We start from the raw sequence: 72089 nt of genomic DNA, 5'->3' as shown, positions 1-72089 counted from the left end.
GATGGGGAAGGAGCTCCTGTGGCCTATGCTAGCCATGCTTTAACAGAGACTGTGCAACGCTATTCTCAGATTGAGAAGGAGGCCATTGCGGTGCTCTGGGGCTGCAGGCACTTCCACCTTTATCTGTATGGCCAGCCGTTTATAGTACACACTGACCATAAGCCCCTAATACCTTTGTTTAATGGATCCTCTGCCAAACCCCTGCCACAAATAGAAAAGTGGAATCTGCAGTTGCAAGATTATCGTTTTCAAGTGGTATATCGACCTGGCTCTCTGAATCCTGCTGACTGCTTGTCACGGTATGCACAGCCTGCTACTCCTCGAGAGGTCGCGGATGCGAATGAGGTAGAGGAATATGTGAGGTTGATCGTGGAAAGATCTCGACAGTTGCCTATTTCCCTTGATGAAATGGTGATGAATGTCTGCAGCTGGTGATGTCGGCAGTGGCTGCCGGCAAAAGGCACAATGTTCTTCGAAATGGGATCCTCAGGACGGTAGAGGCCAAGATGATGTTATCGTCGTTGCATAAGGTCAGACATGAGTTGGCTGTGTCTCCTAAGAGGCCACAGGTTGGTGATTCCGGTCTCGTTGCAAAATCCGGTAGTAGAGCTGGCACACTCCTCACCCCAAGAAATGGTCAAGACAAAGTCCAGATTGAGGAGTAAGGTGTGGTACCCAGGGCTTGATGACCACGTCGAAAGAATAGTGCGTCAGTGTATGATGTGTCAAGCGGTTGGTCCAGCCGAAAATCCCTCACCGGTTATTACTGAGACTATCCATCCTATCCCGTGGTTTTGAGCCAGTGCCGACTTTGGGAGTCTGCCAGATGGTTGTCACACATTTGTAGTGATAGACAATTTCTCTAAATATCCCAAAATTGAAATTGTGGAGTCCGCCATGGCTTCTCAGATCATTCCTCGTCTCAAGAAGATCATGGCCACCCGTGGGTTATTACAGGAGCTACGCACAGATAATGGACTGATGTTTTCTAGCCAAGAGTTTGCTGAGCACCTACAGACTCAAGGAATTGTTCATAAAAAGATCACTCCTCGTTGGCCTCAGGCTAATGGAAAAGTGGAACGCTTCATGAGAACTCTCAACAAAGTGCTACAAATTGCAGTAGCTGGCGGTCACAATGTGGACTGTGCTGTATATGCCTTCTTGCGGGAGTATCGACTCATTCCTCATGCGTCCACTGGAGAGACGCCCAGTTATTTGTGCATAAATCGAAGGGTACGAGATACCATTCCTCGTGTACAGGAACCCTCTGAACTCCATGACTGTGTAGGGGAGACGCTGTCAAAAAGGAAGAACAGAAATGACAAGATGTCAAGAAAACGGAGAGCAAAGAAGCGAGTTATCCACATAGGGGATCTGGTTCTTGTAAGGAATAGGAGAGGGGGAAGCAAATTTATGCTGCCTTTCGAGAAGGACCTGTGGGTGGTGAGTGACATAAAAGGCGCCATGGTAACTGCCAAAAGGAAACAGGAGACTGTCACGAGAAACATTTCGTTCTTTAAAGTGGTTCGTATGACAGACAGATGTGGTGATGGAAAAGAACATGTCACCAGCCAGTTCAGGTGAGGATGATGATGGAGGAAGGGTGGATCATTGTGACAATGGTTCCATGTCTCAGAGTCAAGGGTTAGCTGCCGATGACCCTATGTCCTTTGGTCTAAGGAGTACAGATGTGCAGAACTCTGAGCGTCCTCAAGCTTCAGAGCCTGAGGTGCCTGAAGTGGTGCCAGTTGGCTCATCAACTTCAAGACAAGGGTTGGTGCATTATAGTCTACGTCCACACCCATCACGTTCAACAAGGTTGCAAGGATTCGTGGTAGACTGACCAGATGTGGCATGTGCTTCATATATCATGTTTTGGATGAGCACTGTTATCACAGTTTTCCTTGAAATGTGTTTTGTGTTTTTGTTTTGGGTAAAGGAGGAATGTTGTGTTTGGTCATGGGCCCGCCCATGACGCTCGCTGTTTGAGGGAGTGTGTGAACACAGTGGTATGGCCGGTGACATGAACCGACATAAAAGGGCTGAGGGAAGTCTCCCTTGAGGCCAGTGATTACGAACGAGTGTCTCAGAGTTGTTATTCGTACAGTTTCTTTAGAAACAAGCTGAGTCGCAAAGCGGCATAACCTAGTGACTCAACAGGTGTCTTTTAGGAATACATGGCATTCATGAGGGCAGAAAAGCCTTAAAGACTTTTCTTGAAAAATATTCATCATGCACCATGGACCAGCAGTGCTAGCAGAATATTTCATGCCTTATGCAGTTGTAAAGAGTACATCGCGAAGGCTTAAGGATAGGTACACCTAAAGGAGGGCGCTTTTCCGGCCTGTATCTGAGCACAGTGTTGTCTTCCCCAGTGGCTTAGCAGGAAAACTCCACACAACCCTTTATCCCCTATTTATCCTACCTCCCATCAGTACCCCCTAAAGATATGCCAACCCCCCACCCACCCAAACACTTTCACCCGATTCTTGAGGCAGCCCCAGCTCTGGTACACTACCTGTTTCACCCTCTGACACCAGTCGGGATCTGATTCCCAATCATCAGGAGAAGGAGGTGTTGCCTTACCCCACATCTGCGCTATGTTTTGTTTCGCCACTCCGGTCGCTAGCGCTAGCCAGATTATTTGTTACCTGGCCCAGGTCTGCTACCCTGTGATGATCAAAAGGAGCCACTTGGAACTTACGGGAAGCTCTAGGGGCAGGACCCAGACATTACTGCTATGACACCTTGAAGGCTTTTCAATCAATAATTCCCCTTTACCATAACTTTTCTATAATAGCACTAAAAACAACAAAAACTTTTTGGTGATCACTGGGCTTAATAAATACCATCAATTTATTGATTTGTACGAATACTTTTTGAATGCACGTTCACATCTAAACAAATGATTTGTCAGATTTTTTTAATTTTATTTAAACTGCCATGTTTAACATTTAGGAAGCAAAAAATATCCTTGAGATAAATTTGCGAAGTACTGGCAAAGCCAAAAGGACTCATCTATGCGAGAACTATTGGCTTTGTCAATGTCTTTTAGCCGGACTGTACAGCAGTGTAGCTGTGGGGCAGTATGGCTGAAAGGTATAACCCCTTCGCAGCCAAGGACGTAACGATTACGTCCTTGGCTGCGGCACTGAGGCGCCAAGGACATAACCGCTACGTCCTTGGACCGGCTAGCACTCCCCCCCCCCCCCCCCCCCCCCCCCCCCATGAGCTTCGCCTCAGCTCCCCCAGGGCGAGGATAGAATGGGAATCGCTTCCCCTTCCACCCCCTCTCCTGTGGCATCTGATGACGTCAGCGCTCGTCAGAGGCTTCCCCTTGAGCTTCCAGCGCGGATTGGAGGATAAATGCAAAAGCATTTCTCTTACGATCCTCCTTGGGCAAGGGCCGCTCCCCAGGGGGGCAAATAATTTTTAGGCCTTTTCTGCGCCCCCTGGGGGCAAAAACTGCTAGACACCAGGGATTTTTTAATTTTTTTATTATTTTTTACATGTGGGGAGCGACCCCTTAGGCAAGGGTCGCTCTTCTGTGGTGGTAGGAGGGAGCAAATTGTTTTTAGGCCATTTCTGGCCTCCATGGGGGTGATTGGCCTATTTTTATCAGGCCAGTCTGCATCCAAGGGGGGGCAGAAACCTCTAAGTACCAGGGTTAAAAAAAAAAAAAAAAAAAAAAAAAAAATTTATGTGGGGAGCGACCCCTTAGGCAAGGGTCGCCCCCCGGGGGGGGGGGAATATTTTTAGGCCATTTCTGCCTCCCTTGGGGTCAGATCGGCCTATTTTTATTAGGCCAATCTGGCCCCAAGGGGGGGCAGGAACCACTAGACTTTAGGGATTTGTATTTTTTGCCTCAATTTCAAGCAAGGGGAGCAACAACATTGTAGTGAATCCTAGTTTGTTTTAATGGGATAACAGAAGTTAGCTTAGCCTTCGGCTTGCAGACTCGTGCCCCCGTCACCTAGTGCCTTTTAACCTACTTAGCTTGCTCTGTCTTAGCCCATTTAATTATTTAATTCATCTAAGATGGCTGCCGTGTTTATAGTTAGGCCACTTGTTATGCTTTGCATTATCAGTGCCACCGCGCTAAGGCGTCAAGATCAAGCGATAAAGACAAACAGTAGGTTTTCACACTTAGGGATTTTCCCTCTCTATACTTTCGAGGGATTGTTTATATTAATTGCCGTCCCAAGCATGCCTGTTATCTATTGTTTGGGAACACACCTACGTCAGGGGTCCTTGTAGATCTGTATAAATACATCACACTTTAGACAGATAATCAGAGGGATTCCGACCAGAGGGCATCGCCCCCCATCGCTGATACCGATGCTGCAGCCGTCTTGACGCTGACCCAGTCTTCGTGTCCCTGCGGAGTCTGAGATAGAGACCTCATTTCAAGGTAACAAGATTTGGGGGCTCCTCTAATGGACACGGCATTGGCAGATTAGGTTTAACAAACCCAGCTCTCCTGTAGGTAGGAGGTTAGGCCTCTCACATTAGGGTATTAGGACATATTACACATCTTATGTCTTTTATATGCTATTGCAAGATGGTGGGGGACTTTGTAATAATGACTCTCTTCTTCCCAATTCTGTTTCTTGCACTATTCATTATCCTACTCATTGCAGCCCATGCAACATATCGCAAATTGCAGTTGTGTTAAATAAAAACTATTTGAAACTTACTGCATCTTTGTCATTGCCTGTATTTGTATGAGACGTGATATATCTGTGAGAAAGGGGTAATCTCCGTTTAACCACGATGCTCCCTGAGATGTCCATGTGTAAAGGCTGCCACAAATCACCTTTTACTATTGTGTTTCTGGTGAGGTGCTGCTAGTGAGCCGGTAAGGTTGGGACAACAGTTGCGACTTGTTGTAGGAAAGGCGTAGTCACCTACAAACAAAAGTACTGTCATCCTTAAACCAGCAGTCTTGCCCAGAGCAAGAGTCCAAACTACGACACCTTAGGCAAGGGTCATTCCCCTGGGGAACAAATTTATTTTAGGCCATTTCTGCCCCCCTTGGGGGCTGATTGGCTTATTTCTATTATGCCGATCTGCCCCCTGGGGGGAAGAAACCACTTAGGCACCAGGGATTGGGGGGGGTGGGGGGGCAGGGTGTTTTTTTTTTTTGGGGGGGCTGCCCCTTGGGCAAGGGTTGCTCCCCAGGGGGGCACATTACTGTTGGCCATATCTGCCCCCCCCCCCTTGGGGGCAGATGAGCCTATTTTTGGAAGGCCCATCTGCTCCCAAGGGGGGGGGGGGGGAGGGCAGAAAGCCCACTAGATACCAGGGAATATTTTTTTTTATTAAAAAAAAAAAAAAAAAAAAAGAGGGTGGGGTTATGGCCATACCCCCACCCCAAATAAAGGGGGCCAAAGTTGTTCTGCCCACCAGTGGTTAGATGGGGCTATTACCCCCGATCCACTCGGGGTGGGGGGGTGGGGGGGTCAGAAAGCCTACTAAATGCCAGGGAATAAAAAAAAAAAAAATATAGAGGGGTGGTGGCTACCAACCTGTATGGGCATGGTTATGCCCCCACCCCAACTGAATGGGATAACAATCTTCCAGCTCTCCCCCGCACACTAAAACATCTTATCCCACGGCAAGCAAGAGGACATTTGATTATTTTGGGGGTTTTAGGGACATGAGAGCTTGTCTATCTATCAAAATCGTCCCACTTGGAGTGGTGAAGGATGCACTTTTTGACTATGAGATACTGCCAAATAGAAAAATCCACAAGACCCAGACACATCTGAAAACTAAAACATCTGGGTGAGTCCAGGGTGGTGTGCTTCACATGCACCCCGCACCATTTTCTTACCCACAAGGCCCTGCAAACCTCCAACTTTGCTTGAAATCACAAATTTTTCCCACATTTTTGTGATGGAACTTTCCGGAGTCCTACCACCCAGCATTGTAGCATCTATACCGATAAAATATCTGCCCCACTTGTCAGCCTAAAAACGTTTTTTTCCCAACTGCCCTTTTGGACCCACTTTGGTTCCCCCCTCATTTTTTACATGTTTTTGGCTCTTCCATGTCACAGGCACCTGGCCCACCTACACACGTGAGGTATCATTTTTACCGGGAGACTGAGAGGAACGTCGGATGGTAGGAAATTTGTGCTGGTGCTGTCATCCCACACAGAAATGTGGGAAAAATTACTTTTAGCTAAATTTGAGGTTTGCTGAGGATTCTGGGTAAGAAACCACTAGGGGATCCACAAAAGTCACACCTTCCTAAATTCCCTTGAGTTTTCAGAAATGTTTGGGTTTGGTAAGTTTCCCTAGATGGCTGCTGAGCCCAGGACCAAAAACGCAGGTGCCCCTGCCCCTAAAACAGGTAGTTTTGTATTTGATAACTTTGATGTGTCCATATAGTGTTTTGGGGGATTTCCTGTTGCAGGCACTAGGCCTACAGAGGTGAGGTACCATTTGGGGGGAACGATGGGTGGAAAGAAATGTGTGGCATCTCTCAGATTCCAGAACTTTCAGGCACCGAAATGAGAGGAAAAAGGTTTTGTTTTTTTTTGCGCCAAATTGTGAGGTTTGCAAAGGATTCTGGGTAACAGAACCTGGTGAGAGACTCACAAGTCACCCAGTCTTGGATTCCCCTAGGTGTCTAGTTTTTAAAAAATGCACAGGTTTGGTAGGTTTCCCTAGGTTGGCGGTTGAGCTAGAGGCCACAATCGACAGCTAGGCACTTAGCAAAAAAAAGTGCTCTGTTTTGTTTTGGAAAATGTGATGTTCCACATTGTGTTTTGGGGCATTTCCTGCCTCGGGTGGCAAGTGAGTTACCATTTTTTAATCAGTAGACTTGGGAGAAGGCTGGGTAGAAGGAAATTTGTGGCTCCTCTCAGATTCCAGAACTTTCTGTCACTGAAATGTGAGGAAAAAGTGATTTTTTTTTTTTGCCAAATTTTGAGGTTTGCACAGGATTTTGGGTAACAGAACCTGGTGATTGCCCTAGGTGTCTAGTTTTCATAAATACACAGGTTTGGTAGGTTTCCCTAGGTGCCGGCTGAGCTAGAGGCCAAAATCCACAGCTAGGAACTTTGCAAAAAACACATCAGTTTTCAATGTAAAAATGTGATGTGTCCATGTTGCGTTTCCTGTCACAGACACTAGGCCTACCCACACAAGTGAGGTACCATTTTTATCGGGAGACTTGGGGGGAAAACAGAATAGAAGAACAAGTGTTATTGCCCCTTGTCTTTCAACTTTTTTGCCTTCCAAATGTAAGACAGTACGTAAAATAGACGTCTATTTGAGAAATGCACTGTAATTTACATGCTAATATGGGGACCCCAGAATTCATAGATGTGCAAATAAACACTGCTTTTTAACACCTTATCTTGTGCCCAATTTCTTGATACCTATTTTTCACTCTTTACATTTCAGCAGGTGACTTGCTGTATACCCAGTATAGAATGAAAACCCATTGCAAGGTGCAGCTCATTTAAAACGTGGAGAATAATGGCTGTTTTTTCAACTCAATTTCAATATTTTTTTTGTTTATTTCAGCTGTTATTTCCTGTAGGAAAACCTTGTAGGATCTACACAAATGACCCTTTGGTAAATTCAGAATGTTGTCTACGTTTGAGAAATGTTTAGCTTTCCGGTATCCAGCATTGGTTTCACACATGTTTCTGTCACTAACTGGAAGGAGGCTGAAAGCAGAAAAAAAATAGTAAAAATGGGTTATGTCCCAGTAAAATGCCAAAATTGTGTTGAAAATGTGGTTTTCTGATTCAAGTCTGCCTGTACCTGAAAGCTGGGAAGATTGTGATTTTAGCACCAGAAAATCACCACAAGTCTTCTTCTGCTGCCCTTTTTCCCCCATTTTTTTTTTAAGAAAAAAAAAATGTTAGCTGTATTTTGGCTTATTTCTTGGTCTCCTTCAGGGGAACCCACAAAATCTGGGTACCACTAGAATCCCTAGGATGTTGGGGGAACAAAAAGGATGCAAATTTGGCTTGGGTAGCTTATGTGGACAAAAAGTTATGAGTCTAAGCGTGTACTGCCCCAAATAGCCCCCCAAAAAACAGGCCTGGCACCTGAGGGGGAAAAGGCCTGGCAGAGAAGGGGAATAAAACAAAACAAAAAACAAACTGAGGCTGGTGCATCATATCACCTTTTGCCCCTAACTTTTAGCCCTGCTGCTCAGCAGCTGCACTGATGTTCAACACATTAAAACATATTGGCAGATCCAATAACTCTTGCATAGGCGAACCTGTTTGCTTTGCCAATGCTCGTCATAAATAAATACACATAAGAAACAGATTTGATATCCATATTTGTGATTAAATATTCATAGCAATTGAAAACTGGTATCTTTAATTATAATAAAGACACTGTCCAAGCACACAATTACAGCAAGCCTGCATATGCACCCTTGCATCAGGTGAAAGCTCACATTTGAACTTCTTTGCAGTCTGAGCTATCACAACCTGTGACACTGCCAAAGAAAGATTCAGGTCATAACAGCCTGCCACAGGTAGGGGATGGGAAGGAAGGACACTGCAGCACCCGGTGCCCAGCAGCAGAAAATCTGCCCTTCCCCATCAATGATAGACACAGTGCTTAAAAAACAACACAACATTCACTTCACATAGCAGGACCACTGGTTTACGTGTAACGCAATACCCGGGGGAGGTGGGGCTCTGACTGGCGTGTGGAAACCTGGAAATTACGTTTGCATGGATATTGTTGGAACTCAGTAACAGTCAACTGTTTCTGTAACTCAGTTTTCCTCTGGAAAAAGGGATCCTTACTCATTTTGCACGTTGCTCCAATGAACTTCATCCTCAAATGTTAGTTGAGTTTATGTGTCTCATGGTTTTAGTGACCAGGGACTGCATTATACAAAGTGGTCAGGGGGTGCAACAGGAGTTTAAGCCCATTTTGCGCACCCCGGGGCACTTTGATATTACAGCTAGGCAGTGCTTAATTTGTGTTTATTGTTTCCGGTGCGGAGCACCAGCACTTATTTTTGAGGGCCGGCACTTGTGTTTTGCTCGCAGTAAATGCTTGAGGCAGAAAAATAACTATGGGAAAGACTAAGGAAGACAACAACGAAAAAGCATCACAAAGGGAGAAAGCTGCAAGATTGAGCTGAAGGGGCAGGGACTGGCTGTAAATGGATTGAAGAAGCCCGATGTGAATAAGCCCTGAAACATCCAAAACTTTATCAGTTTAAGTGCAAAGAGGGCATAATCCTTTCTATTTGTACTAATTGTATATGAACATTCCTCAAACATTTCAGATGTTTTGAGACCAATTCACAAGACGTGGAACAGAAGGTAAAAGTACAACTGGAGTACTACTTAATGCCTTTGTGTACAGCACACTACGTGTCTTATTTAAGGGAATGCATCAGCCCTCAATCTTCCACAGCTGAAAACCAACCAAAAATAGAGCTACCAATTGTAATTATATAGTGCCTACTACCCCTGACAAGGCATCCAAACGTTTTTTTTTTTGCCAGAATCACGCTACGCTGGAACACAAAAGGATTAGTGGTGGATTAGTATAGGCAAATATGAGCTAATCTGAGCAGTGAACATGGGAGTCTGTTCAATTGAATAGAATAATGGAGGGATAGAAGAGGGAAGAATCTAGAAAGTGTTAATTGGGAGATCATGGTAGGGAGATTAAGTTTGGGAGGAGTAAAAGGAGAGATGGAGGCGGGATGAGTCTGTAGAAAGGGATTAGGGAGATCAGATTAGTAAAATGAGGTTTGGGATAAGTCAAAGAAGAGATACACGAGGGAAGAATTTTTGTAGGGCTGTTTGAGAGATCATAGTAGTAAACTGAGATTTGGGAGGAGTCCGAGAGTGGAGATAGAGGTTAGATTGAGAGTGTGATTTTTACTTTTTTTTTTTTTTAATAAAAGAGTCTCCGGTTCGGCACATGGAGTGGGAGGGACTCAGTCTTTCAGTTGGAAAAGAAAATGCAAGATTAAGAAAACTTCAGAGATGCCATAGCAGGAAGAGAAGTTTTAAATGCACTGCAACTTTACAGGGATGCTTTAGAGCTCAGCAGGTCAGATGCCAAAATACTAGGGCAGCATATAAGCACAACCTTCACGAGCCCTTTTTAGCCAGCCTGGCTATAAGGTTACCACATGCATTGCAGGGCTTTTTATGCCTACACCACTTGGGTGAAATTTTTGTTTGCCAAATAAAAGCCTCTTTGGAAAAGAAACCTCATGCCTGTGAGGAAGCAGTCAGGATTATACAGTATTGTGCTGATTAACTGGGGCTACTTTTCACCTCTCTAAGTCCAGGGTGTTTTTAGGTCTGCAGTTGTTGCGTCACTGTGCACTAGAAGACACGCCCCACGCCGTGCTGCACAACTTTACAAGATGTGTTACACTGCCACACCAGGCCTGAAGGCAAGTGATAGCTGTTTGAAAGCAATGTTGTGGTTACTGGAGGCAGTCATCAGTTCACAACAGATGATGCCACCAAATTTTGTCACGTGGCCACACTTCTTCGACTGGCTAACACAACATTTCCCATAAGTGCCGGCCCTTCCCTGTAGCCACACCTGCTGCACTTATTCTACAAAAGATAATCTGAATCAAATATAATCAAGCCCCCAACTGTCATATACATCAATATAAATGTATTGAAAGAGTTAAGTGTTTAGAATATATATAGCAAATTTAAAGAAGTGCCTCATGGTGAATTGCTCTTGTGCTTCAAGTTCAGATGTGTATAACTCCAACAGATCCAACACAAGAACCAAATGTTGTACAGTACTTCACTTTAGAATCCATGCATGGGTCATGATCTGAACTATTTTTGATTGGGAGGGGCAACATCCTGTCCCAATTGCACCATTTGGTAGGGGAGTATTGCAATCAATGATGGTTACTCTTGGAATATAAGAAGTAGGCTCAGTTGTAGGTTACAGGTAAGGCCTCACCAGGAGCTCAGCCCTTCTCACTCCAACTGTCCACTCATCCAAGCACAAACACTGTCAACATTCAACCATACAATGACCTCACTCGCTGGCTGAGCAGCAGGGAGCATTAAGGTAGTGGGAGAATGCATAAGATAGCAAGAGGCCACAACAGGGACACTCCCACTCCATGTAAACTGTATTGTGAGCAGTGCGAGGGGTTGGCGGTAGGTTAGTTGGTGCGGGGTGGTGGTTGTAGGTTGGGAAGCAGGGATCCTCCAGTACAATAGCTTAAAGACATGAGAGCAACCACAAAGGCAACCTTCCAAGACAATAACTGCAGAGGGAAGGGGTTTAAAAGGAGGGCCCACGAGTCGAGTAAGTACTATGAGGTTCCAGACAGGGGCCAGAGCTACTGCGGGGGGTATAACCCATTTGAGCCCTTCCATACAGCATCCATATTAGGACATCCTCATTCCTCACTCCTCATCCCTACATCTCAGCCCTGCTTCTCATCCATCATCCCTGCTTCTCACCCATCATACATTATCCCTACTTCTCATCCATCATCCCTCAGTCATATCCACACAGTTTCAGTTTTGTGAAACACATCTTCACACACATTGGCTATTCCCAACCAGAGTTACGAGAGGCCCGAATTCTATTTCACTGACAAGCAGCCTTCTCATTGCATGTGCTGGCTGAAGAGGGAGGAGAGGAAATGCAACTGTGTGTTTGTTTCCAGTGAACTCAAGGCTGTACAACATTTCTTTTTATTTAACTAAGTGCTTTTCTGTTTACACGGGCCTCTGCAGAAAGCTCTGCTGGTTTGGGAAATACAAGGAGCCCACAGCTTGGGCCACAAATCAGCTCTTGAGGAAAGGGTTATAGAGCTCATCTACAGTTCAACCAAAAACCTTTCTGAGAGCTGGCATTTGGCTAGCTGTGTGAGAGTAGTGACTTGCTGCTGGTCACTACACACATTGCTAGCCAAACGCAAGTCCACACACATGGTCAGCCACCTAAAGGTGTGATTGCGGTGTCAGTCATGTGGGCATATAAAAGTGATGGGCCCTTGAATGACGCTGTCTGTTGATGCAAATGGGGGGGGGCGGGAGAGGGGTGAGTGAGAGAGAGAGAGAGACACATATAGATTATATATAAATAAATAAAAGGTTTGTGCCTTGCCACGGCTTTACAGCTCATGAGCCGAGTAATTGCTTTTTTTTTTTACCGTTCAATTATTAACAGTCCATTTCATTGTTGTGAAATCTTTTGTTATAAAGTTTTGTTTTGAGCCTTCACTCACTCTCATGCCAAATCCAGCGCGCATGTGTGTGTGTCTTACCCACAATGCCATGTGAACCTCAAAATGAGACTAAAATCACATTTTCCTTGCATTTCTGTGCCATATTCTTCCCAAATCAGAAGGAATCCACAAACTTTCTACCACCTGGCATTACGCCACTTGTCCCAATAAAAAAGCTCCCCCGCTTCTGTGCCTGGATCTAGTGTGTGTGACAGGAACTGATCAAACTAACATCCAAGAGAGTCCTCGCAAAGGGACCTTAATTGACCTTGGTTTGATGTGTTCTGGTGCAGGCACTAGACCCAGCCACACAAGTGAGGTACCATTTTTATCCAAACACTTGGGGAAATGCTGGGCGGAAGGAGGTTTGTGGCTCCCCACTGATTCTAGAACTTCTCATCACAGAAATGTGGGGAAAATGTGTTTTTGCTGGTCTAAGTGTGAGGTTTGCAAGAGATTCTGGGTAACAAACGTGGTGAAAGCCACACAAGTCAGCCCATCCTGGATACCTCTAGGTGTCTAGTCTTCAAAAATTTACAGGTTGGCTAGGTCACCCTAGATGCCAGCTGAGCTAGGGTCCAAACACTAGAGCTACCCACATTGGAAAAAGATGGTCAGTTTGGGTTGAAAAATGTGCTTGGTCTATGTTGCGTTTTGGGTGGTTTCTGTTGTGGGCACATTTTTATTGGTAGACTTATGGGAGCATATAATAATAGAATATTTTTTATTACCAATTGGGTTTCGCTGCGTTTGTGCCTTTCACATATAAGCCAGAGTAAAAGAAGGGGACATTTTGGAAAATACCCTCCAAATCATACGCTGGTACAGGTACTAAAAAACAAATCTGAAATTTACAAATAAATCACTGCTCCTAAACTCTATATTCTGTGCCCATTTCTGAAATACATAAGTTTTCTTGATACCCATTTTACCCTCTACCTATTTTGCTGTAAGAATTGGCCTACACTCTGTGCTCAATGAAAACCCATTGTACAGTGCAGCTCAGTTGTTTGCTCTGGGTACCTTGGGTTCTTGGAGAACCTACAAACCCTATACATCCCTGCAAACCGAGGGATCTAGCAAACATAATAGTATATTGCTTTTGTCAATCTGCCAGCATCACAAAAAGTTGCAGGTGAAAATGTCACAAATGCCCGTTTTTATCTACTAATTTTCATTATTTCAACAGTTACTTTCCTTAGGAAAACCTTGGGAGATCTACACATATGACCCCTAGCTGATTTTGAAATGTTGTCTAGTTTTCAGAAATGTATAGCTTTTCTGAAGCACACGTTTCACACTGGTTTCTACCACAAACTGGAAGTAGGTTAAGAGCACAAATAGTAGAGAAAATGCCAGAACTGTACAAAATTATCATTTTTAATTCAGCTCTGCATGTTCCTGAAAGCTGGGAAGATGGTGACTGTAGTACAGTGGATGCCATTTCTAGGGAAAAAACACTTATCTGAAGCACTTTATTCCTATTTTTTTTTATTTATTTTTTTTTACTCAAAAATGTGCTACATTTTGCCTATTTATTCAAACCCCTTCATGGGAATCCACAAACCCTCAGTACCTTTGTAATCTGAGGATGTTTGGAAAATAGAACGCCCATTTGACATGGATACCTTATCTAGAAAAAAAAGATACAGAGCCTTAAGTGCAAACTACCGCAAATAGCCAAAAAGAGCACAGCACTGGGTTGGGAGTTGGGGGGGTGGATTGGCCTAGCATTGGAGGGATCAAGAATAGACATACATTCAGCAGGCACATTAAGGTAACCAAGTTCTAGGGCCTAAGGGGCCAGATTACAAGATTGAGCTGCCATGGATTCAGATTCCCGATGATGCCTTGGTTCTGCGTGAGAAGGCCTGGCCAGTTGGGCAGTTTCTCATGGGGAACCACTGACCAGTATAAAAGAGTCATGAACCAGGGTTGTCTGGGCCAATATGGGAGCCACCAGAAGGGTGAGGGACATTTGTCAAGCTTCTGAACCACATACAGAAGTAGTGGGAGAAGTGGAAAAGTGTAGGCAAATATCCCGACCAGTTTATCCATCGTGCATTGCCACTGAACTGTGGGTGTTGAAAACCTGGAGGTGAAGCTTTGGCATTTTGTGTTCTGGGTGGTTGCAAAGAGATCTAAATCAGGAAATCCCCAACAACAGAAGTACAGGAGTAGGACTTGAGAGTGGAGTTCCCACTCATGGACTTGTGGCTGCATCCTGCTTAGAAGGTCTACAAAGTTGTTGTCCACTTGCGGTTGGTACTCCACTAGATCTATCTGGTGGTAAAGTACCAAATGAGCCAGTGTTGACAGCTGTGGGGAGTGTGCACCTGCCCATTTCTGAAGGTAATACATGGTTGTCCGTCCTTTTAAAGACCACTGTGTGGTGGATTTGATGGAAGAAGGCCTCGAGCTGAAGCTGGATGGCCCACAGGTCCAAATAATTGATATGTTGGTGTTCACATACCCAGGATGTTCATATGTTACAGATGCACACTCCCACACCCCGTAAGGGAAGCATTCATAGTGATATTACCTGAAGAACTGGGTCTGGAAAGGGCCGGCCCTGCAATAGGCGGTTGCTGTTCCACCACTCCAGAGTGATGGGCACTTACTCAAATCAACTCTAGATCTTCCCCATTGACTCTCCGCCTGGGACCATTGTGCTGCCAACTACTCTTGTAGGGAAAGCACGTGTAATCTTGCTCAGGGGACTATGGCAATACAAAAGGCCATCATGCAGAAAGGCGCAGTATTGTTCTGGCCGGTAAGTTGCGATCTAGCTGACAAAGAGGCTGTAACAGTTGGAAAGCTTGGACACATGCTTGGCCGGGGTAAGCTTTCCTGGCGACTGTGGTGAGAAGTGTGCCCATGAAAGACTGGATCTGGAGGGGTTGATGGCGAATCTTGACTGTACTGATAGTGAAGCCTTGGTTGTATAGAGGGTCCGAGTGTGGGAAAGAATGTTGCATGTTTGCACTCTTGATCAGTTAGTCATGCAAGTAAACAAACACATGGATGTTGCTCCTTCTGAATTGTGCGGCTAACGCAGCAACACACTTTGCAAATACCCTGGGGTCATAGTGACCCCTAAAGGCAGCACCTTGAACTGATAATGCTGAGCACTTGCCATGGATCACAGTTCGTGGCCGTGAGCAGGGTGGGTGGTTGTGTGGAAGTACGTGTCCTTCAGATCAACCACGGGGACAGAGTTTTCTTATTGCAGCAGAGGGATAACATCTTGTATAGTGACCATATGAAAGTATTCTGACAGGATGTACTTGTTGAGCAGCCTGAGGTCACGTACAGTCTTTAGGGTTTGCTCTTTTCTGGGTGTGAGGAGGTAGAGTACACTCCCTTGCTGTGCTGGTGAAGTGGTCCAGTTTCTATTGCTCCTTTAAGAATGCGCACCTGTATCTCTTCTTGTAGGAGAAGCGCATGTTCTGTGGAGAGGGTGTGTCCCGCAGGATAGGATGTTTGGTAGGAATGTGCTCTAGACAATAACCCTGCCCTATGATGAGGAGGACCTACTGTTCCGGAGGTGATCGATTCCCACTGTAGGAGAAACCCCTGTAATCCTCCCCCACGTGTAGTGTGATTGTTCAGAAAAAGACTCACTGCTTTGTGAGGGTGGACCATTTGGCCACACCTCCTTTGCCCCTGGTGTAGTTACCCCTGTAATCCCTCCTAGAGTACCCCCACGTTGACTGCTGCTGGTAACTGGTGGGTGGGTCCCTGGATGTGGTTTTAGTGCAGCAACCTCCAACCTCTCCCCCATACTGGGGTGTGCAAAAAGAGCAATGAGGAGAGGGTGTCCAGAGAGCACCTATTGCCTTGGCTGCGTCAGTATCTTTTTTTTTTTAACCTTTTCCAACATCCGAGCCACCTGCGGCCTGATGAGATGTTCACCACAGATGCTGTTGAACTTCTGGCTTAAAGCAAGAGACATGAAGCCAAGCTTGTTGCTTAACGAGGAAGCACAGGTTGATTCCCCCTGGTCACAGCGGATGGAGGTGTTTGATATAATCTTCCTCTCTGTGACCAGCTTGTGGCCACATGGTCTGTTTTGGTCTGGGTGGTGCTGGAGATGTTCCTCCACTTTGACCCAGTAGATTTGGGCGTAACGAGATAGCAAGCCAAATAAATGTACAGTTCTCCAACGAGTGGCTGATTGTGCAGCTATCCTCTTGCCTGCTGTGTCAATCTTCTTGCTCTCTTTATCAGGGAGGGAGGGGGGTTATCCCCAGCCTCTTAGGCACTGGACGTTTACGTGTTGTGTAGACTACAAGGGAGCCCCATGGAAGCTGTCCATGAATTGAGTGAGCATCAGTATGGGAGGGTTTAGATATTTTTTTTATCTACCCTTGGGTTGCGACCCTGGCTTTGATGGGCTCCTTAAAAGTGCCTGGTGTGTATTTGAGAATGCCCTTGAGCATGGGCATAAACTACAGGGTGTCCAGTCTGCTGGACAGTGTCTAGATCAGAAGTCTTCTTCCTCAACAACCTTATGGAAGGTGGCAGCCCCAATTGTTTCCTTGTGATATGAGATAGGGTTGTCTGGAGGAGAGGGTTTGGTAGTGTGGTGATCCGGATTCGTGTCCCCGTGAGGATTTACATTATCATCATCCTATGGGTTGTCTCTAGTGTCAAGGACATAGGAGTCATCATAGGGATCTACAGGCTAAGAGGGACTGTCCCCTCCATTAGAGGAATGTGGGGAACTCTAGAGCAGATGGTGGAGCTAGCATATGGGATGGAGGAGGGACAACAAGACTAGCTGGTAGTGGGCTCGTGCACCTGTCCTGATGTTTCTTATGCTTGGGAGGAGGTGTAGCCTCCAAGGCTAGCTTCTGCTTCAAAGCTAGTTTCCTCTTCCTTGAAAGAACATCTTGCGCCTTAGGTGGTAACTGGGTCGATATCTTCCCAATCCGTGGATGGATAAGAGTCTCTTTTGGCATGTATCCAGCTCCTCCTGGAGGTGCTGGAGTGTCGGCTAGTCCACATCTTTGGAACTCTTAGTCGGCACGGGGTCTCGGCGCTGAAGGACTCTTCTGTCATCTCAGCACAAAGCTGGGCTTCAGGACTGATAGACGTTTTGGATTCAATCACTGCTGATTCAGTGCAGGTGACTATGGAGTTGCCAGGGCCGAGGGAGGTCTGCAGGCAATGGTGGACTGGAGACGTGTTGATGGGTCTCTGGACTTGAAGCCCGATCCACTCTGGGGCAGTGCTCAGCCTGTGCAGGGTGACGGTGTGCAACTAGATGGTGTGAGGCTGTCCTCCTGGACAAAGACTTCAAGGCCTGCTGTACCTCAATTCTGCTACTCCTTCATCTCTGATTCACACGGAGAGGTGGCTTCCGGGATGAACTGTAGAATCTGGGCTGCGGATGGTCCAACCTACAATTCCACCTCGACGTCCTGATCGCTGAAGATGTCGGGGATATCTTCTTCTTCCTGACACTGCATTTTTCGGTATGCAAGTCTCAGATTATACCTAGACCTAAACCAAAAATCTTCTTGGAGCGTAAGCCAGGGCACGCTGGACAGGTGGCCTTGTTACTGTGGGGTGAGAGAGGAGGGTTGCAGATTGGGTGGTGGTTAGCCCAAGGATACATGGAGTGACACTAGGGGCTGGATTGAAAGGGCTTCTTTTCCATTACTGTGCGATTGTCCTCGACAAGAAGAGTCGAAGAGAAGGCACTAGGCCCCAGTCATAGGAAGAGGTACTATACCTTGCGACGCAAGAGATTTCTGTGAAGAAACAAGTTGTACACATCCGAGCCCAACACTAGATGGCAGGAGTATGCATGTCTACAGCTAGATATGGCAAAATATATATATATATACATACATACACATATACACACACATATACATACATACACACACACACACACACACACACACACACTCAGTTTCTGAAAAACTCCTGACAGCTTTACACCAAAACACAAAAAGCACGCTTTCTGCAGAAAGATCTAGGTTTCTGCCTAACTTGATGTAATTCAGCTCAGGTGTTTGGCTGTAGCTCTTTTCATAAATCCCTTTTGAAATTGCATTTTGGGAACCACTCCTTTTTCGCAGTCCCCACGTGACAGACCACCCAAAACTTTCCAGGAAGGAACAGAGAAAAAAAAATTGCATTTTTTTTTTAGAAGGTTTTATGAAGATTTGCCAAACAGCGATAACGTTATTAGCAAACCAAAACAGCCATTTCCTATGGAAAGGTAGGCCTAACTATACCTACCCAGACTGCCACGGCGAGAGAGAGGGATGGACAGATGGGGATAGATCACGTCAAGGATAAATAAATTAGGCTCATCTAACCATATATATACCTGTCCAGACACAGACATATATAAAACAAGCGGCGCTCTTTGAAAAGATGCAACATCACAACATAATAAGAAGTTTGATAGAAAATTAGGTTTATAAAATGCAACAGTTTAGAATATAAAAATACGTCTGGAAAAGGAACAATTGATATGATCCTCAGGGCGCCAGCGCTCGTCGGCTCTCCTTTTCAAACGGGACATCTCGTCTCTTAGATGCCCTGATATATGTTCACAACCATAGGAAAGTTTTGGTTAGAGATTGGGTATGCGTTAACATTTCTGGTGTTTTTTTTTTATAACAACAGATATTGTTCATAAACTGTTTGCTAGTGAGGTGCTGTAAAAGCCCCCCCCCCCTTCCCCCCCAAAAAAGGTTAAAAAAAAACAAAACAAAAAAAAACACAATTAACTGTTATTTAAAGTTGGTTTTTTTTTAGGATTAACACAAACAATTAAAGGTGACCGATATTTCAATCTGGTGTTAAAAAAACACACATGCTTGCGCTAGTTAAAAACCTTACTCCACAAGTACAAGCCTGACGCCAAACATACAAGGCTAACATTTGTGAAAGGGTTTGGAAAAACATGAACCAGTTTCAGGTCACTTTAGGAAGGTCATCACAGGTACATACTGTCAAATCGCCGCCCTTTCTTCACAAAAACTGAAAACGGTAATTGAACAGATCTGTTGCAAAAGGCTTCCTGCACAACTAGCTTTCTTTCAAGTGGTCACTTAAAATGATGGCTGCACCCATTGCAGGCAGTCCAATGGAAGCAACAAGACATTTATTTAAAACCTCTCTGTAGGAGCCATATTTACATATAGAGCTAACATGTATCTAAAGGATCCGGAGACCAATTCTTGATCCAAAAAGCGATCCAGTAAAGTTTTCAAAGTCATGGAGCGCCAAATAGCAGCAAGCCGTGATATATACAGATGTGCAAATTCATCGCATGTAGAAAACACTTTGCATGCAACCCTGGCTGGGGACAGCACACAACCTTCACCAAGTATCTGAAAACCTGCCCAACATGGACTTGTCCATCTAGGGATGGCTACGTCTACGGACAACATTCTTCTGTATCATTTTGGTGGTTGCTTTCGGAACCCTAGCCAAACTGTGGGAGTTTGGCCAGCCTGACTCTTTAAAAATGGCACCTAACATATGTGGCTTCATTGGGCAGTCAGGTCCTTGCACGTAGCAGTGATGCACCCTTTACGACAAGCTCCTTTTCACACCATATTGCTGGCCACAAAGGTGATCAAATTGACAGACGCGATCAGATCTGTGCCAATGGGAGCCACTCACCAAGTATGAGCCAAATGATTGGAGACAATTGATCACAATATCTATGCTGCTAGGACAGTTGATCAAAATGGCCGTGGACCTGCAAAATCTGTACCGTTGGGATATGAGGGTAGGCTGAAAAATGGGGGCAAGAGGAGTACGTCTCCTGGATGACTTGTCCAGACATCGAAAACACTCTTGTTGGGTGGTACCGCCTGCAGCATGCTGTCCAAATCCATTGGCGCGGAGGGTCGATGGCTCTGTTGCCCAGCGCTTCGATGTGCTGGCATCACCCCCCAGTACCCGGTTGGCTTGTAGGCATAATGAGGCAAGCCAGGCAGGCTGGAGAACTGAAAGAAAGGGTGAGCACTTGGTGGGGCCACAGCATTGGGTGGCACACACTTGGTGTAGGAAGTTGGCAGCTCCCATGGCATGAGGGGTGCACTTTTAGGAGACTCCGATGGTGCTTGGTCATCAGTGTCCTCGGAGTCGGACCTGGAGCTGCTGCTGACCCCGTTCTCCACTCGAGGGCGCTTTGTGGGCCTCTTGCGAGGCTGCATTTGCTGCCTAATGTTCCTGGACTCCTTCTCATCGTCGGAGACAGAGCTGATGGAGGAAATAGTGGATAGGCTGGAGGAGGACGAGAAAGTCCTGGGGTCCACTGGTGTGCTGTAGGTGTAGCCGAGGCTACAAGATGGCCGCCAAGAAAAAGAGGGGGAGTAAAGGTACTGGGTAGGAAACCAGACATGATCGTTGCTGCTGAAGCCATTTCCGGTGGGCGTATACTGGTGAGACTCCGTTGACTGGGGGCTGCTCTCAGACAAAGGAGATTTACCCGGAATACTCATGCCTTCCAAGCCCTGCAGCAGAGAATCGATCATGAAGGAGTTATTGTTCTTGCCAACAATGACAGGGGGTTGGTCATTTTCAATCGCACAGGGGGGCAGGCCAGGCGGAGCTTCATGTCGTTGCATCGGTCCTTGTAAGTTGTACCTCTCCCCATGGAGGATGTAGGGTGCAAGGTCATCGACTAGGATGGTGCAGCCCTGGCGAGCAATAGCGGTGTTCTGCAGCTTGAGGGCTTCGAGGGGGATACGGGAGACATCCACAGCCCAGAAGTTCCCCTTCAACTGTGGTTTCCCTGGATCTTTCAGCACCTGGAACAGACCAAAGAGAGGGAATTAAAGGGGGAGAAAAAAGTAAACAAAACAGGAATCAGTCCTCCTGTACAATTGGAGGTGTTGCAATCCAACATAGAGACTTGTGTCTCTTAATGGATGTCTGGTCTGCTACAGAGAACATTTCTACAAACAGTAGGACGTTATGTGTGACCATTTAGGTGTAGAGACACCTTCCCTACAGTGTGAATAAGAGATGAATGCAGGAGGTGGAAGGCTTTATACAGTCATGTGAGCTGTAGGACTTTTAAGTTGCTGAGCAGGGCCGGATATAGCGCTGGTAGCTCCTGGTGCGACAATTGTTTTGTGAGCCCCCTTTGGCCTCCTCCTTGGATTCCCTCACTACCACCTAGCAAAAGTGCTGCTCATCTCTCTATTGTCCCTCTCCCAGATACGATTAATTTGTTTTAAAGCGCTGGTGAAGGCGGTCTTTACTATTCCACTCAGCTATCCTCATAAAATAAAGACCTGTTCGTTGCAGCAGGCACATTAATCCTCTGCGCTACTATAGCGAGTCAAAACTGCCACTAGACAAAGCTTCGATCTCCCCACTCTCTAGCGGGAACATTAATCACAAGTTAGCTTCACATTTTTACTGCTGCCTGAAAGCGGGACACACAAGGAACTCTGCAGCAGGTCTTTTAAAACCAAAAAGTTATTTCTCAATATAGCGCCCCCCTCTGAGGTCAGTGCCCAGTGCGGCCGCACCAGACGCACCCCCCTAAAGCCGGCCCTGATGCTAAGCATTATATCTCCCTCTGAAAGGCCCAGCTGACGTCATAGAAGGTCTCATTCTAGAACGCCCATTGGCGATTGTTGCCCGCTCAGGATAAGACGGCTTCTTTGTCTTCTGCCCTGGAGACCGCAGTAAGGGCGGTTCTCAGGGATCGCTGCTCTGCGATTGGTGCGCCTTCCATGAAAAGCACGTGCAAGAGAATGGACTGCTCAGCATCAGGAGAGGACCCGGTCCCAGATGTGTTAGGAGGCGCTTGTAGGCGCTGTCCATGTGCCCGCTGTACAGGGCTCTCCCCGAGCCAGGCCTTGACCCATCACACAACTTACAGGATAGTGACTGTATCTGCATGTACACCCTCCTTAGTATAGGCCTGTTGAATAGTAATCTGTACTCCACACAACTCCACCTTGGCATATGTTGCCCCCTACAATACATTCTTGTTACACCACAAATACCACACACCCGGCACGCGAGATGCCGATTAAAAGCTCACTTACAGCAAACACGCGCCGTCATACCAAGATTCTTACAATGTGCCAGTGAGATAGCACCGTTCGCTGTGTGCCCGCACCGTGGGGGGAAATACCCCCCACGCGAACCACACCTCAAAGTACGCAAAGAAGCAGGTATGCCTGACCCTACACAGGAGGGTTCCCTCATCCTTTACCTCTCCTTCCAGCCATCAATCCTTTCACCCGTCTGTCAATTCATCAATTAATCGGTCAGTCCCTTTCCATTCATCATCCATCCATCCTTTCACTCTTTCAAGCAGTATTTCATTTTTACCCACCTGCCCAATCTTTTATCTGTTCAAGCTTTCACCGCTCAATCCTTTCACTTCTTCATCCATTTGTCCTTCCATTTATCCATCTTTCTCTTTACTCTTTCACTACATGTTTTCCACTCTTCCATCCATTCATACTCTCACTAATCCATCAGACATTTCACCTTTATTTCATTTTACTCCTCTTCTTTTCATCCTTGTTTTTTACTCCTGTTCATTCTTTCCTGTTTCTTCCCATCTGTTGTTTCTCATCCTTCCTCAGTCTCACACTCCCTTGGTTGCAGGCAGTACTCAAGGCACTATGTCCCGGCAGAACCAGCCCACAGCCGGCACCAACTCCAGCTCCACAAATCTCTTATGAATTTAGGAGTTTGACACAACTGGGACTTACTAGGCTCCTTACACACACATTGAGCAGTATGTTCATTTTTACACACACATTGAGCAGTATGCACATGTTACCATCACCAGACTCCTACACACACATTGAGCAGTGTGTACATTTTACCATGACCAGGCTCCTTACACACACATTGAGCAGTGTGTACATTTTTACACACACATTGAGCAGTGTGTACATTTTTACACACACATTGAGCAGTGTGTACATTTTACCATGACCAGGCTCCCTACACACACACCCCTCCCCCGCCAGTCACAGGCCGCAGGTACCGTCCTCACCTCCGTCTCCATACCAGGGCGAGGCGACCGGTCTTACCTTTCGGAAGCAGTCGTTGGAGGACAGGTTGTGCCTGATGGAGTCTTTCCAGCCCTGATAATCCCCTTTAAATAAGGGGAAGATGGTGCTGATCTCTTTCAGGATCTGAAAAACCAAAATATAAAAACACACGTTAGAAGCATGACCGGTCACTACAAATCTAGCACTCAGAGCTGCAGGGGCCGCCAGGCTGGAGGTGATGGTGTTTATGTGTTAGCCTCACAGTCAGACTCAGTTCAGTCCCTCCATCATTCCTCCAGTTATGCGAGGAGGGAGGAAATGACCAGTGGATAGAACACAAGAGGGTTTAGCAGAAACATGGTGGCCATTCTGTAACACCTGCCAGAAGGCGACTGAATACCGAATGAATGGACTGTGCTTCCATTTACTGGCCCAACAGATTCACGGTGTCATTTACAGTTTGGCTAAGTGGAAGACATCCCAAATCCAGCAACGCTTCAGCCCTGCGCACCTCACGGTTCTCCCGCTCTGGTGGGGTCTGTCAAAGCCCAGGGTTTACACCGGTAAAGCCTCTTCTGGCTCCACAGAGCCACCGGGCCATCAGGTCACATAAACCGCCACCACAAAGCCACTGGTACATCAGCTCACAAACGGCCCCCACAAAGCCACCCGGCCATCAGGTCACATATGGCCACAACAATGCCACTGGGCCATCAGGTCACATAAACGGCCACCACAACGCCACTGGGCCATCAGGTCACATAAACGACCACAACGCCATTGGGCCATCAGGTCACATAAACGGCCACCACAGAGCCACTGGGCCATCAGGTCACATAAACGGCCACCACAGAGCCACTGGGCCATCAGGTCACATAAACGGCCACCACAACGCCACTGGGCCATCAGGTCACAAACGGCCACCACAGAGCCACTGGGACATCAGGTCACAAACGGCCACCACAGAGGCACCGGGGTCTCAGGTCACATAAACGGCCACCAAAGAACCACCGGGCAATCAGTATATCGGACACAAATGGTGATGACCCAATGCTGACTAATCTGAAATAGGGTTGAAACGTCGAGACATAACTGTGGACTGGCTTTCAAATTGATGATATATGGATGTGGATGTCTAAAGAATAGATATCCCATGACAACATTATTAATATTCTTTTCAGTCACATGTATATATGTAGATAACACCAGTGCGGTTCGCCACTTCGCACTGCGCCGTCACTATACAGGAGCACTTTATTGTGACTATTTTTTTCTGTCATTAAAAGTTTTTTGACATTGAATAAAATTGTATATTTTCGTAACTTTCCTTCTACACACTATATTATTTAACAAAATAGCAGTGGAAGTCAAGGGCAACACTTTTCCCTTGGGGACCATTTGTGTCCGATATATTGTATACCCGGGGCAATGGGTTATGCGTTATTTAACCAACTTCTAGACACACTGGGCCATCCGGTCACAGATGGCCACCACAGAGCCACCAGGCCCCAAGGTCACAGATGGCCACCATAGCCTCTTAGATTTTAATACCCGGGACTCTCACGTTTTACACGGGAGCCCAAAGTAAAGTCATCCCGAAAAGAACTCATGTAGGGGCATTCTTTTTTTTTATTTTTTTTTTATTTAGTTACAAATTCGCGCTTTGCAAATGTGTTCTTAAAAAGTAAAATATTTTATTGTTTAATAGCGTCATTCAAGGTGAGCCCTCAATAAAGCGTCGGCGCCTTCAGCAGAGGCACCATAGCCGAGGTCCAGGGAGGGGCACAGACCCTGGGATACCTGGCGAGAAGTCTACATCTGGGCAGCCCCATCAGGAAAGGGAAGGCCATTGCCTCCAAGCAAGGTCTAAAGACCCCCACAGTAACTTATGAACAAGGCCAAGATGCTGGTTGTAGAATGGTGAATTAATAAAAAAAAATATACATACATATATATATATACACATACATATACATACATACATACATACATACATATATATATATATATATATATATATATATATATATTAGTAACAGAAATCAAAGCCTGCGGAGTCAATACCGCCTCACAAGTGAAATGAAGACACTAGATATAGGATATGGAACGGACACTGTTAATTGTAATGGGCAGTCTGTGTTACATTGTGGGGGTTTTATTGAAACGGATATTAAAATGGCCTCCTGGCAGAGATACCAGAAGAGGACTCGAGAATTTCAGAGATGAGCGATCATGTTTTCAATGGACTACAATAACCCCACATTAACAGAGGGGTAGTTACAAAATGATGTGTGATAGTTCACTAACACCCTTCCCTCTCCAACCTTGAATCTTTCATAGATTCACATGGTCTCAGACTGGGAATCCTCAGTACTCCGGGGATACGGCAATGCCGCATACAGTCCAGCACTGAAGCAGCCACTGGGTGAGGCCATTCAGAGCTCAAGCACCAGCTCCCCACAGAGGCTGAGCGGAGCAGGTTTCCTCCCTTGCTAAAGCCAACAGGAGGGGGATCCTCAAAGCCCTGCTAGTCTCTTCCTTCCAGCACTTTCCTACATATTTGTTGTCCATTATTGGCCCTTGGGGCCCCTCTCACCACCATCTAGAGAAGGCAACCAGATCCCTAACCTCTTTACATTTTGATGGCCAAGCCCTTGGAACCGCACTCCATCCAAGCTAGAGCCTGATTCGAACCTTGCAAATCATGTGGGGCCGAGAGCATATCCCACGATCGACCTCCTGAAGGCAAGCAGATGCTCGATTTGCCAAAATTTCAGTAACAAGCTCATTAATGTCAGAGAAGCAAGGCCCTTGTGTATCCCGGGTGGGTTGTTGATATGAGTGGATTAATCTAAAAAGATTTTTTTTTCCAAAGCCACAAATTTAAGGCCAGGGCTGGTCTGAGCCTCATCTTTTGACCTCTTCTCTGAAACCATCCATGTCCCTCCCGGTGTAGGTAGATAATCTTCAGAGAAGGTAATAAAAGGAAAGAAAAGTCTAGGACCATAGATACTTCAAAGGCATTTCCTTAGCTTGCAGCTCAGGTGCCATCTAAACCAATGGCGCAATCCTTGCCGAAAACAGCAGGCAAGTCCCCATCCTCCAAGAAGCAGTCGAGTCACTGAGAATCATCAATGCCTACACCGTCTATGCCTGCCACCAAGCATGCCTACACATGACGAGATCACCATGATCGGCGTCAGAGCCAAAAGCTAGAGTGTAGGGAACAGGAACTCATGCTACAACCGCATTGACGAGCACCACGTTGTGGATGGGGACGAGTGCGTCAGCTCGGCCAGTGGCCTCATTGTCGATGACTTTGATGCAGACCTTGCCTTGTATCTCAAAGGAGTCCGTGGCCATCCTGCCGTTCAATTACTGCCCGTCCTTCCGGCCCCAGCAGACTTCCTAGAGTTTTAGAAACATCTTGAACATTGTTGGGACTGTCCACCTGCAGCTGGATACTACGTGCGGCCTGCAGTTCTGCGTCATTTCCTGCCCCGGCCTGTGTGCTTTCATTGGGCAACCAGCCAGACTACTCCCCCTCTGGCACCGTGTTTGACCTGATCACTAGTAAGGGTGCTAAACCCAACCTTCACCCATCTCTCGTTCGACCAATGATACAAAATCAACATAAGAGCTGCTTCACAGGAACAAACTTCAGTGTGGCCGTCTTCCGAGTGTTTAACAAGGACTAGAAACTACATCACAGACCCCTGATGCACAGACTGTGGATGGTTGCTCCCTCTGAGACACCTTGATGCACAGACGGGTAGCGTTCCACAGAGAGACGGGCGCTCCCTCTGAGACACCTTGATGCACAGACGGGTAGCGTTCCACAGAGACGGGTGCTCCCTCTGAGACACCTTGATGCACAGACGGGTAGCGTTCCACAGAGACGGGTGCTCCCTCCGAGACACCCTGACGCACAGACGGGTAGCGTTCCATAGAGACGGGTGCTCCCTCCGAGACACCCTGATGCACAGACGGGTAGCGTTCCAGAGAGAGACGGGTGCTCCCTCTGAGACACCCTGATGTACAGACGGGTAGCGTTCCACAGAGACGGGTGCGTCATCTGAGACATCCCGATGCACAGACAGGTAGCGTTCCACAGAGACGGGTGCTCCCTCCGAGACACCCTGACGCACAGACGGGTAGCGTTCCACAGAGACGGGTGCTCCCTACGAGACACCCTGACGCACAGACGGGTAGCGTTCCACAGAGATGGGTGCTCCCTCCGAGACACCCTGACGTACAGACGGGTAGCGTTCCACAGAGACGGGTAGCGTTCCACAGAGACGGGTGCTCCCTCCGAGACACCCTGACGCACAGACGGGTAGCGTTCCACAGAGACGGGTGCTCCCTCCGAGACACCCTGACGCACAGACGGGTAGCGTTCCACAGAGACGGGTGCTCCCTCCGAGACACCCTGACGTACAGACGGGTAGCGTTCCACAGAAACGGGTGCTCCCTCTGAGACACCCTGACGCACAGACAGGTAGCGTTCCACAGAGACGGGTGCTCCCTCCGAGACACCCCGATGCACAGACGGGTAGCGTTCCAGAGACGGGTGCTCCCTCCGAGACACCCCGATGCACAGACGGGTAGCGTTCCACAGAGACGGGTGCTCCCTCTGAGACACCCTGACGCACAGACAGGTAGCGTTCCACAGAGACGGGTGCTCCCTCCGAGACACCCCGATGCACAGACGGGTAGCGTTCCAGAGACGGGTGCTCCCTCCGAGACACCCCGATGCACAGACGGGTAGTGTTCCACAGAGACGGGTGCTCCCTCCGAGACACCCCGATGCACAGACGGGTAGTGTTCCACAGAGACGGGTGCTCCCTCCGAGACATCCTGATGCACAGACGGGTAGCTTTCCACAGAGACGGGTGCTCCCTCTGAGACACCCTGATGCACAGACGGCTGCTCCTACGAGACACCCCGATGCACAGACGGGTAGCGTTCCACAGCGACGGGAGCTCCCTCCGAGACACCCTGATGCACAGACGGGTAGCGTTCCACAGAGATGGGTGCTCCCTCTGAGACACCCTGATGCACCGACGGGTAGCGTTCCATAGAGAGAGACGGGTGCCACCTCCGAGACACCCTGATGCACAGACGGGTAGTGTTCCACAGAGACGGGTGCTCCCTCCGAGACACCCCGATGCACAGACGGGTAGCGTTCCACAGAGACGGGTGCTCCCTCTGAGACACCCCGATGCACAGACGGGTAACGTTCCACAGAGACGGGTGCTCCCTCCGAGACACCCCGATGCACAGACGGGTAGCGTTCCACAGAGACGGGTGCTCCCTCTGAGACACCCTGATGCACAGACAGGTAGCGTTCCACAGAGACGGGTGCTCCTCAGTGACACCCTGATGCACAGACGGGTAGCGTTCCACAGAGACGGGTGCTCCCTCTTAGACACCCTGATGCACAGACGGGTAGCGTTCCACAGAGACGGGTGCTCCCTCCGAGACACCCCGATGCACAGACGGGTAGCGTTCCACAGAGAGAGACGGGTGCTCCTCCGAGACACCCGGATGCACAGACGGGTAGCGTTCCACAGAGACGGGTGCTCCCTCCGAGACACCCTGATGCACAGACGGGTAGCGTTCCACAGAGAGAGACGGGTGCTCCTCCGAGACACCCCGATGCACAGACGGGTAGCGTTCCACAGAGAGACGGGTGCTCCCTCTGAGACACCCCGATGCACAGACGGGTAGCGTTCCACAGAGACGGGTGCTCCCTCCGAGACACCCCGATGCACAGACGGGTAGCGTTCCACAGAGACGGGTGCTCCCTCCGAGACACCCTGATGCACAGACGGGTAGCCTTCCACAGAGAGAGACGGGTGATCCCTCTGAGACACCCCGATGCACAGATGGGTAGCCTTCCACAGAGAGAGACGGGTGCTCCCTCTGAGACACCCCGATGCACAGACGGGTAGCCTTCCACAGAGAGAGACGGGTGCTCCCTCTGAGACACCCCGATGCACAGACGGGTAGCCTTCCACAGAGAGAGACGGGTGCTCCCTCCGAGACATCCTGATGCACAGACGGGTAGCGTTCCACAGAGACGGGTGCTCCCTCCGAGACATCCTGATGCACAGACGGGTAGCGTTCCACAGAGACGGGTGCTCCCTCCGAGACACCCTGATGCACAGACAGGTAGCGTTCCACAGAGAGAGATGGGTGCTCCCTCTGAGACACCCTGATGCACAGACGGGTAGCGTTCCACAGAGAGACGGGCGCTCCCTCTGAGACACCCTGATGCACAGACGGGTAGCGTTCCACAGAGACGGGTGCTCCTCCGAGACACCCTGATGCACAGACAGGTAGCGTTCCACAGAGACGGGTGCTCCCTCCGAGACATCGCGCTGTACAGATGGTAGCGTTCCACAGAGACGGGTGCTCCCTCCGAGACATCCCGCTGTACAGACGGTAGCGTTCCACAGAGACGGGTGCTCCCTCCGAGACATCCCGCTGTACAGACGGTAGCGTTCCACAGAGACGGGTGCTCAGTCACAGAGAGACAGCACTGTATACAGACCCAGCGAGGGCTTCACAGAGCAGGGACTTCCTTCATCCTAATGAGGTTTCCCCAAAGTTGAGAGTTCTGTACATTGAGACTGTCATGTCTTGGGACTGTGTTCATGAAGGAGCTAAAGCCAGGGGAGTGACGCAGGCCCCTGCAGCCCCTGTGGCTGAGGGGGCCCCCCATCCTCCATAGGGCCTCCAGCCACTGAAGGGCAGGGTGGGTCAGCCCAAGACCAATGAATATCTGTGAGCTATGGGAGGCCCCCCCACCCCCCCTTACATTCTGTGAGGGTAGCAGGCATCATTTCATGTTACGCTACTAGGGCCGGCTTACATGGACCACTGCGGTGGAGTTGAGATGACTTTCAGAGGATGAGACCCTGTGCTGGTGGGGATGGAACAGTGTTCAGAGTGGTGGTGCAGCCATCATTGTTATATCACTGAAGTCACGGGGACTGTGAAAAATCCAAGAATCACAAAGAACTAACAAAGCAAATGAGCCACGCCCACTCAGCCGAGAGCTGTAGGAGTGAGGTACATTTTAGAGCGCACTGTTGCAGATATATTACTAACGTATGCTGGTGGGAGACGGATTTACATTCTCCATTCAACTCCCCAAACATTGTACTGATTAATAAGCCACAAGCAATAGACGTGTGAGAACTCAGTCAATTTATTGGCGCATCACCAAGTAAAATGTCTTGATTCGTTTTATCATATTAAAATCTTGGTCTCCAGTACACCTCAGAGTAACTTAAAAAGTTGTGCCTTGTGTACTTTGCTAATGGCTGATATATTTTTTAATGTACACAGTTTGTTTACAGGTGTGCCTTGAGGACTGCCACACCCCTCACTTTACAATTTCTCACACCAATCTTCTTGTTAAAAGGATAAGCAACAGTTTGTCAAAAGACACAGCCTGACATTTGACCTCTGTAAATGAGCAGTAAACATGACATAATACAAACAAAATGTAAAGGCATTGTAATTGCTCATTCATTCTCTGAACTGCAGCATGGTTAAAAGTTTGAGGCTGATCGGAGTTGCAACCTCTTTCACAGTGAGGCACCACGGGCATTTTATGTTTCTGTCACATTGGAGTATAACTAGACAAAGGCACTTGGCAACTATTTTATGCCATAAAAGATGAAAACTAACTCAAAATTATGAAGGCCAAACTCAACCACGTTGTACAACCAATCCCAAGACATTTTTCCTCACATGCTCCCCTAATGGACAAAATTGGTGAATCTCTCGGCTAAGGAACATTTTCTCACTGCTCATAAATGGACAAGCCACCCCTCTTCTCAAAAAGTGTTTAGATACTTGTGATCTCAACAACAATAGCCCAGTCTCCAACCTGCCTTTCTCGCAAAAACATTGAATGTTGCAAGGGAGAAACTCAACCAACACATCAAAAACAACAACCGCCTAGATGAAAACCAACCTGGTTTCAATCCGGGGTACAGCACAGAAACAGCACTACTACAGGTTATCGATGATGCACCTGGAATGCTAAACTCTGGCAGCTCTTCCCTCACGAAGCATCTCGCCCTACCATCAGCCTTTGAAAAGGGCTGAAAGAAAAGGAAAAAAACTTGTTGATAGTATTAATAAACCGGAGAAAGATATCGAGAAGCCTCCAAAAGCCACCGAGGTGTGAGCAAGAGAGCAGAATACTCTGCAGAAAAAGTCACCGATATTGTGCGACAGATAACACCGATACAGAAGCGCAGTCGATTTATATCATAAATGCATGTTTATATTTACGATATACCTTGTTTATTTTAATTACTCCTTTATTCGTGTCTCATCAATTAGCTTCACTTGTATTTCTCAAAAATAATGTTTCTAGCACTGGTTCATTTTCTTTTTTCTCTCTCTGGGATTTAAGCACTAGTTGCTTCACCACTATTTTATCACTGTTTTGGTATACCTCTTTGGAACTTACTAATTATTCAAGTGACCATGAAATCACTCGCAAAACAACTGCTTCTGTATCGGTGTTATCTGTCGCACAATATCGGTGACTTTTTCTGCAGAGTATTCTGCTCTCTTGCTCACACCTCGGTGGCTTTTGGAGGCTTCTCGATATCTTTCTCCGTTTTATCAATACTATCAACAAGTTTTTTTCCTTTTCTTTCAGCCTTGAGAAAGCCCCGGCTTATAATGCCAGAGGGGGCGAAACACGTGTTGGCGGTTTCTTTTCTTCTTCTTGTGCCATTATTTTGGATGTTGCTTTCGCTAAAGGAAATGAAGTGACTTTCTTTGAACGTTTGGAAGCAAAATAATGATTGAACAAATAATGCAATAAATCTTGAATTTGATTGCTCCAAGAATCTTGTGTGGGACTTTACCTCTCTTCTACGCTGACATCTCTCACCTCACCATCACCCTAAACTCTTGTTAAAGACTGGATGACCTCATTTCCTAAAACAGAACCTTTCTAAAACTGAATTCCTCCCAATGTCCTCTTCGAAATCAACAGGCTACAATTCCAGACTGACACACACACAACCACACACACACACACACACACACAACCATCCTTAACAGTAAACAAGCCATAGTTGACAGCTTCAAATCCCTAGGAGTCATCCGCGACAAAAGCTTAATGTACATTCTCAAATCAGCACCATGGCCAGCGCCGCGAGCTGTCAGCTGGGCCTTCTCTGGGGAACCTGCTGCTGCAATACAGAGCAAGGTCTGAAATCTCTTGACACCCTCCAGATCAGACTATTACAGCTCTTGACTGGTCTCCCCGAAGCTAATCTCATTCTGCTGAAGTTGGCAGGATGCTTCATATAGGGGGGCAAAAGGAATGATGCCATCGTGGCTACGCTGGTCTCTCTCTCCGCTGGTTGTCACTGGAGCCAGGACCAAGTACAAGGCTGCCGGCATCCCCCATAAGGCCCTCACACATCCAACTCCCCATCACCTGGAAGAGAAACCCAAGCTATCGGGAGGTTCTAGACATCACAGACTGCCAAAGTATCACAGCTGGAACCCCGGGCCTTTAAAAAGGAGCTTTCTTCTGGCACCGTCCTTCTGGGGTAGCGTAACCAGAACCTGGAGCTCATCACCGCCAAACCTAGGCACAGCCATCTCACCGGCGACTTTCAGAACAGAAGGTCCTCCTCCTTCAACGTGTTTTAGCCAAGACGCTGCCTTTGGTCTTGGGCAGACGGCTACACCCCCCCCCCCCCCCCCATGTCATTAGGCGCTCACTGCCTTGCCACTGCTATTTATGCTTCTTGTGCAATTTACTTTCTGTAGTCGTTTACCATTTCGTGAATATTCTTGGTAATATTTGGTACTTTTGAACCCTCAGTAACTATCAATGAAAGGGCGCGTGTCTAGTGTATAACGCTGTAGCACGTTTGGTAAATACAGAAATAAATACACGAAGAAATAGGTCAGGCGGTCTCTGATTCTCCCAGTTTCATACAGTCACTCATTCTGTATTACGGTCAGTGTCTCCGAACCCTGGATCTCAGCGCTCGCTCTGTTCCGCGTGTGTTCTTCGGCACACTCGCTGCCCCCATCCCCTCGCGCAGCTCTCACATTCATGAGACTCACAGGCCTGACGTCAGCTCCTCCCTGAGCCTGGGACCCCACAGGGGCCTCTACTGATAACCCCTTCTCCCGGAGCCTGTAATCTCCCCCGTCTGCTCCAGGCTCACCCCCTTATCACTGCCTTTGTACGGCCGACCTAAGCCGAGCCGTGTGATCCTCGACACAATGGCCGGCCGGGATCCAATCCCGCTAAGACTCTGAGAAGATGTACCCCGGGCCTGAGCCGCCCCCCTAACGGAGCTCGAGAGGGGATTAACCGCGGGGACGATGTGAAGTGAGAGGGCAACTTTCATCCTCTGCCCTCCGCAGCAAGGCACAACCCCCGCTGCTGCCTCTGGGCTGCCCGGGCAACCCGACAGCATCACCTGAGGCCGAAGTACCCGGGAGCCTGGAGAGGGTGCTGTACAATGAGCGCCCCTAGAAGCGCCTACCAGAAGGCAGGAATTCATGTCACCCCCCTGTGGCTGCGTGATGGGGGCTTCGTGGGTTGCGTGGTCCTACGACCTCTGTAATTTCAGATTTTTTTTGTTCCGACCTGGTCAGTCCCTATGAAAATTATATCGTCTAGATGCATTTAATTTTTGACATTAAATCGTGTTTTGTTAAATGTTTATTTTTTTCAACCATTTAATATATTTGATGTTACTGAAGATATAAATCTATAAACATATGTACACATTTATGCGTGGGGGTTAATCTGCCTACTCCCTTACAGTATGCTTATTATTGGGTGTTGAGCTCCATAAAATGCATATATCTATTAACGTATATTTTTATTTGCTGTGGTAAACCTACATTCTGGTTAATGTTTTTTTTTATTTACGTTTATACAGCCTTTTTTTTTTTTTAATTTATTTTTATAAATCAACCCCATACTTAATCTTAAGTAGATGCACGTGTATACATTTTAACTTTTTATTCTAAGTTTACCAATTATATTTTAAACATTTTCGCTGACCAATTACCTCTTCCCATACCTGTACAGCATTCTGGCCTATGAAATAAGTGGATGTAAAATTATGGCAAATCCGACATATCGAGTCCGAAATAAGGGTGATCAGAAACTGGGGTTATATCTAATCTCCTCGGCCCTGGAAAAGCCCCAGGTGTACAGTGTCTTAATTTCCCACCAAGGAGGTGAGCTTGAGAAAATTTAGGAAATCCTCATTCCTCACTCCTCATCCACCATCCCTACTCCTCATCCATCATCCCTACTTCTCTTCCATCTTCCATCATTTCTACTTCTCATGCCTCAGCCATCATCCCTACTCATCACCCATCATCCCTCCTTCTCTTCCATCATCCCTCCTTCTCACCCATCATCCCTCCTTCTCACCCATCTTCCATCATTCTTACTTCTCATGCCTCAGCCATCATCCCTACTCCTCATCCATCATCCCTATGCCTCAGTCATACCAACACATTATCAGTTTTGTGAAACACACCTTCACACTGATTGGTTGGCAGTAACCAACCAGAGTTAAGAGAGGCCTGCATTCTATTTCACTGAAAAGAAGTCTTCTTTTTGCATGGGCTGAATGAAGACAGAGGAGAGGAAATGCAACTGTGTGTTTGTTGCCACTGGTTTCAAGGCTGTTCAAGAAAGCTCTGCTGGTTTGGGGAATACAAGGAGCCCACAGCCTGGGCTATAAATCAGCTCTTGGAGAAAGGGTTATACAGTTCATCTACAGTTGAATGAAAACCTTTCAGGTTTCAGAAAAGAAAAAAGAAACAGCTCTCAGAAATAAAAGCAGCCTCAGATGTAAACATTTTGAAAAAAAAAAAAAAAAAAATGTAACCAGAAAAAGTTTGGGTGAATTGGATTGCACGGTCACCAGAGATGATTTCAAACATTTTCTTTCTACATGTGAAACTGCAACCAGAAAGGTTTTTGGTTGAACTGTAGATGAACTGAATAACCATTTCTCCAAGAGCTGATTTATGGTCCAAGCTGCGGGCCAAAGGGAGAATCGAATACTATATCAGTGCACTGAGGACATCAGAGCGGCAGCCGGCTAGAAACACTACAACAGAGGTGCTGCCACCCGAATTTTCATGTCTTAAGCCCCAGCCTTTCGCACTCTCTAGAGAACATAGAGATTGATCAGGAGAACAAGAGAGGGAGAAGCTGAGAATAAAGGTAATCAGCAAACCCATCCCTCCCAAATGAAGAAAAGGAGCTTGACAAGGCCAAAAGAAACTCAGGCCCTGGGAGACTTCTTCAGGGCACAACCCCCAGTGTTAATGTTGGTGACAGTGATAACGCAGTGACCATCAGACATGTACAGCAGAAGCTATGAAAGGAGTTAGAGGCCACTGTGGGATTGTTTACAGTTTAAATCTTTTTATTGAATTTTCTAATAATTTATGTACATAGTGTACATCATAAAATGTATAGATTTCAGTTTAAGGGAAACCACTAAAGACATTGTATACAGGTACATCATTATAAGACAACCCATGCATACAGAGTTCCCATCCTTTACTCTCATCTGTAACTGAATAAAAAAGGTCAGAGGTCGTCAGTAGATGACACCCAGTTAATGGTAAAATGTTCTTATGAGAAAGAGAATGACAGGTCTATAGTGAATCATAGCAAAGGAAATGGGTACAGGAGAACCAAGCGGAATAAAGTTGTCAGGATGCAGAGTATATGTGACATACGCTGAACTGTAGTTCTAATGTCGATATGCAACAATGCGCAGGATCTCGCCCTTTGAACAGGTGACTGAGGTGTCAATGGACTCCCCTTCTCCAATACAAAACTGAGCCTGTAGACATCTCCTTAACAAGCCTAAGAGTCTATGATGCGGCAAATGCAAAAGGAGGGCTGGCCTGAAACCAAGAAAATGTTGGAAGTCTGGAGATGAGGCTAGTACGCTCTTTCACGAATAAGGGAACCCCATATGTTGGCAAATATGCTTCCTCATTGTCTACCAATAGTTCAGCTGTGAGTGACACACTTTCCAACCAGTTTTCCCGAGTCGGGCACTGGGCGTAGACCCCACCCACGGAGTATGCCTATTTTGGGTGCCGACAAAATGGAAGCAATCCAGTTGAATTTGTGCGAAGTAAGGGTTGGCAATCTTCAGGTGTCACGCAGGATCGCCAGTGGAGCCTGGAGGGAAAGCACTTAGCCAAGAATGTATTTAATAAGGTGATTGACCCACCCCCGCCATAGAAATTCTTCAGCGCAAGGGCGGGACCAGAGAATGTGTAATATGTCGCAGTCTGGGCGGGGACATGGCCAGCAATCTGACGTGAGAGTCAATCTTGCCTCGTGTAAATTATCTGGTGACCAGCACTAGTACTTAAAGTAGCAGAACTTATACAAGATTCTCTCATAACCCTGCTTTCAGAGGCAAGTAGCCACGACCATTGTGCCGGTGAGTAATCAATCACTCCTCATCCACCATCCCTACTTCTCATCCATCAATCTGTAATCAAGTCTGCCATTGAGTCCGGAGAAGGCGCTCCAGGGGCTCAGAAAACATTTTGGACATCAGGAGACTATAAATCAGCTTTTTGTAAGTGCGCTATTGCACTGAATACACATGAAGCAAAGATGGAGAAGACCAATCCCCCTTGTGTCGCTGTGAGTAAAGGCTATGTCGGAGATGGAGCTATCTCCACAAGTGGGAGTGTGGAAGGTGGAACTGCAGCAGGTCTTTCGAAGGATTTCAGACACCCTCAGACATTACATGGCGTATCTTCAGGCTTACTGCGCGTTTCCACTAGGACCAAGACAGAATGGAGTGGTCAACGGTAATAGATGCATTGTGCCTCGGGTGCACTCAGATGTAGAAAGCTATCTCCCTGCAGGAAGGCACAAGTTGTTTTCCAGACCCCATTCACCTCTATAGCATGGGATTAGGGGGATCTTGTGATGCCCGTGGACCTGCATACAGAGCTGTGAGGTCCGACGTTTCCTTATAAAAGGTGGTGTTCGATCTTGACCCATAGAGGCAATTTGTTGTTTTGGCATGGATGGTATGCCGTCTGTGACAAGCGCCCCTGTAGTAAGTGGGAAAAGGAGGAAGGCCCAGGCCCCCAGAGGACATGGCGGCACGGAGTTTAGTAGATGCAAGTCTCAGGGATACAGAACTTCAAAAAAAATCTGTGAACCAAGGAATCAATTTGTGACAGGAGGTTAGCCGGTGCATTGACATCCTTCCTTTTAAAACAGGTAGCTTAACCGCGGTCACCATCTTGACTACTTGGACTCTCCCCCACAGGGATAGTTGGAGCGCTGACCATCTTGCTAAATTCTGTTCAGTGGAACCTAAGAGTGGGAGAATGTGGCTTCTGACAGTGACAGTCTCTGTGTAGTAAAACCCCCCAAATATCCCAGACCATTAAGAAGCCATGTTGCCAGCAGTTGAGACAGTGAGAGTTGTGAATCTCTTGAACATTATATTGTCTTCAGCTGTCCTATAGTTCAAATGTCAACAAGCCCAATTTTAAGAATCTTTCAGGAGTTCCGCATGCAGTATGGATCTACCAAAACCTACAGCGTCTACTAAGCTGGGTTGAGGTTTGAAGAGGAAGGCGATCTCCAGATATGATCCCAGTCCCTTTGCGATAAAACAACTATGTGTAGTTCAGAACAGTAGTTTCCAATTTCCAACCTAGAGTTAACTTGTCAGATGTGCTTAAGAGAGACAACTGTTCACTGACGGGTACCAGTCAAGACTGGACATTTAATCTTTCAAGAGAAGAAAATTATAAAAATCTATGTTTTGAAGATCAAACTTTCTTTGTAATTCAGCAAAGCTGGCAGGTGATAAGAAAATAATCTAGACATCCAATTTTAATTTGACACTGTGCCTGTATGACATTTGTAGATTTGGACATTATTAACGTTATTTTCCCGAGTAATTTAAAAAGAGTTTCTTGGGAGTCAGAACTATTAGGCCAAGAGTACTCTACCTTGATAATTATGATAGTGAGTGTTGTATAAAGGTGGTGATTGTTTCAAATACTCCAAAGAGATCCCATCTTCTTAACTAATACCCAGTATGTACTCTGTCAGATAAGAAATTAAGTTTATCATAAGTAACAGTGATTTCAAGACAATCTGTTCCTTCAGTTGTGTAAAGAAATGGCTCCCTGTTGGAGTTACCCCCCACTTTTTGCCTGATACTGATGCTGACTTGACTGAGAAGTGTGCTGGGACCCTGCTAACCAGGCCCCAGCACCAGTGTTCTTTCACCTAAAATGTACCGTTGTCTCCACAATTGGCACAACCCTGGCACCCAGGTAAGTCCCTTGTAACTGGTACTTCTAGTACCAAGGGCCCTGATGCCAGGGAAGCTCTCTAAGGGCTGCAGCATGTCTTATGCCACCCTAGGGACCCCTCACTCAGCACAGACACACTGCTTGCCAGCTTGTGTGTGCTAGTGAGGACAAAACGAGTAAGTCGACATGGCACTCCCCTCAGGGTGCCATGCCAGCCTCTCACTGCCTATGCAAGTATAGGTCAGTCACCCCTCTAGCAGGCCTTACAGCCCTAAGGCAGGGTGCACTATACCATAGGTGAGGGTACCAGTGCATGAGCATGGTACCCCTACAGTGTCTAAACAAAACCTTAGACATTGTAAGTGCAGGGTAGCCATAAGAGTATATGGTCTGGGAGTTTGTCAAACACGAACTCCACAGCACCATAATGGCTACACTGAAAACTGGGAAGTTTGGTATCAAACTTCTCAGCACAATAAATGCACACTGATGCCAGTGTACATTTTATTGCAAAATACACCCCAGAGGGCACCTTAGAGGTGCCCCCTGAAACTTAACCGACTGTCTGTGTAGGCTGACTAGTTCCAGCAGCCTGCCACACTAGAGACATGTTGCTGGCCCCATGGGGAGAGTGCCTTTGTCACTCTGAGGCCAGTAACAAAGCCTGCACTGGGTGGAGATGCTAACACCTCCCCCAGGCAGGAGCTGTAACACCTGGCGGTGAGCCTCAAAGGCTCACCCCTTTGTCACAGCCCAGCAGGGCACTCCAGCTTAGTGGAGTTGCCCGCCCCCTCCGGCCACGGCCCCCACTTTTGGCGGCAAGGCTGGAGGGAACAAAGAAAGCAACAAGGAGGAGTCACTGGCCAGTCAGGACAGCCCCTAAGGTGTCCTGAGCTGACTAACTTTTAGAAATCCTCCATCTTGCAGATGGAGGATTCCCCCAATAGGGTTAGGATTGTGACCCCCTCCCCTTGGGAGGAGGCACAAAGAGGGTGTACCCACCCTCAGGGCTAGTAGCCATTGGCTACTAACCCCCCAGACCTAAACACGCCCTTAAATTTAGTATTTAAGGGCTACCCTGAACCCTAGAAAATTAGATTCCTGCAACAACAAGAAGAAGGACTGCCTAGCTGAAAACCCCTGCAGAGGAAGACCAGAAGACAACAACTGCCTTGGCTCCAGAAACTCACCGGCCTGTCTCCTGCCTTCCAAAGAACTCTGCTCCAGCGACGCCTTCCAAAGGGACCAGCGACCTCTGAATCCTCTGAGGACTGCCCTGCTTCGACGACGACAAAGTTTTGCTCTATTTCTTCTTAGTTGTGCTTTCGTTCTTTTGTGCTTTCTTTTCCTTCTTTCTTTATTTCTTTGCAACCCCTTCTTTCTTCTTTTTTTTTTTTTCTCTTGTTTTCCTTTTGCTTCACCTTTTCTGCCCCGTCCACTTTCTCTCCTGAGGCCTGGTTATCAATGGAGCAACAGGTGCAGTGGCACCAGTGCCCAGAGACCTACGGACCTCACTTAACTGTAATTACTGCTGTGTTTTCATACCTACATTCCTGTCAACTATTTCCCTTTCATACTCCCGGACCCATAGAATTGATGGACTCTGCCGGGATTGTGGTGGTTCTCATCAACAGTAGCGCTGGATGTTAGACTTCAGATGCGCTGGCTGAGCTGTGTTTTGCTCTTTTGGGTCCAGTATTGGCTTGGCAGTGAGACTGAATGTTAGAATGGAGCTGCTGTAATGGAACTGTATGCGAGTTGGATCCCAGTATAGGAAAGGAAGTGACCACGCCAGAGTAGAACTGAGGTGCACTGATGGAGCTGTGTCAGAGGTCCCAGTACTGGAACAGCAGAGTGTACAGACTGTAAGAACTGAGGTGCTCTTGCAGACAGCACATGCGGGGTTCCTGGCATGGCCGAGGGCTTGGAGTGTCCTCGGAGCAAGGAAAAGCCCTCGACTGGATCGTCTCATTCCTCTCCGGCAGAACCCCGAGAGTCCGCCTCCACCCCTTCCGCTCCGAAGCCACCATCTGCGACGTCCCCCAAGGCTCATCCCTCAGCCCGACGCTGTTCAACATCTACATGCCCCCCCCTCGCACAAGTGGCCCGACAACACAACCTCAACATTCTCACCTACGCCGACGACAACCAGCTCATCCTCTCACTCACCAAAGACCTGCGCACTGCCAAAACCAACCTCCACGAGGGAAGGAAATCCATCGCCGAATGGATGAGAAACAGCCGCCTGAAACTGAACTCGGACAAGACGGAGGTCCTCATCCTCGGACCCACCCCCTCCGCCTGGGAAGACTCCTGGTGGCCCACCGCACTAGGAACCCCACAGACACCGTCCGACCACGCTCGCAACCTGGGCTTCATCCTCAACTCCTCCCTCACCTTGTCTAAACAGGTCAACGCAGTCTCCTCCTCCTGCTACAACACACTCCGCATGCTCCGCAGAATCTACAAGTGGATCCCGACAGAAACAAGAAGAACAGTGAGACAGGCCCTAGTCAGCAGCAGGCTGGACTACGGCAACGCACTCTACACAGGCATCTCAGCAAAAGACCTACTACGCCTCCAACGCATCCAAAACGCCTCCGCCCGGCTGATCCTCAACGTACCACGCCACAGCCACATCAACCACCACCAGAGAAACCTTCACTGGCTCCCCGTGGACAAAAGGATCACTTTCAAGCGTCTTACCCACGCTCACAAAGCACTCCACAACACCGGACCAGCCTACCTAAAGAGACTCAGCTTCTACACCCCCCCCCCGTCAGCTCCGCTCCACTAACCTCGCCCGCGCATCCGAAGAAAGACCGCCAGTGGCAGATGCTTCTCATACCTCGCCGCCAAAACCTGGAACACCCTCCCCATTGCCCTGCGACAGACTCAAGACCTACTCACCTTCAGAAGACTCAAGACCTGGCTCTTCGACCAGTAACAACCCCCCCCCCCCCCAGCGCCTTGAAACCCTCTCAGGTACACAGTGCGCTTTATAAATCCTATGATTGATTGAATGATTGTAGGAACTGAGGTGCACTGATTGAGCTGCACCCGAGGTACCAGTACTGGAGCAGCAGAGTGTACCGACAGTAAGAACTGAGGTACTCTGGCAGACAGCGTGTGTGGGGTTCCTGGCACTTGCACGGCTGAGGGCTTGGAGTGTGTGAACTGAGGTGCACTGATAAAGCTGCAAGTGAGATCCCAGTATGGAGCAGAAGTGGGCTCTGTCTCTAAGGGTTGCAGAGCTCTGGTAGAGCTGGGTGCCTAGGCTAAAAGCAACAGGCAGGCACACTTGGTAAAAAAAAAAAAAAAAAAAAATCAAAGCCAAAGAAGGGTGGGAGCCAGGCAGCTCAGAGAGGGTGCAGAGAGCCCACAAAAACCAAATGTGATCAGGATAATAGCCTTATATGCTTACAGCCAAGCTCAGAGTAAGAATGCTCTGCAAGTAAAATGGGAAGCTTCCCAGGACAGGAGCGGGAAACAAAGTTTTAAAAAGTCCCCTACAGACTAGATGAACAGGACAAAGTAATTATACAGTAGTTGGTCCTTGTTCCCGCACAGAAGGAGGGACAAAGAGGCATGACTGACCACTAGCAAGCAAGGATTTTTAAATGACAGTGAAACTAACAAATGAAATAGGTGGAAGCCCACAAAAGAAGTATACAAGAGGTCATTTGCTTAACCTAAAAATGAAAACAAAGCCTAGCCTTTTCTTTTTCTGACAGGAGCATCTACCAGTTCACACACTAGGGGGTGCACTACAGTCATGCAATGAAGCTTGCTGCCGAAATATGTAGATTTCTTTGGAAACATTTTGAAAATTCACTATTTTGTAATTGCTGGTGCGTTTGCAGTTCTTGAATTTGAACAAGGGAGGAGCTGCACCCCCTGGATCCCCCTCCCGCTGCCGCAAAAGTCCTGGCACGTCACGTGTGACACCTTCTGACCTTCGGCAACGCAGAAGTCCGGGTTCTACAACGCAGAGCCCTGTCGGTGGAAAGCCGGGACTGGCTGGCGGTGTCTGAGAGCAGCTTTGCAGCTCGGTGCTGCGGTTTTCCAAGCTGCCACCCACGTGTACAAACAGTGTGGAGGGCTGTGGTCGGCATTCATGCTTAGGGGGACTTCACACCTACCTGCTAAGTCGCGCGCCAAGGAAGGACCCGTTAGACTCAGTGGCTGATTTAGTGTTTGGTGGACAGGATAGATGGTCACAAACGTGGCTGAGTGGCCTGCCTGCCACACTTATGGCCCACCCACTTGATTTAGAGTGAGACGGCAATCTTATTTCTGTTAGCGGTGAACCCCCCCGGCAGTGCAGAACAGGAAAAAAAACAAAAAAAAACACACAACAGGCTTTATCTAACCCAATAGGTCTCACCTCGTAGAGCTATTGACTGTACCAGTGTTTTTTGCCATGCTGTACACCATTTTGTAGTGGTGGTAGTGTTCGACACTCTCTGGGAGGGACAAACACATGATGGACATGCTGAAACAAGGAAGGCCATCCAATAGAAAGTAGGTAAACACGAGTGACAGGAAAGTCAACCAATGTCAAGCAACAGGCGAGCTGCAAACAACTGTACATTCTTGATAAGCCCACAATATGTCTTTCTCAAGCAAACAGATTGTGCTGTCTGCTAAGCTTGGCCTAAAATGATGCTCGCATAAAACTCCCAGAGTGACACTGTCATGTTTTTGATGTTTAAACAAAAAAAAAGAAATCCTCTTTGGAAGTTTCTTTTGTAAAACAAAATGAGTTGTTCAAGTGGCTGGAGGAAACATGGTGGCGGCCCAGCAAACGTTCAATGCCTCCAAGAGCTGGTATGGCGGCGGCAGCTCCTCTGAAGGCACAGAGGGTATATGCCAGGCTGGCAGAGGCCTCCACGCATGGCAGTAGTAGTCCACAGAGCATGGGAGGCTAGTACCTCTGCCGCGCTGGCACAGGATGGACCGCCCGACAACCTCTAAGTGAAGGTGGGCAGAATCCTAAGGTGTGTGACGTTGATCACATACATTTTCAACTATGCCAATGTACTCTTTTGTGCCAAAGAAGTAGAAGCAGCTTGAAGTAATTCACTAAGCACTGCCCAATAAAATCCATCCAATCACACAGCGGCGATTCAAACCCTGCTGTGAGATAACAAGTGGTTCCACTCCAGGTGAGTAGTTTATGCTATTATGTTCCTTTTGCATTATGGTACTTCAACCATGTGCTTCCTCCTGCCAGCTCCAAGTTGCTGTTTTTGTGCCCTTTTGGCCCCACCATCCATGTCCCTGTGTTGCTTCTGCCCAGGGCTTAATTTGAGCCAGTGATTTCCAGTGCTGGCCACCACCACTTAATTGTCTACACCAGCACTGACAACAGTCCGCCACATGGTGGTGCCCTAGGTATAATTCTGAGACAAGCACATGCGTGCAATAGTTTGACATTCATTACATATCACTAATACCTGCAGCCCAAACCATTGTCATCACTTTGGGTGGCCAGGAATAATCGGATTTGTCAGACTTTTAGGACTGTGATGGTTAGTAGTTGTGTTGGTCGTATCATCGGCAGTAACAAGCTGCAGTGGCCTCCCGACGATGGCCCTGGCCTGTTTTAGTGTGCCCCCCCCAAACCACGTCCCTATGTTGCTTCTCACAACATTTATAAACACACACACCTGTCCCTTCTCTGTCCCAATGCGGAGATGGCAATGCTTGTTTTTTATTTTTTTATTTTTACTCCCTCTCACCTGTTCTAGCTCGTCTATTGCTCCCCACTTTCTGTTGCTCCCCGTACCTGCTCCTCACTTCTCCCACTGTTGGCCCGGTCAAGCCACTTGGTTTTCAAAAAGCCCTTTTGTGTATATTGAAATGTACTTTTTTATAACCTTAAATTTAAAATAAAAAGAAAATAGTGGGCCAAGTTGTGGGTGGCTCTGTCGGAGGGATCCTAAGTGTGTGAGGATGGTTTATCGGCGAGCAGTTAAAGCACCTGCTGCAAATGTTAATGTGCGATCAGATCTGCATTTCATCCGCCCAGAGTCTGCAAGTGGGAGAACAGTTGTTAATAGCTCATTATATGTAGCGCTAAATACCCCGGTGTTTGGGTGCTTTATTCGACGAGCAAGATATTATTGTGGGTCAAACATCGAGATGAGGGGGGGGGGGGGTGTATATATATATATATATATATATCTCCACACACATATATACACACACACACACACACACACACGTCAGTAATAGTCACTAAAGCCATTTGCCTTGCCCAATGACCAGTCGGCACTCCACCCCACCCCCGATTCTAGGCAATCATCAAATCACGGCCCGGCCATCAGCAGCCGGGGGATGGGGGTCGCTGAAGACATGACTATGGCATGTGAGGGGAGGGCTGGGGCCGGCTCTAGGGGCACTGGAGACAGGAGTGTGGCATGTGAGGGGAGGGATGGTTCCAGAAACCGTTCCGTGGACTTTTCCAAGGTCTGCACAAAGAAATCTTCATAGGGCACCGAAGCAGCCCCCTAGCCTATCACCCAAAATATATTGATTTTTTTTATGCAGAAAACGGTGCTCTAAAACATAGTTTCATATTTTGAGCGCTAGACCCTGAAACCCCCACACGTACAACTAGTTGGAACAAAAACACACATTCACATTTCAAACGACCTGGGGCATCCAGAATTCAAGTTAGTTAATTAGGGATAAATAGGAAGAGGAATGCATGTAAGTAGATGGGTACACACGTGCAGGCTGGTGGCCGTTAACAGGCACTGCCAAGCGATGCCGTGCCATGGGACGCCTCCAGCCTGGCCTTTACCCAACCACACCTAGACACCTGGCAAGGGTGGCACGATAGGGATCCATGCTCATGGCAAGAAAAGCACAGAACTACAGGTCCCAGAAAGCCTAAGGTTTCTGCCTGTTCTAATAGACGCAGTGTCCAATTCCACTTCCTATTGCGCCCAAGCCAGGGTCTCATTCCGTCCAGGCTACAAAATTCACACATTTTGTAATTAGGCACACAATCCCAGATCCAGAAGCCAAACATCACCCCGGCTGTAGAATGTGAGAAAAAGCGCTTTCGTATTTATTGAGGCCTTTGAACAAACACGTGAAAAGGCGGGTTTACGTCACATTTTTCCTTAATATCAGGGGGTGCTGCTGCAACACTTACCTCGCCCCCACCCCTTCCAGCGCCACTGGGTGCACAATCGATACTTTAAAAAAAAAAATGGCTTGCGAAATTTAATTCTAGCTCAAGCGGGGCCGGCCTTAGAGCTAGTGGCGCTACAGTCTTAAGTGGCAGCGCCTCAGGGCCTCCTCCATAGACTCCCTCGCTCCCACCCTCCAGCAGGGCCTTTAATCTCTCCATAGCCCCTCTCCGGCATACATTTCATGCGTTTAAGCGCTACTCATAGCTCCCTCGCACTCAGTTCTGTTAGCTGCACGGGGCACGGTCTTTGCAGCAGGCACATTAACCCTCTGTGCCACTATAGCGAGTCAAAACTGCCACTAGACAACACTCCGGTCTCTCACCAGCAGTAACATTAATCACCAGTTACCTTGACATCTTTATTGTTGCGTGAACAGTGCGAGAGGCACGGACGGGTTAAGTTCACGTGCGTTTAGACCCATAGCCACAAGTTATTTTTAAACACTGCGCCGCCTACCAAAGTAGACGCCAGGTGCAGCTGCACCGGGCGCACTCTCCTACAGCCGGCCGGCCACCGGTTTACCCTAAGTGGTCGACCCAGACCTCCCCGGGGTTCATGACCGCTCCGCCTCTTCACGAGGCCTGATGAAAGGAGGAGCGCGGCCCTTGGAGGAAGGGGTTCAGGTTCAAGGGGAAGAAGCAATCACCCCGGGGCCTGCCAGGAGCAGAGGCTCTGTGTGAACTAACCCCTCCATCCATAGGGGCTCCGGCATGTTCCCAAAAAGGCAACACAGAGAGGGTCTCAAAAGATAGTGTGAGGTATTGTTCATCAGTAGCGCTATGAACGAGTTAAGACACTATAGTGGAATCTGGGTGCCAAATAGGGATTGGTTTGAGGGGGTGTAGGAGCCCGATTCTTTCTGATCACATTGCATCCTGGGAAGAGATGGACACAGCGCCCAAGGTCACCAGCACTTGGCTTTCCCTGTCCAGCAGGATTCTGGGGTACAGTCCACATGGGTTAAGGTGGACCCTGGGATACTGACTCGGGAAGGAGAGCTGCGCGCTGGTGAGTGTCCCCCAGGGGGGCGAGAGCTGCTGAATGCAGCATGTGTGACCCAGGATTAGGAGGTTCAGGGGGTCCTATGCAGTGAGTCTCGTCGCAAACAAGGCATAAGTGCGCTAACAAAGGGCCCCCTTACCTGTGAGAGCGTCAGCCTCTTCTCCGGGGAGCTCTGGATCACCAGCGCGATCATGGCCAGGTAGGAGTAGGGGGGCTTGGCGTGGCGCCGGTAGTTCTTCTTCCGCTTGGCCTTCTCCTTCGGGCCTGGCTCCCCCCGGGCCGTGTCCCCTTCTGCCCCGGAGCCCCCTCTCCCTAGGCCCTCCTTCTCGGAATCCAGGGCCTCCGGGGGGGCTTGATCCACTCCATTGCACACGGGGGGCAGGGGGTGTCCGGGATAGGGCCCCTCGGGCACGCCAGAGTCCCGTCCCTGGGCTGCTACTGGCCCCATGATGCCCGAGAGCTGCTGGGTCCAGGGTGCTAGGTCTCTACCGGGCCCCGGGGGTTCTCCAAGGGCCTAGGCTAAAGTTATGATTAGTACAAGGTGTCTCAGTCCGATGATGCTGCTTTCTCCAGGGTGCTACGCCTCTGTTGGCTTCATAGCGCTAGACATCTGCTGCCATTTGCTCCAGGATGCTAGGTTACTGATTGGTCCAGGGCGTTACGTCTCTGGCAGACCCCGCGCTGCCGACTTCATGGCGCTAACCCTCTGCTACAGCTTGCCCCAGGCTGTATGGGCACCGCTTGGCGCAGGGTGCTAAGCCCCTTCTGGGTCGTGGGGTGGCTTGATAACGCTGACGCTAAGCCCTTGCTGCTGGCTTCTAAAGCTAGGCCTCTGCTGCCAGTAGATGTTGATGGGACCCTTCTATGCTTGGCCTCTCAGGCGTCCAGGTTGCTGTGACCTCTTCCCAGCCATGCGCACCAGGCCTCGGCCTCCACTGGTCCTGCTTCTCTCTGAAGGTTGGGTCACCCGTGCTAAGGATGTTGGGATATGTTGAAGGAAGCCCCCTGATGCTGCTGTGCCCCCAGGGCTTTGTCATGCCGATGACCCCACAACTGGAATCATAGATTGGTGGCACGAAGGGGTGGGGGCTTGTTGGATAAACAACGCCTTTGGATGTGGAAAGCGCCCCATGATGGCCAGGTTAAACGCTGGGCATCAAGCGCCTTGATTGGAGGAGGAGGTGTGGAGGCGGGGGGTGGGGCAGCTCAGCCAGGGATGGAGACAGATGCTCCCGGCCTCTCTGTGGACAGGACAAACACCAAGGGAAACAAAACACACTGTTTGTGTCGGGGTAGAACAACACTAACAAGGGGGCAAACAAAGGGTGCGGGCAGCGGATTACACCACAAATCCGGGATCTGGGGGATTTACCCAGGGATTGGGAAGGGGGTGCTAAAACATGAAGGGGTGCCCCACAGGGGGCCGCCATCTTGTTTGTGCTGGAATTAGTAAAACCTTTTTATGAGTAGAAAGGGTTCGGTCTCTTATCAGGAGTCAGTCTCACTGTGGGGGTGCCTGGAAAAAAAGCCTCCTCGGAAGCAAGAAACCTGGGGGAGGGGTTCGGAGTTAAGGCTTGTAGAAACGGAGAGGTCTGTCTAGAAATTTATGAATTGCTTTACAATTATCGAGGACACTGTACGGTTCAGCGCCAGAGAAACTTTTGTTTCCTGGCATCTGCTTTTATTATTTCACGACAATGCATTCTGGGACTTGTAGTTCATTTAAAGCCATTAGAGCGCCACACCTGCATGCAATGAGCTGTAAAAGGAAAGCCAGAACAGCAGAGTCCTCGTGACATGGAATTGGTATACACTGCCTGCAAACCCAGCTAAAACGCAGACATCTAGGCACTATCTCAATAGAAAGAGTATGTTGCCAGACAGTTTTGATGTATCAATATAATTGAAGCCAGCGAAGTATAATATTAAAATAATGCCTCCTGCAACCCCACATACCACATGTAATGCATTGAATGTTCTATTTGCATACGATCAGTGGTATAAAACACCGTATCCCACAATGCAACATGGGAATATGTCACGCTTCCCTGTGAAAAACGACTTTCGTCGTCATTATGGTGGGCTTCAAACCACTTTACAGAGGTTTGCCGTTACCTGGGCTCCTAGAATTATGTGGCATGGAGGACCACATAACCCCGGACGCGCCCTCCACAAACAGACAGAAAGAGCCGGGTTCATTATCTGATCCGTGGCTTGTGAAATCCAGTAACCGCTGGCCCCCGGAGCCGGCAGCTGTCACCCCTAAATCCCGAACAAATGGGCGCTGTGTTATCTGGTGATGGCGACAACCCTCGCGAAATGTCACACTGCAGCGCGGAGGGAGGCTGGCGAGGGGGGGTGGGTTGACAGGTATGACTGATGGAGTGAAGAAAGGGGGGGGCGGTAATTATAACCCCTCCCTCCAGGTCACTGTCCTTCCTTGAAGAATCATTTTTGACAGTCACATTTTACGACGCTCGTTTGCAATAAAACATATGTTCGCATTCAAGGCGGGTGGCTCATCTTTTGCTTGGTCCGCGGGTTTGATTAAATTGAGCTCTTCATCCTCCCAAAGTCGATGTACTGGGCACTAAAAAAAATCGATATTGTAACACCCCATTAAGTAAAGCGCTTAGGAAAAACACATTACTGTACAAAGCGTTGTATAAAACACCTTTTAATATCACCGTTTGTTGCTACCTTTTTTCGAATAACTAGTTATGTGTGATGCCTTACAAACTGGCACATGGCGGTGACGGAGAGGTGAAGTGGAGACGTTTAAATTCCCGCAGTTCGTATTCGTTGGTCAACTAAGGTGCCCCAAAGTCAGGGGTGACATCCACCAGCCTGGTTTCCTGTCCAGCAACATGGGGTTGTTATGCGGAAACTACAAGTCCCAGAATGCTGTTGGCTACTAGCCAATAATGGCCGACGGGGTCACGTGGGACTGCTTAGTTTCTCGTGTTTGGACAGATGTGAATAAAAACTCCACCCACATGTGGTAGGATACTGAGAGCCCCATGTCCCGCCCTTGTTCTTCAAAACATTATAGTGAGGGCACATAACATGCCCTCCTTAGAAGAACACGCAGGTGCTGAGGTCACGAGGCTGACCTTTCACCTGTTGGGTTCAACAGGATGTTCATGTCTTGCACCAACCAGCCTTTTCCACGTTGTGGGAACAATCCAATAACGCAAGAATAAAAAAAATAAAAAAAAATCATGATAACTAAGAAAAAAATCAGTTGAAGCTGTTTTGGTGAGATGGTCAGATGCTGTGAGTATATATATTTATTGTATAAAAGATGATTTTCTGGTGTAGGGGCAACAGTGCACATGCAACTTAATTGAAGCACCTGTTTCACCTCCTAATGCACAGTAAGACTGGCTAAGGGGACCATATGACCCGTGTCAGCGCAACACAACATTTCCAGTTTTGCCTTTTGCTTCAACATGTCGGTGCATTCTGGGAGATGTAGCCTTGGTTCATTCTAATTGAGCCAATTGCACCAACCCACCTCATACTGTCATGAAAAAACAAAGCCCAGCAATGAATACGTGGGGTTCCCGTGATGTGGCGGTCTGGTCACCCTAAGCTTGGGGCTCTTTTAAGGCTTCAGTATGGTAGGGATCTGGTCTGTCCCTTAGAGCATGGGTCAGGAAGCCCTCTAGTCAGTAGGTGTGGAGACTGACTATCTATCTATCTATCTATCTATCTATCTATCTATCTATCTATCTATCTATCTATCTATCTATCTATCTATCTATCTATACTACTAGATCCATCTATCTATTTAAAATCTTACGGCTTTATGTAGCGCCAACGTGGTCGAATTACACTGTGTTTACACATTCTTAGAGGAGGTTACGTTTTCGTAACAAAAACAAATGAGGGCAGGATGTGGACGTAAAAAAGGGAAGGTTGAATGAGTAAAAATAAAAATGTGACCCAAAATACCAGAACGAGGTTCCTGGGCATCAGTCCCAGTTACATGCGCTACAGCTTAGGGTAAAAGTGGGGCATGATGTCCCTCTGGACAGGAAATGGACAGGCTGCGGGGCTTATCTGCCATTAAACCCTCGTTTCTGGAAATCTAGGTGAGCCCCCTCCCTTCGCGTGGAAACAGATATTTACCCAGTAAGTGACCGCTATCAGGGTAAGTGGTGCCCCCCCCGGGGGCGGCAGAGGGGTCATCCAGCCCCCTTTGTCCCAGCACAGCCGGAGGGGGCGCCATGAAGAGCTGATAATGGGGCTGTGGGGGCGGTTTCTGGGGTCTGGAGAGCGACCCATCTCCGGACAACGACCCTGAGCCTGGGGGGCAGAGGGGCGAGGATCCCCCGAGACGTCCAGTGCGCGGGAGGTGTGTATTTCCCCCTCTCGGTATGTTTTAGGCGCTATGGCCAATTCATTGAGGTTGATTATCCCTCCTCCCTCCCTCTCGCACCCTTTCTCATTCGCTCCTGTCTCTCTCTCTAACTTTAAATCGCCGCCTCATATTCTTCATCGGTCGCTCTTACCCCCTCCCTTTTATTTATCCTTCGTTCTGTCTTTTGCATCTCTTCCTTCCCTCTCCGTTTTTGTAACCTACTCCCTCCTCTACCCTCTGTATTTTACTTTCTTCATTTCTCTCCTTCTTCCCCTCTATTCTGCTCTGTATATTTGTCTTTTTTTTCTCGCACTCGTTTTCTTTTTTTACGTTTCTCTTTCTCGTCCCCTTTTCATTTCACTCTACTCTATTGTATTTAACTTTTTCTATCTCGCTCCTTCTTCTCTTTCTGTCTCACACTCTCTCTCCTTTCTCCCTCGTCGCTATATTTGACTCACTTCCCTTGTGTTCTTTCTTGGATTCTTTTTGTCACCTCTCCGCCTCTCTTTTCTACCTACCGTTCTTCCCGTGTCTATTTACCCTCCTCCGCTCTCCATCCAAGCCTCTCCCTTCCAATATTTAAAATCGTTTCCCTCGCGCACATCACCAGGCAGCAGCACGTGCCCCTGGAACCCCAGGACGTCACGTGACCATCTCTTCGTCTCACAATATATTTGAGATCGATATTCTCACACCAGGTTACCTGGATTACCAAATATTTCCAAATGTCCCTGAAATACGATGGCATCAGCCTTAATACTGTCCCGAACTGCATTGGAATTGCAGTTTTGTAGCGCCCACTAGCCCCGACGAGGCGCTGAAGCGCTGTTTTTTTGCGTTAAATAAAGTTGCCACGCTAATCAGTTTCAGTCACGGTGTGATAATGACATCCTAATGGCAGCCAGGGTATGACACAGGGTATGTCAGGTCTCAGTTACAAACACCGACCTCGTGGTCCAAGTTTATCCACACAGCGGGCACAGCTGGGAGCTGGTGGTGGTGATGTGGGGGTGGGGGGTACGTTCTTTCCTGGGTCTGCAGCTGGGCTGCCCGTCTCATGTTGTCAGGTAGAACATGAAACCAGAGGAAACAGTAGAAGATGGCACAACTGCCACCCGTGCTTACGTCACTTCCGCTCCCTGCATGCATCAGTTCACTAATCGTCAAGCAAAAGTATTTCAGAGTAAAAATATGGCACAGCGGTCAAATATCTAGCCGTGTAAATAGATTCGCCCACATTTTAATGCACATACGAGTGAACTTTGCTCCCTGACATCTGTGGCTATGTGTAAGCTTCTCCTCCATATGTAATCACGCACATACAGTATTGTATATATTTTATTGAGGTATTTGACTACGAGGAAACAGCTGATTCATAAAATAATTACTTATTTCTTTACTAACTCTTTTTAAATGTATTCATGAGAATGACTACTTAACAGATGTGAAAGCACTTTATGAAAAATGTGAGGCCTGGAGCAAACACAGCCAAACCCAGACTTCAGACGAGGTAATAGGTTTTTGGAGAAAACTACTCAAACCACTCCATCCCTAAAGGTTGGGTCTATCTATCTGTGTATCTGTGTATCTGTCTGCCTATCTATCTATCTATAACACTTCTCTCTTTTCTTCTCTCCCTTTATCAAACACAAGACGTAGAGCCTGCCTGAAGCCGGTTATAAGTGACAAAAGTGTCAAGAGAGACACTGATAGCTGCCCTGCATATCTCCAGAGGGGAAACTCCATCACCTTCAGTCCACCCGACTCCAATCCCATTTAGGCCTGAACTGCAGATGGAAGGAGAAATCAAGAGGACTTTCAGGACAAGCACATCAAAGACAAATGTTACCATCCGCTATGGTGGAAGTGGAAGATTTACTGCCCCGAATGTCCAGTCCAAAGACCCCGAGCACAGTTTCAAAGAATTGACACGTAGCCCAGGTGGATCCGCACCATCCGAAGGGAATGTGGGAAGCACCTTCTCCTTTTACCTACCCAATCCAAGATGGCCGACAGGAAGGGTTATGGGGGAGCTTCCTTCCTGAAACCTTTGGAAGGCTATGCACCACAAAGCTTCTTAAGTATTTTTCATTGCTTTCATCACACGCCTGTTTCTTGTCCCTATTTTCCCAGCAGATTCTTGAACTTCCTCTCTCCTTAGTCTCCACCCAGTCCTTCCGTCCTTCAGTCTTGTGCTTCCTAGATCTTCTCAGACTAGGTCATTTTCATTCCGGAAGGCTTTTTCTGTCGTGGCTTTTTCTGTCTGTTCAGGGGCTCATGGTAGATGTCACCCTTTGCCCAGTTAGTTTTAAGCACCGGCCAGCACTGTGGCTACTGGAAGGGGTCACCCACACCTCTGGCAGTTCCACTGGAAGCAGAAGAATCTACAAGGTCAGTCTGCGGAGAGCTTCCAACTCACCCAAACTACTGGAGGAGGGTGATGAGGAGATACCCACAAAGGATGGGACCTTCTGTGTCAAATATTTCCAATCCACCCTCTGAAAGGGTTCAACAGATGTGACTTGAAGGACCCCCAGGACAAACAGCATGTTCCATGAAGGAACCATCAGCTCCACTCTAGGTCCAGACCTTGGAGGTAGCCCCATTTGCCACCTCCAAGCCTCCCCATGGATCCATGGACACCCTAAAAGCAGCCGAAAAGGCTCGTAAAGAAGTGTTGAAATTTAAAATGCAATGCTTTACTCTAGTGGCTGTGCCCGTCTCCGAGACTAGGTACCCAAGATGTGAACTTTGCAGGCCAGCTTGCTCAGCGGACACTCTACATTTTTCTTACTCATGAAGCAAATTTATTAATTCTCGCCACCAAACATGGCACACTCTCCCACCCACCTGCGTCAGACCAAAGACCTCCTTACCTTCAGGAAACTTCTCAAGACCTGGCTGTTCGAGCAGAAGCAGCACCTATCCCCCCCTCCTTCTCCCCCTCCTCAGCGCCTTGAGACCCTCACGGGTGACTAGTGCACTTTACAAATTCCTGATTGATTGATTAGCTGCTCAGCCAGGCACTTGCTTATTTTTTTGGTGAGAGTTTACTCATGTGAGCAATAATGGAAACCATATGTGCGTCAGAGTGGATCTCTGGCTCCTGTCTTTCTTCGGGCAGCTTAACTCCATTGCCAATGTGCAGTAATTCACTGATTATTATTAAGGCTCCCGGCTGTCCATTTATACTGTTTTTTTTATAGATAAATGCAGACAGAAAAGAACGTGTTTCCTTTCTATATTCATTTATAAAATTGGAAAAATACTGAAAATTGTGCCTCCAATTAATGACTTTCCATTCTGTCTTGTGAATTCCAAGAAAACATATGAGCAGATACATTTACATTCACCGTGTATTAGTGCACCAGTCTGGAAGAACATATGCAACACCCTAACAGGCTAGTTAGACAGCAGGGGGAGTTTAAAAAAACGGATTAAGATACCTTTAAATACAGTCATTTGTTAAAATATACTAGTAGGAAATTGCTAATATTTACCTGTGGGTGTATTGTTCTGCTATATTTGACTGATGAATTTGCTAAAATGTGAGAGGCATTGAGCTATGAGTTCATGTTTCAGTTACATAAGTGTGGAAATGTCCCAAAAAATAAATATGGATACATACAGATGGAAATGTTAAAAAAATAAATACCATAAAACTGGGAGCCCTATTTATAGTTTTTTTTTTTGTAATTAGCATGCTCAACCGAAATGTAAGACAGCATTTTCCCTGTTGTCTTGGTGTGTTGGGTGGGAATCACCACAACTTGACTAGGAGTGGTGACCTGCAGTGGCGGCCGACAGCGGGGACCAGACCGCCACCCGACAGCACCAGTCGCCAAGGTAGGACAAAGGCTTTTCCGTGAGGTGGTCTTGGGTAAAGGATGGCCCAGTGCTCAGCTTGTACATCAGGTCAGATACTCTAATTCAGCTCCATTTTGAAATATGAGTCTGTTTTTGTTTTGATTGATTAACCTCTGGGTACTTTTTTTGTTACTTTGAATTTTGAATGTAAATCATTTGCGTAGGGGATTCTCTGAAGAAAAGTGTTTGGCAGTAAAAGGGGGAATAAGGGAACTATGAGATAAAGGAATGGATGATAATCCACAGAAACTCAGCAGGAGGCTGAGGAGTGATGCATGTTGCCGAAGTCCCTGCTGAAGACCCTGGTGAACTAGTAATGGGAAGGAAGACCTTTGGTGAGACTCAGTGGGCTGTGAGGGCACTGAACAAGCATGAGTGCACTTTCCTACTTCCTCTTAGATTGAGTCAGCAGGGAAAGCGGTCAGGCCCATTCCTTCCGCTTAACTTGGACATTTTTCTCCACCCCCTCCATGGGGGTGAGCTGCAGTGAAAGACTTCTGACTGCGCAACATCTTTTACTTGGGGAGACTGAGGCCTCAGTAGCCGATAATGGGCACCAGAGAATCAAAATAAATAAAGTTCGAGAAGCGGGTCTACCACCCATAACACATGCACCTAGTGCGGCAGAAGCAGAGTTAAGTTAAGACACTTAATGCAGCAGGGTTAAGTGCACTGAGGATGATACAAACCAGGGTTGCCCCAAGGAAGGCACTTTTGTTGTTGAGCACCTAAATCATCTTAAGAGAGGGTCTAAGGGCCCTAAGAATAAAACTGCCCCAGAACAGTGGTTGAGCTTCTGAAATGGTATGTGGAAGCCATGACACACCTGCAGCAATCTCAAGTCAGGGCTCTTGAAGGTACCAAAGAAAAACTTAGATACCAATCATGATGCAAAAGATGGGGGGAAAATTTGAGCTTGTGCCCCACTGAACCACCCCCCATACCTGTCACCTCAAATCACGAGCAACATCCTGGAAGACGGACAAAGACGTTTTAGACCTTTTAAGGTCCATTCTTCCAGCTAAAGGGGCTGGAGTGCCCCACTGGTAGCGCCCAGTGACAGGGCTGTGCCAAGTGGTGGGCGGGCCGGGCGGTCATCTGCGGGCACAAGGAAGCACAGCGAGTGGCAGCGTGGGAAGCGGTGGTGAGTAGCGTGAGTAGCACAGGGACTATGCAAGTGGCGGACTTGAGAAAACACCACCCTTGGCATGGGCTTGAGAGCCTAATCAGTGCCTCACCATTCCGATAAGTCCACCCAGGCAGTTGGGTCCATTGTCTGCGTATTACCCAGGACAGTCTGTAGCCAACTGCTGACCAGGGGCGGTCAAAGACCCAAAATCTGGGCAATGATTCAGTAGGGGAACCGCGTCCCTAGTGGTGATGAACATGATGATTCTAATGCTCTTTCTCTAAGCTAACCAGATGCCCTTCCACCCTTGAGCCTGTATCCTTCTCTTGGAGATGGAGGTAGCCTCATCACACATGTCCCCAGGCCTCTTACTGACTTTATGAATATTACTAGGCAGTTCCCCAAAATCTGAGAAAACACTGAGAAGCTTAGGGAAGAACTGCACACTGTTTTTGAGTATTATAATCCTAATTAAGCTGATGTTAATCAATTGTCGCATTTTATTATGCCTGGAGAAGTCAGGACTGGTTGATTAATAAGACCGATTGGCCACAACAAACTGGAATGAACAATAAATGTTAACAATTGTGGGCAAAATGAGGGTGAGGCTCCCACTGATTTCCTGGATTGATTGAAAGACACATTTGGGTGACACCTGGGTACTGTGCATGGTGCTGAAGCATCACGAGAGGCAGTGAGGGTAGACTCCTTTCAAAGGTTGTTACTCAAAGTACAAAAACAGTAGAGACCAATGTGCACAGGTTGGCAAAATGAGAATTTGTCTGTAGTTATTCAAGAAAGAAAGAAATACAATGCCTCAAAATTGATTTTTTTGCAAATGTAATGTTTGCAGTAACCTGCCAGAGGGCGGCGCAGAGGAGGGCAGGGTAGACAAGAAGACGGAGGTGTTGGGAGGTTTGAGGATGGGGAAGGAGGGAATCTGACCCGCATGGTTCTGCGCGTGTGTGGGTAAAGGGTGAGTCTGTAAAGGCATTCTCAGATGACATTTTCTGAGCCGTCACTTAAGTTTACAAGTAGTTTCTTCTCTTTTTTTCCCACTGTTATTCTTTATTGTCATTTTCTTAATGTTAGAGAAAGAACAAAGAGAATAAGAAAAAAACATAATCAGGATAACATGCATGTGTAGCAAGCACTTAAAAAAGATTTAGGACCTGATTATATCTTCGCGGAGGGGACTACTCCGTCACAAACGTGATAGGTATCCCGTCCACCATATTACGATCCCATTATATCCTATGGAGATCCGTCACATTTGTGACAGAGTATGTCATCTGCCAAGATCTAAATCAGGCCCTTAGACATTTTAATTTTCATCTGTTGGGCTACTCTGATGATTTGTTGATGGCGTGTGTTGACGAATCTCATTGTGATACCATCTATCTGCTCATTTAAGAATACAAACAAGTGTTTACTCAAAGCTTTCAGAGAAATGTTGCAATCCTAGCCATCCAGTGTTTGCTAGTGCGGGGAAAGCAGTCTAATGTGCATGTAACAGAAAAAGGGCCAGCAAGTATCAAAAACATTCAGTGGACCAGAGCTCCACCATTTGATAAATTGGAGCATGTTATTGTTAATAATCTGCATATTTCTTGCTAAATATATACACTTTTTCTTAATATACTAAGCACAGAACAAGACAAATGATCAAAATAGAACATTCAATGGATGCTAACACGTATGCGCCTGGTCCTTCTTGTGGGAAGAATGTTAGAGGACCCTGAGAAAAGTTACAAGCTACGGAAAAGGGCTGACTTCACTAAATCTGCAGTTTCTTGCTTAGTTATGCCAACTTCAGAAGGAGGCTACCCTTGTCGAGGCAGTCAGGCAAAATCTGCAGTGCACAAAGCAGCAGGGGTGGCTCCTCCGTTAGGAATGGCCGCAGGGCAGGCTGGGAGCCTGTGCCTGCAGCCTGGAGTTGCAAAGGACGGAGGAGCGGCAGGGCCGCAATGGAGGTACGTTTTTCTTTTTTTTTTTCAATAAACGCCTCCCCCTTGCGTGCAGCACCCGCCCCTTCAGAGAGCCGCGAGCCGTGACTGCAAAACAGGATAACAGGATGGCAGGTGATTTAAAATGAGTGTTAATGTACAGCAGGTGTTAAAAGAAATTCCCATGTTATTACAGACTGCAGGGTACACACATGTATAACCGTAAAGTATGCTCTCAACATCTTCTCATGAGAGAGACACATGTCTGACAATCTCTAAGCCATCAGTAAGTTACCCCATCCAGTTACTGCATCTTAAATGCATAATCTTTTGGGAATGGCAAGTTAGTACTTCTAATACATTTTAGGATCTAGAAAAGAAAAACAAATCCCTGTGAACCTTATTTGCCCTGGTCAAAGGAAGCACAACAAACCTAAACAATGCATTGTCTTCTGTCTTCGTCTGAAAATATGGTCTTGGGATCACCACTCACGGTAGATGTTGTGGGTGACCGCTGCTCACAAACTGGAATGCAACACTTGACTCAATGTCAAGATTACTGGCACATGAGTTTTTGTTTGTTTGCATCAAAGTTTCTTCTTTACCTCCATTAGTCCATCTCACATACCCCACATTGATCTCCTGCCCACTTGTGACATTGCATAGGATGCTGTTAGTTCTTTATTCAGAAATGATGAAGGTAAGCCAGTTGCAGGATAACCTGTGTGCACTTTACATGAACATGAAATAGGTGGGAGCCCTGTTTACTGCAACTTCATTCAGCCCAGATTGCTGAACAAATGGATCTTATCTGTGACTGTATTCCAGCAACCCAGGAGAATGTCACAATTCTGACTGATTCAAAATATGCATTTGGTGTTGCCCACAATGTAGTGTCTTTTGTGGTTGCAGATGGGGTTTCTCCTTCAGTTACTCCTATTAAGAACAGAGCTTATCTAAGAAAAGGGTGTTGAATGCACTTCAAGTCCTAAAGGAGGAGAGGTTTTTAACTAGACTGTCCACCAACCTACATAAGTATCTAGTGGAAATTATTTTGCTGACAGTGTTGTTAAGAATTCTGCAAAAATATCATCCTGTATGTTTCTCAAACGGCTGAAACCCTCAAGCCCAGCTTTCAGGATCTTCCACCCTTATTGGATCAGGCCCCCAAAAAGAAAGGATGGACAAGGTATGGGTATCTCAGCACATCCAGATGGGTTGTGGTACAACAAATTGGTAAAATGGTTGTTACTAGAGTGCTGGTAACTAATCTAGTTGAATTAAACAATTCGTCAGTGAGTTGGAATGGGATGATGTGTGCCGCAACCACTCACTGGATGGCACCCTATGTTCCATTCACTACTCAACTCTACTGTCACTCGTGCACTGTCTCTCAGGCTCCCAATGTTGGTAAGAGCACCAAGAGCACACAAGCTGCCCAACATACTTCTGGGGGTCCTTTTGTCTAATGCTAAGTAGACTTTATCCAAGTGCCCGGTATTGCTCTAATGTTTGCATGTCATTTTGGATTGTACCTTATCTGGATAGCTGGAAGGCTCTCCCTCTCCCCCAGCTGATGCTCTTACTGTGTCCAAAAGACTGATTGAAGACTTTGGGCCTCATTACGAGGCTGACTGTCACAAGACTGCCAGCCTCGCGGTGGCAGTCAGACTGCTGTGGCGGTCCAACGGCCACATTACAAGTTTGGCGGTCGGGCTGCCATCCGACCGCCATCTCCCCAGGATCCTAGATCTTGACAGGGAGACAGGGGTCTTGGGTGCAATCAACCAGGGTGGCACTGAACTCAGTACTGCCCTGCTGATTACAACCTTGTTGTCCCTCAGCCTTCTCATGGCGGTTTCACCACCATGAAACGGCTGGCTGAGAACAAGTGCAGGGGGGCCACAGGACGCCCCCCCTGCCCAGCACCCTCAGAACGCGCATTCCGAGGGTGCTGGTTGGCCCTCTCTGTGCTATGAGATAAAGTGCTATCTTGTAGCACTGTTCCCGCCAGTCTGACTGGCGGGAATGCTCTGTTTCAGTGGTTCCCAACGTTTTGACATCTGTGGACCCCTACTTTTATCATTGCTGGAACCCAGGGACCCCCACTAAATCCTTATTGTAATCTGGGGACCCCACCAGCGAGTCATTACTGAAAGCTGGGGACCTATTCTGTTAATATTATTTAATTTTCTAAGCAGTCACAGACCCCCTGAGGGAGCTTTCCGGACCCCCAGGGGTCCCCGAACTACAGGTTGGGAACCACTGCTCTATTTCAAGGTTTCCACCGTCTACAGCCTGAAGTCTGGGTGCACATCAGGGTTCACCAGTGAATGCACATCAGGGTTCACCAGTGAATGCACATCAGGGTTCACCAGTGAATGCACATCAGGGTTCACCAGTGAATGCACATCAAGGTTCACCAGTGATTGCACATCAGGGTTCACCAGTTATTGCACATCAGGGTTCACCAGTGAATGCACATCAGGGTTCACCAGTGGATGCACATCAAGGTTCACCAGTGGATGCACATCAAGGTTCACCAGTGAATGCACATCACGGTTCACCAGTGAATGCACATCACGGTTCATCAGTGAATGCACATCACGGTTCATCAGTGAATGCACATCACGGTTCATCAGTGAATGCACATCAAGGTTCACCAGTGAATGCACATCACGTTTCACCAGTGAATGCACATCAAGGTTCACCAGTGAATGCACATCAGGGTTCACCAGTGAATGCACATCAGGGTTCACCAGTGAATGCACATCAAGGTTCACCAGTGAATGCACATCAGGGTTCACCAGTGAATGCACATCAGGGTTCACCAGTGAATGCACATCAGGGTTCACCAGTGAATGCACATCAAGGTTCACCAGTGAATGCACATCAGGGTTCACCAGTGAATGCACATCAAGGGTCACCAGTTAATGCACATCAGGGTTCACCAGTGAATGCACATCAGGGTTCACCAGTGAATGCACATCAAGGTTCACCAGTGAATGCACATCAAGGTTCACCAGTGAATGCACATCAAGGTTCACCAGTGAATGCACATCAGGGTTCACCAGTGAATGCACATCAGGGTTCACCAGTGAATGCACATCAAGGTTCACCAGTGAATGCACAGTAAGGTTCACCAGTGAATGCACATCAAGGTTCACCAGTGAATGCCCATCAAGGTTCACCAGTGAATGCCCATCAAGGTTCACCAGTGAATGCACATCAAGGTTCACCAGTGAATGCACATCAGGGTTCACCAGTGAATGCACATCAGGGTTCACCAGTGAATGCACATCAAGGTTCACCAGTGAATGCACATCAAGGTTCACCAGTGAATGCACATCAAGGTTCACCAGTGAATGCCAGTACTTTGACCCTGGTGGCAACGTCTGGATCGAGTCCTGCTCATTACCAAACACTGCTGCCAAGTGATGGGGAGGACCTGCCGTGAACCACACTGCACTACAGAACTGAGAGGCAAAGGACCTGTTGACCGAGAAGCACCCACTTCTGCAGGAGTATCATAAAGACACAACGAGATGCCACCCCGCTCCCACCCACGACTACGACCACTGTTGTGCTTACCGAGGCAGTGGAAAGCCTCAGAGCTACCTGGTCCTGTAGTGGGTCTGGTGGCCCTCTTCATAGCAGTCTTGGTATCATGGCTCATCTTTTGTGGCTGTGTCAGAACAGGGCATCCGGCAGGAATAGGCCATCTGCACAGGATCCACGCCTTCTCCGGAAACAGACGATCACACATTGATGCAGGTTCTGGATCAGTACAAGGACCTACATCTTTCTTCCTAATGGAAGTGTTTCCAGGTGCCCACTGACTTCAGTTGGGCAGTACCTCTCCTCCATGATGGGAAGAGCAATAGCTGACCTACACTTGTATGGCTACTAGATTCCTGAATGTAATAATTACACCACTTGCAGAATTGCTTGTGTTTTTACCCAACAAAACCTGTTCCCTCCAGGTATCCGTTAGCATTTGTTTGCGAAATAGCATTTTCATCCGACGTTGTGAGTGTAATGTGACCATCCCCAAATATACCGCTCTTAGGGCCAGATGTAGCAAAGGTTTTTACCCATTCTGTGTCTATGGGAAAAAGTGTTCGTACATATGGCCCATAGACCCTTCCCAATCTGTAAACAAGGAGGGATTTGATCCAGAATACAGATGATCTAGAAGTGACTAAATGCAGGGAACATGCAAATTACTGTAGGTCACGTCCCAAGTGTATCGAATGCAGAAGTGGGTTCACGCAGTAGGATCTTCCAAGGGAACCACAAGTGGGTTCTAAATGACACTGCTCTGCACAACATCTTCTGCAACTGGGATTTCCTCAGTTAGACCTCTTCAGAGACAACAAAAAATATACTGAGACTTAGACTCCAGACGCTTCCAACCACTGACGAAGGGAAAAGCCCTGCCAATGGCCTGTTTGGCGATGTTTTCATGAGCTTTCCCGCCAGTTCCCCTGGAACTAGCAATCATCATCAAGCTGCCATACTCTAGGCCCAGGAGGATCCTAAAAACACTGGAGTAACCCAGGCAAAGTTGGTTCATTGAACGTCTTCGTCTGTTGGAGTGCCCACAGAGAAGCGTGCCATACAAACTGGATCACTTTCACAAGTTCGGGGTTTAGATTCTCCATCCAAACTAACCAAGGTTAAATTTTGCATCTCGGCTCCTAAACTAATTCTTACTTGAATCTTCGTCAGAAGTGTATGAACGTTCTGAAGGCGAGCAAATATCCACCCACCAGAGCTTTTTATGCCTTCAAATTGAAGAAATGTTGCATTTGTTGTGGGGAGAAGACAAATCCCGTCACCTGGGTTCCCATTAGCACAACGAGTTGCTATTTCGTTGCATGAAACCTGTCAAGAATGAGTGGTACGTCCTTACTTCATTCTGGACACGTCAGATCTGTAGTTCTTAGCATTAAAGGTACATCTTGCTGCTATTTTTTTAGTGGGTGTTGGAAATTAGTTTACTGGTTGAGGGGGTCAAGCCCTAATCAAGCAGCAACCACCATTTCTGTCAGGGTGAAAGACAAGCCAACCCCAAGTTAGCCTGTGCTCAACCCTCTGGTAGTTTGGCACAAGAGCAGTCAGGGTTACTATAGAGGCAGTGTGTCAAGTATTTATGCAGCAATTCAAACCGTAAGAAAGTGAAAACATAACATAAGAAAAATCCCACACAAATTTCGAAAAATAGAGTAACATTTAGTAAATTATTTAAGACTAAAATAACAGAAATCCAATTCGTACAACTGGAGCTTTGCAATTTTAAAGATTAAAGTAAAAACAGTGGTAACTGTGGTTATCTCATCGATCTGGACCAGGACAAAGTCACAAGTTCAGGTCGATTGTGATGGCGCGCGTGTCAGATAAGGGGACCAAGTTAGCACGCTGAACAAAGAACCTTAAATCCTGGTTTGAGGAGTATTGTGAGATCCTGATTTGAGGACACGTTATGCAGCAATGGTTCAGAGGAAACTACGGGGCGTGATGCAGAGTCCAGCATCGTCATCAAGGATCTTGACAATGCGGGGCTTGCAATGAAAAGTCCTATATTGAGGATGCGCCGTGCAGCAGAGGTTTTGAGGAGACTGCGGCCTGGGATGCAGGGTCCGGCATCGGGGGATGTATTATACGGTGATAGTTCTGATGCAACTGCAGGGTGGTCGTGCTTCGTTGGTTCTGCTTGTAGGACCACAACTGGGCTGACAGAGTACCTTCAAGCCCACTTCCAAGGGTCCATGACTGGGGTGGCACCATTTGGGGGCAAGACTAACAACAAGAAGAGTCCACGTGCTAGGTTCAAGGTGGTTGGAGTATTTTCTGGACCTGAGGCTCTGATCCAGTTCTTCTCACTCATGCAGCAGGACAGCAGAGTAGCATTTCTTCTCGCATGGCAGCACAGCACTCCTTCTGAGTTTTCCACAGGTCCAGAGGTGTACTGAAGAGTTGGGTCTGAGGGTCCAGGGTGCAGCTTTGAAGTAGGAGTAGCTTCTAGAGGTTTCCACCTCCAGAGGTGCTTGGAATTTCCTGCATCAATGCTCTGGCCCCAGCTTGTCTGGGGTCACCAAAGACTAGTGTCAAGCGTTGATGAGTGTGCCCATGGAGAGGCTTTCTGATTTGCAAATGTGGTAGGTGACAGCAAGTCCCCCTCATCAAGTCACGATGGCCCATGCTGCCAACACCTATTCCCGCTTTGTCTCACTGTCTGGGAGTAATACACAAAGACCTACTGCCAGTTATACCTAGTCAGATGACCCAGTATACAGGCTACAGGCACCAAATGAGTAGGACAAGAAAATGCCAACTTTGTAAAAGTGGCATTTTCTGAATTGTTACTGAAAATCTGACTTTACCATTTAAAGAGGATTTTAAAGTACAGTTCTTTAATCACCAAACATGACATTTCTAATGGCTCCCAATTGAAAGTTACCACTTATTAAATCCAACAGGAGAACCCAATGTAATCCTATGGGAGAAGTAGACCTCACAGAAGTGAAAAATGAATTTAGGAGTTTTTCACTACCAGGACATGTAAAACTTAAAAGTAAATGATCATCTTTTTAACTAGACTGCACCCTGGCCTCTGGGCTGTATAGGCGCTCTCCTAGAGGTAATTTATATGTATTAAAAAGGCATGTTTGGCCCTAGCAAGAGGTTTATCTTGCCAAGTCAAAATGACAGTTTAAAACTGCACACACAGGCTGCAATGGCAGACCTGAGACCTATTTAAAAGGTCACTTAAGTGGGTGGCACAAAGAGCGCTGCAGGCCCATTAGTAGCAATTAATTTACAAGCCCCTGGTATATGTAGTACCAATTTACTAGGGACTTATAAGTAAAATACATGTGGGAATTGGTTCTAAGCCAATTTCATTATGTTTAAAGAAGAGAGCACATAAACCATATATGTTGTTCCATGAGATCAAAGTGGTTATTTGTATGCACTTGAAATTTCTTTCCAACGTTATTTCTAATTTCCATGTTAATCAATTTCATTACATACTTTCTCCCGGAATCTGGCCTCTCAGGCTGACATATCTTTCCATACTTAATGTCAGAAGAATACTGAATTATATTTAGACAAGAGCAGTGAAGTAAGGAAAATTAAACATTTAATTGTTGATTATAGTCCCTTACAGTCAGTCGTGGCTTCTTCAAAACATCGTATCTTTAAATGGATAGTGCCTTGCCTTCTATTATCTCACCACCAAGTTGATAAGACATAACCTGGCAGACCAAAATCTCACTCTGCTAGAGGTACAGCTTCAAAATCTGCACTGTTGATGAATGTCCCTTATGTAGAAATTTGTAAAGCGGCTACACGGAGGTCTGTACATACATTTACAAGACTGTTAAAGAAAACCTTCTAACACCCCAATTAATGTCTGAAGGTTTTTTTTTTTTTTTACAAACAAAAAATGAATAGTCTGAATTAGAGATTCATCAAGCCAAAGTGCACCCTCACCTGCAGCAAATTCAATTTACTCGGTTGGCAAAGGCAAGGAACAACGTTATAGCTGTACACAAATGAGTCTGCAATGGGGAACAAGAGGTTGATTTAAAAAAAAAAGAAGACTACAGGTGTCCAAAGACTGAGATCGTGAGGACATAAAAAGACAACCTTCAAACTAACAAAAATTCTTTAAGAAGAATGCAATCATTTTGGCTGACCAACCTAAGAAACACTTTGTTTCAGGAACCAGGATGAGAAAGAGAGGCTCCTATTGTCAGAGACAGGTAAACAGAAAACATGTCTGAAAAAAGGCTAGAGTTACGCTAACGAAAACTTGTTTGACATGCCATTCCTGTCTTGACTTGGATTTTACGGCAGATGCCTAAGTAGGGTAGCTCTCTGAGGAACCTTTTTTCCTGGATCATCATGTTTTTATTTTTCTCTCCCCCACTCTTAGCAGAGATCTACTTGATGTTCAATGCCTATGATTATCAATGGAGTTCTCCTGAAGAAGTAGAATAGGTAATTACCTGCAATTCTAGTCCTCTTTCAGGTAAATCTGCATTGAGTAAGGATTCTAAGGGCACCCGAAGCAGCGTTTTGACACTTTAAAAGAAATTGTCAATTGCCGCTCACAGGGTATTATGGGCTACTGGAGAACTGGGGTTCCTTTGAGCTGCAATATCGGTTTTCCGGCCATGTATGGCTGCAGCTTATCTGGCTACAGTGCTCTACGCTTCGGCTTCATTTTCCTTAAAAATAGGTTTGTGAAATGGTTTTTAGTCACCTGGTTTATTTGGTGATGTTTACCTTTTTAGCACAAAAAATTGTTTATCGCGGACTGTAGATACAGGACTCCAGACGAGCCTGACTGAGGACGTCCCATTACTAGGGTCAGACTCCACAAGGGCCTGATTTCAGACATGTGAGCTCTGGTGCTGAGCACTCATGGAATCGTATACCTTCTGTTCCAGGGCGAGCTCTGGACTGGAGACAATATCCGTAATGAGCTGGAGTGAGTTGGTCACCCTACTTCTGCTGGTGCTGACTGCATGTATATAACATCTTCTGGGGTCGATTGCATGGATATAACTACTACTTGGGTGATTGTACTGTTGTGTAGCCATTTTAGTTATAGCTTCATAAACGTTATTTTGGCAAACTAGGCCTGCCGCTGTGCACTTTAACCTAGATATATTTTATTCAGCTTTATTTATTATTTTAACAATAGCCACATTTGCGGTCTTGTTTTATTTCTCTCCATCTAGCTGTTCTTTGCCTAGGCCAGCACTATGTTCTTAAACAAGACATTTCTTTCACTCTATGCTTTTCTCAGGGCTGCAGTGAGATAGGTTGCTGGTAAACGTGGTAACACTTTGTCTCTAGTGTTCATAGAAACGTACACATCCTTAAGTAGGGACATTTACTCAGAACATCAGCTGTTTTATCATAAAAACATTTCTCTGTCCCATACACATTAGAGGGAGATTCCTGCCAGATGACCACGACTGTATGCTGATAGCTGAACACTTCGCTGCAGCTGCTTATGCAGACTTCAGGCCTGTGCTCGGGTATGAGGGATGATGTCTTCCCAGGGGAACCTGAAGGGCAGGAATAGAGCTTCACACGCTGTGCTCTAATATAGCCGAGGTAGGAATTAGTCTAATGACTCTAGTGACAATATGGTAGCGTTATTTTTATGCTTTACTCTCCTTGCCACAATTTTAACCCTGTCATTCGTTATCGTCCTGGTTATTGCAGTACATGATTTATCATCTAAGATACAGTTGCTTCATTAAAACCTTATTGAAACATATACTGCCTGTGATTGTCCTTGTATATGTGAGACTAATGTAACTGAGAGAAACTGATGCGATCTGAGTGACCACGATTTCCCTGAGGAGTCAATTGTGTCATGCGCCCGGCTTCCCAATCATCCCTACTCTTGGGTGGAGATGAGGCACTGCTAGTTAGCCAGAGCAAAACCCGGAGTAAGCCAACAGGTGTCACCTGTAGTGGATCAGACTCAGTCCTCCACACTGCAAGTGATTCTGCCGTTCAAATCCAATAGTCTCATTAGAATAATGAGAGCCTACGCGACAGTACAGTTCTCATCTTTTTCCTCAGCTGAGGCACCTAGCCTCTGCTGGTGCTGATGTATTTCAAACCTTATTGATCTGATCGCATGCATACAGTATCTGCATACATGGGTTAGAGGGCTTTCATATTTTTCCTGAGCTGAGACACATTGCCTCTTCTTGTGGCAACTGCATGTATATAACATCTTCTGGGGCTGATTGCATGTATATAACCTCTGCTTGGATGATTGTAGGGTTATCATGTTTTTCTTGAGCTGAGACACATTGCCTCTGCTGGTGCTGACTGTATATATATAACATCTTCTGAGGCTGATTGCATGTAAGTGACCTCTGCTTGGGTGATAGTAGAGAGTAGGGTTTCATCTTTTTCCTGATTTGAGGCACATAGGCCCTCATTATGACATTGGTGGTCAGCTGACTGCCACGCCGGCAATGGCGGTAGTACCGTCGCCAGGCTGATGGTGAAGACCACCAAATTATTACCATGGCATTGATCCCTCCCATAGACAGCCAATGTACTCCCCGAACCTCCAGTGCGGTCTGTCCTCTGACCACAGCGGTAGCCTTCTTCAAGCTGGGGGAAGACAACAACCCACCCACCATATTATGACATAGCAGACCGCCAGGATTTCCAGGGCGTGACCACCGCTACCAAAGCCTCGCAGAAACGCATCATATAAAAGGAGACACTCGCCTTCAGGGACACAGAGGAGTCTGAGGCAGGAGAAGATACAGGGGGAGGAACAGGAGTGGCTGGGAGCTGGAGGTACTGGGCTGGGGGGAGAGGGATCTTTCTCTTACGGGCAGGATGGGGGAGGAGGGGACGAAAGAGGTCAAGGCAAGAAAGGAAAAGTTTCTTAGGTCTAATGGGGCGGGTTGTGGGAGGAGGTTTTGGAATGGAGGTAGAGGGAGTGGTTGTAGGAGGAGTAGCTGTGGTGGACTTGGGTGCAGGTGCATGGACAGTGTGGGTGTGTGAGGTGAATGGCCGTTGAGTGTCTGAGTGGGAGCGTTTATGTGTTTTTGGAGGGGGCAGACAGGGTGGGAGAGGACAAACAGGACATGTGTATGTATGTTGTGGTGTCTGCAAGTGAGGTGGGTGTGCTGCATGAGGTTGTGATGGTGGTGGTGGTGACTGCACATGTGGTGTATGGGGTGCTATTCTGCATGTCTGCTGTTGTGACAGGTGGCAGGATCTGGACTGATGATGCAGTGCGTGCAGGTGTGAGTGTTGATGTGACTGTGGGGAAGGAGGTGATGGGGAGACAGTGGAGGCAGTGGCTGTTGTTGTATGTGCTTCTCTGTGTTGGCTGTGTGTGTGCTTGTGGAGTGAAGTGTGCTGCCTGTGTTTGTCTGTGCTCGTCCTGTCTGTTGTTTTGGGTGCACGCTTGTCAGATGTGTGTGTGTGTGTGTGTGTGGGATGGTTTGGGGGCAAGGCCTTTGGGACTGGGAACAGGTAGTTGGAGGGTGGACGGAAGAACCAGGGACACTGGCTGCTGTCAAAGAGGAGGCCAGAACCTGAAACATTCTCTGTAGGGCAGCCAAGCCACCATGAATGCCCTCCAGGTAGGCACTGCATTGCTGCATCTGGGATGCCAGCCCCTGGAAGGCATTCACTATGGTTGACTGCCCTACAGAGCTGGATCTCAGGAGGTCTATAACCTCCTCCGTAAGGGCAGCAGGGCTGACTGGGGCAGGGCCTGAGGTGCCTGGAGTGAAAGAGACACCCACCCTCCTGGGTGAGCGGGCACAGGCAACTGGGTGGGGGGCTACTTGGAGGGTGGTGCTGGTACGGGGGTGGAAGATCTTGTAGCTGGGGTGGTCACAGAGGTGTCCGCCACTACCAGGGAGCTCCATCGGAGGAGGAATCTGAGTCAGATGTCGTTGCTTCAGTCTCCCCATGGTGCTTACCTCACCCTCCAACCCACTGGTCCCCTCTGCGTCGGTCGACTCTGCCTCCTGGGTCCTGTGTGCTGCAGCTCCCCCACTCACTAGTGGCCCTGCTCCTTTGCCAGATGATGCTAATGCACACAAGGACAGGATGAGAAAAGGAGAGGAGGGAGAAAGAAAGGGAGCACAGGGTCAATCACAGCAAACAACAGCACATATGGCATACACATCGCAATCATTCACTGGGACTAAAACTGTGCAGTATGGACCACAATGACAAACCATTACCTGGGTACAACAGCAGTAAAGAACCCAAACACTACCATCTGCACACCTACTGGGACTCACTAAGCCATATCTGTCATGGTATGCTAGCTACTTACCAATACCAAATATACATACCTCCCTACATTGCTAAGCAGGACCACACAAGAACAGCTAAACCAGCATATTGAAGCATCCACTGACTAGAACCTTGCACCCAAACCCCATGGCAGGAAACAAAAACAAAATACCACACAGTCTGTACTCACCCCCTTGTGGCTGCTGTGCTGCCCTCAAGCGCCCATCCAACTCTGGATGGGCCACTGGCAGAAGCGGGCCATTGGGGGGGGGGCAGTCTCCGATGGGCACCCCTCCCTCATTGGGAGGCCGTCCTTATCTGGGCCTCCGCGGTCTTCTGGGCCTAGCGCCACAGGTTCTCCTACCATTTCCTGCAGTGGGGGCTCCGCTGGCTATGGATCCCCAGGGTCCGCAAGTCCTTGGCGATGGCACGCCACAACCTTTTCTTCTGATGGGCACTGACCTGCAGAGGAGACACAGACAGAAGTACACCATTAACTCAACACTCCATACTGTAACAGAAATGGCTTACATACTGCATAGAAAACACATAAGGCACACCCATGACCCGTACCTCTGCATACACATTGTATACCGCCAAACCCCCTCCCCGAATGTCACACTCCCAGCACACACATACATCTTCATGCAGCCATGCCGCATCCAACGTACCTATGATGTACTCACCTGTTGGTCTGGAGGCCCATACAACTGCCCATACAGGGGTAGGACCCCATCCACAAGTTTCTCCAACTCCTCGGATGTGAAGGCTGGGGCCCATTCCCCTGTAGCACGGGCCATCACAGGTTCCAGACACAGGACACAGCAGCACATGCAGTTGAGATGTTGAACCGTAGAGAGTCAGGAATCAAGTGAAGTGGTACAGAGAAAATGACGGTCATGTTCGCGGCGGTGAACACAGTCGCCACCGTCGTTGATCATCATTGGTTCCTGTACGCCTGAGAGCTCTATGTTAGCCAATGAGGAGTTGCACGGCAGTGCAGACCGCCTTCCGCCATGACACCAAACGCTGCTGGAGTGAGGTCACTCCGCCAGAGACTGCATACAGGACAGGCTGTTGTCATTTCCTAATTCTGGTTCTTAGTTGGACAAATTAATGTGCGTCATAGGTATCGATTGTACACACAATGACAATTCTAGTCTTCTACATACATACATACATGCTCTGTGTCCTGTGATATTATGTGTCCATACTTCCTCTAGTCACACACATCTCATGTTTGGTTTACTTAGATACCTACCACTGTAGAGGAGGAGGCAAGCACCGTGCACAGACCCCTAGTGGACTTGGATACACTGGATGACCGGCACATCATACTCACCTATCGTCTGGACAGGGCCACAATTACTGAGCTGTGTCAGCATTTGGAGCCAGATCTGAATCCTGCTATCCGTAGTACTACAGCAATACCCCCCGTAGTACAGGTACTGTCAGTGCTCAACTTCCTGGCAAGTGGTTCATTCCAGGTGACAGTGGGCTTGGCTGCAGGAATGTCACAGCCAATGTTTTTGATTGCGCTTGGAAGGGTTTTGGCTGCCTTGCTCAAACACATGAGCAGCTACATCTCATTCCCCAGAGTGATGATTTACCCACTGTGAAGGCTGCATTCTACGCCATGGGACACATACCACATGTGATTTGGGCCATTGACAGGACCCATACTGCGTTGGTCCCTGCCAGGGCAAATGAGCAGGTCTCAGAATAGGAAGAGTTACCATTCTCTAAATGTCCAGATGGTGTGCCTTGCTGACCAGTACATCCCCCACGTCACTGCCAAGTTTCCTGGATCTGTGCATGATACCTATGTATTGAGGAATAGCAGTGTCCCACAGGTGATGGCACGACTACAGGGGCACAGAGTGTGGCTCATAGGTGAGCTTGAGTCTTCACACAGTGTATGCCAACTGGAGTTGTACTCCAAGCCATTGTACATGAGTAATGTGTGTCCCTCACTTCTTCCAGGTGACTCTGGATACCCAAACCTGTCCTGGCCATTGACCCCAGTGAGGAATCCGAGACCAGGGGCAGAAAATTGGTACAGTGAAGCACATGGCCGTACCAGGAGGGTTGTTGAACACACATTTGGTCTACTGAAAGCCCAATTCCGGTGTCTTCAATTAACAGGTTGATCCTTTTGCA

The 72089-nt window shown here is 47.6% G+C and overlaps 1 protein-coding gene across 1 annotated transcript; it reads right to left on the bottom strand.

Moving 5' to 3' along the window:
• Nucleotides 1–19214: 19214 nt before the first annotated feature.
• On the bottom strand, nt 19215–48023 carry LOC138282931 (forkhead box protein H1-like). Its single transcript, XM_069220990.1, has 3 exons — nt 46947–48023; nt 23280–23384; nt 19215–21020 (listed from the first exon to the last, which is right to left on the bottom strand). Exons 1-3 carry the CDS (start codon nt 47253–47255, stop codon nt 19947–19949), a joined length of 1488 nt encoding a protein of 495 aa, XP_069077091.1. The 5' UTR covers nt 47256–48023; the 3' UTR covers nt 19215–19946.
• Nucleotides 48024–72089: the final 24066 nt, after the last annotated feature.

The sequence above is a fragment of the Pleurodeles waltl genome, chromosome 2_2 (genome assembly GCF_031143425.1).
Source record: "Pleurodeles waltl isolate 20211129_DDA chromosome 2_2, aPleWal1.hap1.20221129, whole genome shotgun sequence".
Classification (NCBI taxonomy): domain Eukaryota; kingdom Metazoa; phylum Chordata; class Amphibia; order Caudata; family Salamandridae; genus Pleurodeles; species Pleurodeles waltl.
This window is presented reverse-complemented; position numbering and strand designations above follow the sequence as displayed.

Coding starts and splice junctions, on each gene's coding strand:
- LOC138282931 (XM_069220990.1), bottom strand. CDS start 47,255: ATGGGGCCAGTAGCAGCCCAGGGACGGGACTCTGGCGTGCCCGAGGGG. Junction 23,385..46,946: donor AGAGGCTGACGCTCTCACAG/GTAAGGGGGCCC, acceptor TTGGTTTTTCAG/ATCCTGAAAGAGATCAGCAC. Junction 21,021..23,279: donor CCAACGACTGCTTCCGAAAG/GTAAGACCGGTC, acceptor GGTCTGTTCCAG/GTGCTGAAAGATCCAGGGAA.